Source organism: Quercus robur, chromosome 9 (genome assembly GCF_932294415.1).
Source record: "Quercus robur chromosome 9, dhQueRobu3.1, whole genome shotgun sequence".
Taxonomy (NCBI): Eukaryota; Viridiplantae; Streptophyta; class Magnoliopsida; order Fagales; family Fagaceae; genus Quercus; species Quercus robur.
Genome location: NC_065542.1, coordinates 35,173,540 through 35,243,033, shown reverse-complemented (window position 1 = coordinate 35,243,033; position 69,494 = coordinate 35,173,540). Strand labels below are relative to the sequence as shown.

The window sequence follows — 69,494 nt, the reverse complement described above, 5'->3', positions numbered from 1 at the left end:
TTTTAAGAACAATTTTCAAAATACTAAAAACAAAAATAATTGTTTGAGAGACTATTTCTATTTTTGAGATTTAAAAAAAATATATTTACAAAAAGTAACGTGTAGAATTTGTAGATTGCTTTTTTTTTTTTTTTGTGGATAATAATATGGGAATAGAGCTCATCATGTTTTTTTTTTTTTAAATGATAAGTTTCAAATTTGAAGTGTGAGAATTCTTTTTCTGATAAAGATAAACTTCTTAATTTAAGAGATAAAAGAGTTTGGACAAATATGTGGAATCCATTATTTTCAATTTATTTACAACTATGTCATTAAAAACATTTTCTGTATCCTGAAAACAGCAGTTTTCAAAATCCTGTTTTAAATCAGGAAAATAGGATACAATTTTTTGAAAACTGTATTTAGAAAATATTAGCCAAACAATAAATTCAGGTGTGGGACCCACCATTTTATAGTTTGCAAAACAAAAAACTATATTTAAATACTCTTACCAAACAACCCCTTACCATCTATGATTTTTTGTGAATATAACACTTCTCTTTTTTTATAGAACCTGGGGCAATTTTTTTTTTTTTTTTTTTTTTTTATAGGAACATGGGGTAGTTTTAGTTGTGTACATGGGTAATGAGAAGTTTATTTATTTATTTTTTGTATTTATCTACCATAGTTTTTACTCTATAAGTTTTTATGTTTTTAATTTTTGTCTATTTATGTTTTTAACTTCATTTTTTATGTTTTAGGAATAAGGATAAGTTAATAAATTAGGAGTATTTTTGAAAGTCAAAATGACAATAACTAACTTTCCAAATTCTCTTAATATATATGATGATGATGATGATGATGATTAATTATTGAGTACTCCCGGAGTACCATAAATGCGTACTCCCCCCTTTCACATAACTGTAAGTCCCACTAATTAAATTTATTGCGGGACCCACAATTCATGTGAGAGAGGAGAGTATGCATTTATAATACTCCTGAAGTATTCAATAATTTTGCAATATATATATAGATAGATAATAGATAATAATGGTGATGATAATTGATGAGACTTGGGATGTTCAACTCTAAGCCAATGTTGCATGCAATTAATCATTATAGAAAAATAATAAATAATTTCTTATTTAAATAAATCATTCAACTTCCTGAAAATATGCCAAGATGAGAGGGTACTAGATACCGGTAAGATATTCTGATAGTTATGTTAGATCTTACAAACTACTCCTATATTGAAAGGTGTCACATTTGTTAATAAAAAACTTTAAGAAAGTTTTAATACTAGCATCAATTAGCTTTTTCCTATATTGAATTGTTTTTATGGTAAATTACTTTACTTACCCTCCTTTTAGTTTCTCTCATTTGTGTTTAGTTGGGAGAGTAGAAAATTGGATAAATGGAAAACTTTTTTGTTTTGTTAAAAATAATGTTTGTATAAATTGACCATCATGTCTCTATTAAATAAAATAAAAGGTAACACATTATATATATATATATATATATATTTTTTTTTTTTTTTTAATTATGTATAGATAGACACTAATTAAAGTGTTAGGTTATTTTATGCTTGGGATTTTTCCGAACTAAGTGTGAGGTTATTTTGATCTTTTCTGCCAATCCTCATTTTGCAAACTCAATTGGTATCCTCCAAACCCAATTCCTCACTTGATTGGTCACCATTATTCCTTTCATTGTCCCCATTAATTGCATGTTGTTGTTCATTACCCTCCTTTATTCTTCATTAATGACATTTTAAAAAGATCTCCATCAACTTGCGGCCCTGTACGTCCACCTCAATTAAGCTAAGGAGTCTCAACAAGATGAATTACGTGAAGTGATTGATCCAACTGCTAACATAAATTTACTTCATCAAACAATAACTCATGTCTTCTCGATTAGTAGCGGTCAGGAGGTCTTCAAACTTGATGTGATCAGAGTCATACTCTCAATTCCAATACGAAACCAACCCATGATCAAACCTAATCCCAAATTTTAGATCGTTCACATTAATCTATGTATAATAGAAAAAAAAAATGTAAAATTTACACAGTTCTACCTAAAAATGACCCACATCTGTCTATGTATAATTATGTAAATTTACAAGTTTGCACTGATACTATTCATTTTGCATTTAGTTGTTTATTCTTTGTTTATGTATCTTGAGGATAAAGGAAGAGATTGAATGATGGTTGTTGTGTATGAAGAAAGAGAAACAATTAAAAAAATTGGTATTTTAATGAAATGTAGTGTAAAATAGATAATCTAATGTGAGGTGTTTTGAAAAGTGAGTATCTTAAAAAAATAAAAGAAAAAGGTTCTTATGCTAAAATACATAAGAATTTTTGCATGAGCTAATGTGAATGCACTAAGCAATCAATTAAACGAGCCATTAACAATAAATAAACACATTAAAAGAAGGGTCCGATTAATTTATGCCCTTAGGACATACATATAATCATCTATTTTAGAAACTTAAAAAATAAAAATAAAAATAAAAAACGATGAAAAAAGTTAGTCACATTTTTTTTTCTCATAAAAATTTTATAAAATAGTTTATTAATCTCCTCTAACCCTTAAAAGAAATGTATTTTTTTAATATATATATATATATATATATATATAAAGTACACGACATCCAGGGGCATAGCCAGGAATAATTACTTGGGGAGCCGGGTTGTAGTAAAGATATACTAAAATATAATTCTACCAATTTTCATGTGATTCAAACCACAAAAATTGAAAACTACAACGATAATTTTTTGGTCCTTTGTATGGATATTCTATGTTTCTAGGTTAATATGGACCTATTATGAGATAAACAAGTCGAATTTCATCTTACTTGTTGATACAGAATTCATATATTTATTTACGTGATCCTAGATCATGGTCTATCCCTTTAGATCGAATTCTTGAACATTTGGAGGGACGCTCATCAAACATTGAAGTATCAACATTTGTTTCTACAGATTACCTAAGTTTTGAATGACATACAACTTTTTCTTAAAAAACGCATTAATTGTTTGTCATTTGCTCATTATTTGGCATCTAATTTCAATAAAAAAAAAAATCAATTCAAAAAATGATAAACTAACTTGGAAGAGAGAAATAATAAATTATCATATAAAATTCATTCTTACATAGTCTCATGGCTCTCACCTCACCCGAACCCACTTAAGAGACAAACACCACAAAAGCCAAAAAGGCTAAGTCATAGAGTTAGTGGGTCAAGAATAAAGAATCCAATAACAATAAACACAAAAAGATAAAGTCAAATAAATATAAATTGCTTTACTAGCAAAAAATATCACATACACATACTTGATATTTCTATTATGCTATTTAGTATTTAGTTCAATTCTAGAAAAAGAGAGAGAGAACTGAGATGAGAATGATTGAATGAGATATCTTGAGGAATTGAGGTGAGGGCTTTAGGATTTGAGGTTGAGCGATGAAGGCTAGGTCAGGTCAGTGGCTAGTGGAGCTACAGCATCATGGCGAGCCGGAGAGGCTCGCATGACGTGAGGATTGGGATTTCAGGCAGCATGAATTGAGGCCATCAAGCAAAGCACAGAGGCATGACTGCGTGAAGGCTAGGAATTTAGGCAGAAGCGTGAGGTGATGACTGAAGAGTTTGTTTTGTTTGATTAGGATTAGGGATTTTAGATTTGGGGTTAGGTTGGGCTGGAAGTGCCTTTAGGTTAGAGGAGAAGAATTTTGTATGACTAAAATATCAATTATTGCAACAAATTTGTATAGCTTATTGCTTATTGCAACAAATTTTGTTGCAACAAAAAAAAGAAATTTAACATTGCAATAACTAAAATTTTGTATAGCTTATTGCAAAAAAATTAACATTGCAATAACTAAAATATCAATTATTTTACAATTTATTGTAATGACAAATATGAAGCTACAATGAATATATTATTACAATGAACTAATTCCAATTATTTTACAATCTATTGTAAGAAAAAATATGAAAATTTTAACTATTACAATAAATGTACCGTTGCAATAATTTGAACCCAAATTATTTTTGTCAATTCTTTACAATCTATTGTAATAAAATTTATGAAATAATAGCCTATTGCTACAAGATATTCAAAGTAATAAATTGTGTATTGCAATAGCAAATATATTATTACATCAAAATTTTCATTAAAATATTTAAGATTTATTGCAACAAAATTTTTTTGTAGCACAAATTTATTACCTCAAATTTTATTACAACCCATATAAACTATTGCAATGACTTTGATGTTATTGCAACGATTTTTTTTGTTGTAATAAACATTTTTTGTTGTAGTGTATTGCAATGACTTTGATGTTATTGCAACGAATTTTTTTGTTGTAATTAACATATTTTGTTGTAGTGGAATTTGAAAAAAGCTTCATTCATGGAATCATGATAACAGTACATGTCATAAAGGTGTATTAATCTGGTGGAAGGGACTCATGAATTTGGAACTCTGGTGAGCCACCCTTGACAGTTCTTCTTTTGGCACACTTACAAGCACATGAAGTCCCACAACTATGTCCAGAAGCATGGCATGGGCATCTAATTGTTTTGCAAGAAGAGTTTTTACTGCAAGAGCTACAATAGAGTTTTTCTTCTTCTTCTGACTCTGGCACCCAATCATCATCATTCGAATCATCCAAATATTCTAATTCAGATGTATCCATGTCTTTCGATCTAAAGAAGCTCCTGTAGCCCTAAAATCATGTATAGAATAATTCAGCCAGTAAAATACAAAAAATAAAAATAAGCGAACAGTTTTTGGCTGATGGTAAAAAAAAAAGGAAAAAAAAAAAAAAGAACACCAATAGAAACAATTAACCAATAATATGTGACTGGAAATCATGTATAGCATAATTCAACAAGTAAAATACAAAAAAAAAAAAAAAAAAAAAAAAAAAAAACAAACAAACAAACAAACAAACAAACTATTTTTGGCTAATTGTCAAAAAGAAGAGAAGGGTGCGCCTACCTGGTTGCACGAGTCATTCTTATGCCCTTCATTGTTTAGGTCCCCATCCATTGCCATTCTCATTTTCTTCGAGGCATTCTATTGCAAAGTAGAATAGAAAAAAAAAATGATAAGAATAATAACAGACAACCATGTCCAAGAAAGTCAAAAGGACAGTTTAACAACGTATGATGTCACTTAATAAGTTTAGCTATATAGATCCAAATCCAATAGATGTTATGTATATATGTAGATTGTATCACTATTTGTTTTTTCCCTCTCCAAAGATATATTACTCATGGCCAGATTAGAGGAACTGTAAAAGGCATGGATCACACTGAGCCATGCACTTACCAGTGAATGTATAAGTTCTGCTTTTTCCATCTCTAACTTCACAACCTTTTCCTTCAAATCTCTTATTTCTGAGTCCTTTTCTCTACAGTCTACTTTTTCCATCTCCAACTTCACAATAAATATACCGTTGCAATAATTTGAACCCAAATTATTTTTGTCAATTCTTTACAATCTATTCTAATAAAATTTATGAAATAATAGTCTATTGCTACAAAATATTCAAAGTAATAAATTGTTTATTGCAATAGCAAATATATTATTACATCAAAATTTTCATTAAAATATTTAAGATTTATTGCAACAAAATTTTTTTGTAGCACAAACTTATTACCTCAAATTTTATTGCAACACTTCACATAAACTATCACTACAACAAAAAATGTTTATTACAAAAAAAAAAAAAAAAAAAAATCATTGCAATAACATCGAAGTCATTGCAATCGTTGCAATAACACCCAAATTTGAATTGTTGCCATACTTCATTATTTTGAAATTTACATAATTTATAACGTTGAACTTCATGTTAACTTTTTGTACCGTTTTCCAATGGCTCACATGCAGCAAAAGAATTTTGCACACTTCATAGCCAGAGTAACTAATAAAGACATTGGTGATGACATCATATGTGCAAAACTACTTCTAGTGGATCTCGCTGGTTCTGAAGGTGCAAAACAAATGGGTGCAGATGCCATGCCTTTTAAAGGTAGAGAGTTGGTCTTGGGGTTTCAATCTGTTACAAAATGGTTAATAAGATAGTGGAAAGATTAACATCTATAGCTTTGTAGTTTTAAATTCTAAAATAGCCATTTGTTGTGAATGTGATATATGGAATGATAAGCATGTTTCATCTTTTAAATTGGAGTTTTTCCCATTTGTGTTTGTTTTAATAGTTTATTTGATGTAGGAACTCCTATCAATGAGGATTTATTGGCACTTGGCAAGGTGATAAGTGACTTGGGAGATAAAAAGAAGAGGAAAGAAATAGGTCACATTCCGTATCGTGACAGGAAGTTAACCCACTTGTTACAGGCAAGTGAATAAATATTTATTTTTCTTACTTAAATTGTAAGTATAATTTCTCAGAATTTGCTTGTACCAATGAAATTGGATCTGGTCATGTATTCGTACATTATATTTTACATAACACAAGAACACATAGTAAGAAGGTGTAATATGGAGACTGCCATAAGTACCAAAATAATAGAATAAGGGTTATTATTAACATTTTTTTGGTATTTAAAGTGAAAATTTGACTGATTGTAAAAAAATTTCTCATGATTGTTTATTGAAATTTGAATCTGTAGGATTCTCTTGGAGGAAACAGCAAAACAGTTATGATTGGTATGTGTCAATATACTTATTCAAGCATCTTAGATCTTTCTTTCTTGTAATTCCTCTTTTTTATTTTTAATGTTAACAATGTTTTGTATTGATTGAAGCTTGTGTAAGTCCTGTTGACACAAATCGTAAGGAAACCCTGAACACATTGAAGTATGCAAATCATGCTCGCAACATTTAGAACAAGGCAGTTGTAAGTATTCTCTCAACATACTTTATTGGTTCAATCTACTGTTGAACTGTGTTTGTGGGCCTCTTAGATCCCATCTTTCTTAGGGTCTGGTCATGGATCAGTAACATACAATGATGATAAAAACGAAAGCCAACTATACCCAAGCAACTTTGTTACACAAATATCTACTTTTTTATTATATTTAATATCTTCAATTTATATTGTTTTGATTTTTTAAGCAATCAACTAGAGAGAAATTACCTGGTTCCAGTATGCTGCACTCAATGATAATGTGGTTACCAAAACAGTTCTTGGACAGCAAATTAATAATGGAGAAAAATCTCTTTCTAGGAAAGAATATGTATGTATAGTTATCAATCTATGTATACATACATAGATTGATATATGTATGTATAGTGACACTCTACCATATCCATGACAAGACCCTAAGAAAGATGGGATCTAAGAGGCCCACGAACACAATTCAACAGTAGATTGAACCAATAAAGTATGTTGAGAGAATACTTACAACTCCCTTGTTCTGAATGTTGCGAGCATGATTTGCATACTTCAATGTGTTTAGGGTTTCCTTACGATTTGTGTCAGTAGGACTTACACAAGCTTCAATCAATACAAAACATTGTTAACATTAAAAATAAAAAGGACGAATTACAAGAAAGAATGATCTAAGATGCTTGAATAAGTATATTAACACGTACCAATCATAACCGTTTTGCTATTTCCTCCAAGAGAATCCTACAGATTCAAATTTCAATAAACAATCATGAGAGAATTTTTTACAATCAGTCAAATTTTCACTTTAAATACCAAAAAAATGTTGATAATAACCCTTATTCTATTATTTTGGTACTTATGGTAGTCTCCATATTACACCTTCTTACTATGTGTTCTTGTGTTATGTAAAATATAATGTACTAATCCATGACCAGATCCAATTTCATTGGTACAAGCAAATTCTAAGAAATTATACTTACAATTTAAGTAAGAAAAATAAATATTTATTCACTTGCCTGTAACAAGTGGGTTAACTTCCTATCACGATAAGGAATGTCATCTGGCCTAATACTAACTGCGACTCAGACACGTTGTGAACTCCTCACTTCCGAATTCTCCATCTCCAAAACTAGAGAGATTGCGAGAGATCGACGGGCTTTTGGTTTTGTTTGGTTTTTTTTTTTTTTTTTTCAAAACGAAACAGAGAGAGAGAAATACAATGATGTCAATGTTACTGTTGCTATTACTTTGAGAGGGTTCGAGAGTTTCAAAGTCTTGAGAGTTGATCTGAGGAGAGAGCGAGAAAAGGAGAGCAACGGGAAAGAGAAAAGAACTCGTGTTGCTAATGTTATTGGAGTAAATTTCAACATTGAACCTCATTGGTACAATGTATAAGGATTAGTGAAACTGTGGAGGGGTAAGTTTGCTGTTATCATTACACACAAACTTGGATGAAGATTAATATGGATTCTAACAATCACAACTAATACTAACAGGATTCAGCAAACTTGGATGAAAATTAACATGGATTCAACAAAACACGACCACTAATAAATGAAAACCTTACACCAATAGATTCTAACAATCACAACTAATACCAAACAATAAAATCCACCAACTATGAACACACACAGAGGCAGGCACACTTGTAAACTAAAATGCTATGCTCTGTAGAGTGTAAACTATAATACCCTATAATTCATTAAATACTAATAATTGAAAGAATAATTGATAATAGAAGTTACCAATGGAGTAGTGGACTGAACTGACTAAAAATTTGAAGGCAAAGAACAAGCATGGATACAGAGCCTCGGCCACTGACTACCGAAGTCCGAAGCAGAGGCACAGAGAAGGCGAGAAGCAGAGGCAGTGAGTGAGAGTGAGAGGCATCGAATGGTTTTGCAAAAAATAAGAAATAGATAATAAAAATAGCACAATGGTGTGTGTATTAAAGGAAAAAGAATTAAAAATATATATATAGGAGAAAGATTCTGGGAAGAACGGAATTAAAAAAAAAAAGAAGATCAAATAGCAAAAAAAGTGGAGAAGCTCATACCTGTCTCGGCTGGAGAGGAAATCAAGAAAGACTCCTTGGCTGGAGAAAAAAACAAACAGAAACTAATGAGTACATGGTAGATAAACGAATGAAAAAAAAAAAAATTAAATGTCATACAAAACCAAAAAATCAAGAAGAAACAATTAGGGCTGTAATTGGTTCGGTTCAGTCGGTTTTTTTTTTATCCGGCCAAACGAAACCGAAACCGAAATTTTCGGTTTTTAAAAGTCTCATTTGAAACCGACTGAAATAGTTGAAAATTTGTCGATTTCGGTTTATTTAAGTTTCGGTCAGTTTCGGTTCCTTATCATTTATTTTCTAAGAAAGCAAACAAAGAAAAAAAATAAACAAACCCAGAATATAAAAAAGAGAGAAGAAATTAATTAATTTAGAGCATGGATATAGCTAGCTCATACAACTACATATGCCACCAAGACAACAGGCCTCCGGAAATATTTTTAAAACAGACATACACATCTATGCACACTATTTTATCCTGGTACTCATTCACACTTATCAAGAGGCCAAAATGGTCAAATGACCATAAAATTCTAACTATATAATTAGTAGACCCAGTTTCTAAATTTTATCATTTACTAGCATCTCGAGTGTATGAGATGTGATTTTGGCCCATAAATCGAGTTTCAAAAACTCGATTTTCATGGCCTGAAGTGGCATTTGTTTCCTGCGTGGAAATCGAGTCTGTAAGACTCGATTTATAAACCAAAAAAATTTAAAAAAATTCTATGTCTCTCGTACAAGCCGAAATATCCAAAATCCAAAAAAAAAAAATTTAAGAAATCCGGAGAGACTTAGATCAGAGAAGCTGAAATACCCAATAAAAATTTAAGAAATCCAGATCAAAGGGAAAGACTCAGATCAGAGAAGCCGAAATACCCAAAAAAAATTTCAGAAATCCAGATCAGAGGGAGAGACTCAAATCATATCAGATCTCGGCTAGCACGCTGCCTGGGTCGCGCGCGGCAACGCGTGGCCCGCGACCCGGGCAGTGCACGATTTGGGCCGCGCAACCCAGGTCGCGCGCTGCCTGGGTCGCGAGTCATGCGTTGCCTTGCGCGACCCAGGCAGCGTGTGACTTGGGTGGCGCGGCCCAGATCGCACGCTGACTAGGTCGGTCGCCTTGCTCCGCGCTGCCTGGCCTGGGTCGCGCATCGCCGCGCTGCCTGGGTTATTCTCTCTTTCAGTTTTTTTTTTTTTTTTTTTTTTTTTTTTTTTCTAGGTTCTTCTCTGGGTATGTTCTAGTCTCTGAATGGTCTGGTCTTTATAAAGGTTGTAAATCGAGTATTAGAGACTTGATTTTCATGTGGTCGCCACGTGGAAAAATATGCCACATCGGACGTGATTAGACCATAAAAATCGAGTTTTTGAGAGTCAATTTATAGGCCAAAATCGAGTCTCATAGACTCAAGATGCTAGTAAATGATAAAGTTTGGAAACTGAGTCTACTAACTATATAGTTACAATTTTATGGCCATTTGGCCATTTTGGCCTTATCAAGAAGACAAACACCATAGTACAAGCAAATGTACATCAAATTATCAACCGGGAATTTGCACATGTTAGTTTTTGGTCAGACTAGATGCACAACCATTGGGATGGCTCAGGACTCAAACATGGTTAGATTATTATTCATTTTGGCTTAGATAAGCCCAGAGGAAAAATGATCAATTTGTTTATTAGAAACATAATCCCTTAAACTAGAAAAAGGGAGGGGGGGAAGGTGCATTAAAGGTGGGTAAGAAGTAGTGTCTATGTACAGATGCATCACTTGAAATTCACTAGAAATTTGTACATGTTTCATCTGTTACTCAATATGCCCGAGATTAAGGTTATAGCAAGAAAAATATTCAATGCTTTTACGTAGAAATTATAAATATGAGAAAGGTACACTCATCGGTAGATGCGTTGTTGTCCGAAGTAAAAATTATAAAATCTCCAAAAAACTAATATATGGAAGTAAAAAGATATGGTAATAAAAAAGTGGGAAGAGAAGTTAAAAAGCAGTGAAAATGGAAGAATAAAAGAGGGACAGGGTATTTCTGTAGTTATCTCATGCTTTAGGGTTTTAAAAAATTAAATAGCAAAAAAACTCAAGCCCCCCACGTGAAGGCTCAAACCTGGGATTACTAGCAAAACACAAAGTAGCGTACCACTAAGCCACTGATTAGTTATGTAATAGAGTTACGTAAATATATATATATATATATATATATATATATTCGGTCGGTTCAGTTCGGTTTCGGATAAAAAATCTAGCACCAAAACCAAAAATTTCGGCTTTTAAAAAATGAAACCAACACCGAACCGAAAATTTGGCAACAATTCGGTCGGTTTGTTCGATTCGTCGATTTTTTGCACACCCCTAGAAACAATGAATGAGGAGTATAATGAGGAGAAACAATAGATCACGTTGAAAAAAAAAAAAAAAAAAAAAAAAGAAGAGAACCTGGACCACAGTCTGATGTGAAGGTAAGATAGAGAAGAGGCAAAAAAGTGATAAGCATTTGTGAGCAAAAGACATCAGGTGGTGTATAGGTGAGAAAGTCATGAGTGTTTTACCAAAAACAAAAGAGAAAGTCATAAATGAGGTTAGTGGGAAGGGCAGTATGGTAAAAGACTTATAAGAGCACTTTTCTCTCGTAACTTTTCCTCATGAGATTTGCGGACCCGAGAGAGAAAATTTTCTCCCGGATGTTCATCCTCAATATTTTCCAAAATAATGGAAAATACTGTTTTTTACTCTATTTTTCTTTCCATCCTCCCTAACTTCCCTCAACCAAACACAGTGTTAGGGAGCAATTTTGTATTTTTGCCTGTATGTTACTAACCCAAAGTAAAATTACCAAACCACTCTTTTTATAAAAGAATATTTTTTTAAAGGTCTTGATATTATAGCGTTATTTATTTAATTGATATGTCAATTTTTTTTTTAATTATTTATACTAATATTAATTTTGTTACCTCAAACGTGAAGCAACTCTGATTCTTATCGAATTATCTTGAGTGGGAAAGGGAAAGGGAAAGGGGTTGGCAGTGGAAGTGGTGTCCGGTGGGGTGGTCTGCAGTGCAGAGAGAGAATCCCCATTTGTAGCCTCAAAGCTTCCCGCGAAATCGAAAATCAATTCCTAGCTCCTCCTACTTACTCAATCACAATCAGCCATGCCCTCCGCTCCTACAAAGCTCTACGCAGGTCTCTCTCTCTCTCTACTTTCTTCTTCTTCTTCTTCTTCTTCTTCTCATTGATGTTTTTGTTAAATTTGCAGATGACGTCAGCCTGCTAGTGGTTCTATTGGACACAAACCCTTTCTTCTGGAGCACTTCCTCTCTCCCTTTCTCCAAGTTCCTCTCTCACGTACTTTCTCTCTCTCTCTCTCTCTCTCTCTCTCTCTCTCTAAAATAATTTTGATTGGTCTTCTTCTGCAGGTGCTTTCGTTTTTGAACTCGATTCTGCTTCTCAACCAAATCAACCAAATCGTAGTGATCGCTACGGGATGCAATTCCTGCGACTACATCTACGATTCCTCTTTGTCGACCAACCCCGGCATCGAGAATGGAAAGCTCCCGGCTCTTTGCTCTGAGTTGTTGAAGAAATTGGAAGACTTTGTCACCAGGGATGAGCAATTGAATAAGCAACAGTCACAGTCTCTACCACCCACCACCACATCTTCGCTGCTATCAGGCTCCTTGTCCATGGCTCTTTGTTGTATCCTAATCCTTATAATGATGCAGCTTTTGTCAATTCTGTGTGTATAAATTAAAAAAATGTGTTGTATATACAAATACAAATACAAATACAATGGAGTGTTTTCGCTTCATTCATTCCATGAATAGATATACAGAGAGTTTTTCGTTCAGGACCACTCCATCCACATCCTCGAGTGAGTATTACTATTCATATTTTTAATTCTTACGGTTTTTGCTAAGTTGGGATGCTGATATTTATTTTGTTCATTTAACTGCCCATGTATCGTGGAGCTGTGGGATTTTGTTTTCCAATATGATATGCATGTGCTATAATAATCTTGTTATTTGACAATACAACTTTAGAAAATATGTGATATGTTAATAGCTACTACAGCCTTTTTCAGGTTTGTAAAAACTAAAAACTACAGTTATCCGTTAGTGATTCCTATAGTGTTTTTGTTATGTTTCCTTCTTTACTGCCTTTGCAAAAATTTATATAAAGATGATCCTGGTCATTGATGCACTAAAAAGTGTAATTATTGACAATGAATGCGAGCGCCATTAAAACCTTAAACAGAATTTTTTCTTTTTTGGTCCTACAAACTCTTGATTTATTACGAATGTTTACCTGTGGTGATGTTCTTGGTGATATGATACTTAAACAGCTTTTGTTATCATCCAAAGTTGACATATATTTTACCAAACTCATGTGAATTATCATCCAGATTGATTTATGTGGCTGGCCTGATCAGAGCAATTGGCAAGGCCAATTTATATATGCATGTGCATTGCTTCTGTTTCTTAGAGCCAACCTTTTTTTTTTTTTGTATTTGTATTTCTATTTTTATCTTTATTTGATGTTTCATCATTTTATCACATTCTTATAGGATTTTCATGAACTTAATGGTATATTTCTCTGGTAAAGTTACTAACATATGGGAGCAGATTTTATGTGTGCAGGGATCGTCAGATGGGCCAGAACAGTATGTTCTTTATAATCTTTGGAAGTATTTTATTATTATGTTATATTTTTTGTACTGCTTGGTTGAGCTTTTACTCTGAAAGTTTTTCTCCCCTTCTCCAGATATGTTGCAATCATGAATTCAATATTCTCAGCACAGCGTTCAATGGTATGCAGTTTAAGCTTTTAACATGTCTTATTAACAATCTCTTTACAACAATCTAATTTTTGGATTGCGAATGGCTGGATCAGTATTTGGAAATAGTCCGGTGTCTTTCATTCAATTTCCCTTCAATTCCAATGAAGGTTGAGAATGCTTCTAGGAATTCTAGTTTGATATCTTATGATGTTAACTTGTACCATAAATGGCTCTGGTTTTGGGTCCCCAAACATTTAGTATGAAAAATTGGCTATTATATGTGGAGCATATTCAGGAATAATCAAAATCAAAGTCCCTAAGTTGTTATTATTGTTTGGTTGTTAAGCATGAAAGCTATACTATGCATTTTGCTATAGATGGACAAGAATTAGGTGGCAAATGTAGTTCATTTTGCCATAGTTGTATAAAATAATTGTGATTTACCATCATATGTAAATCTTACTTTGGAATGAGAATTGTGGCTGATTACCATGCATTTGCATTTTTGCCATACTCATTAAAGAATATTTAGTTACCAAGTACCATAAATTGGCGTGTGTTCCGAGAATAATGATCGTCAATAAGAGTCGCATCCAGTTTACTATCTAACATAAGTTTGACAATCTTCTGTTTGTGCTTCAACCACCCAGGTCTTGATTGTTAAATTTCCTGTCCTTCTCCCTGCCAACATGGCATCCACTGTTTTAAACTGCTTTGTAATAAACTCCGACTCACATGAGTTCCTCAAAACACCTCGTTTTCACCAAGTTATCTAACCTCTCCTGTTAGCCTACTTTGTTTTATCCCCTTGTCAATTTTTTTGCCTTTATCCTCTTTGGATCACCTGCTTATTAATTCCCTTTCAAAAATTTCCAACTTGTGACCACCCTGTGTACTTTCTCCCTGTTTCTCTCAGGTTTTTGTTCATTTTCTTTGTAACCTGTTTGTACTTTCGACTTGGCTCTGTTGACAGTGCTGATGAATTGAACAAATTCAAGCGCTATTCAAAACCTTTAATTTTGAATGGAGCTAAGCAACCAAAATGCAAGGTTCACTACCAATGGTAGTTTATTACAAGATTTAGTTTTTTTTTTTTTTTTTTTCCTTTTCCGTAGTCATAATAGTAAGTGAAGTATCTGCAAATCTCATCTTAACGATGTGGTGAAGACTTGAATTTGATCATTATTTTGAAATGAAAAAAAATAAAATAAAAGGGCCATAAATTTGATTTAGGCATTTGAGACGGGATAATCTTGACACATAACAATGTTCTCTTGGGTCCATGTGAAATATTGGGTTTATCAAATAAGATTGTACCCCATGGTTGAGACATCCCCTATAAATATACACTTGTAATATGGCTGTGTGCACCAGGAGTCTAAAAGTCGAAAAGTGGGCCTATTGATTGTTAAACATTCAGCTTCTTTGTCTGACAATTTAGCCTTTAAAGGAAAATGTTGGTCATCATTCAGTTTTGTTAAACTGTTTTTGACATGTTCTAACACTCTGAGTGGGAAAAAACTACTATCAGCGAGTGCTGAAATGTGTCAACAACATTAGGGTATGTAATTTCATGTTTTCTCAATGCTGTGTGAGATATATGATGGCTTATTAAATTGTCTGTCTATCAAAGTAGCTCAAGCTTTGTTGAACAGGTTACTGCCATGCCAATTGGATGTCGAGTTTAGATATCTTTTTTAAACTGTATGCATACTAGTAGCATGTAGATTATGATCGCTTTAGGTACATTGGGAGAGTACAAAGGTCCTCTTATAAGATTTTTGATCCTTAACATCTTTTAATAGATTGAATTATCATTTTTGTTTTCAAGTTAAAGATGTCTCATGTGAAATCAATGTGCTCCTTTTGCAGGTTCCTATAGATTCTTGTTATATAGGTTCTAACAATTCTGCCTTCCTACAGCAGGTACTTTGTCTTTAGCACGCATTCTTAATGAATTTTTTGCCAGACATGAGTTATTATTAGCATCAGCCCTCTGTTTACTTCAGTGATTGCTTTTAATGTTTGTGAACAACAGGCTTCTTACATAACTGGTGGTGTGTATCAGAAACCCCAGCAACTGGATGGGCTCTTTCAATATCTCTCGGTAGGTTGTGTATAATTTTGGCAAAGTTCTTTCAATTTGTAGTCCTGTATCTTGTTCTCTGCTGATTGAGCTTGCTTGTCCTGTACGAACTTCATAATTTATTTTAAAATATTATGTGATATGCTTGGCAAATTTCAAGACTATTTGGACTATAACATGAAATATATAAAGGGGAAGCTCAAATTGCATTATCTTCAAGATAAACACTACAATTCTGTCTGTCCGTTGCTAAATTTTCCAATAATCTGATGAACATTTGAAAGAGCTTACTTTCCTGATTATGTATATTGCTGATTACAACTCAGAAAAGTCACTGCAAATGCAAATTAGACTCCATCAATTGGGAGGCACGACATATGACAAATATACAATGTTCTTTACAACTCTGTTACCTTGCTTATGTTGATTTTCCTGTCTATCAAAATGGGGATACACGATCTACACATCGTTAACTGGTCATAGGTTAAAATTGGCACTAGTTATAATGTTCTGTGATGCTTTGAAAAAAATTCCTTGCTTATGTTGATTTTCCTGTCTATCAAAAATCGGGGCTACATGATCTACACATGGTTAACTGGTCACAGGTTAACTTAAAATCAGCATTGGTTATAACGTTCTGTAATGCTTTGAAAAATTTTATATCTTGATGTGTATATTGTTGAGAGCATTTCAAAAGAACCATTGCATTTTCAAATAACTTGGTTCATGAAACCTGAAATAAAATCTAATACCGGTGCCGAATTAGTGAGTTTACTATCATATCACTTGGCCTGTGCATGTCTTAAGCTCAGGTTGGCCAAACTTGTGTAGCTCCAACGGGAAAGACTTGGACATGGTTTGTTCAGATTATGTTTCAAAACAGACATTGTTTCTTGTTCAATGTGGCCTGCTCTTATTTTGGTTCTTCATAGGTTGTTTGGATAACTGATATTTGAATTCTAGGTAATATCTCATATCTGGCTTAATAACAATGGGGTATGAAGCCCGCACAAGGGTGAGATCTTGAGATTTTTGTTGCTGTTGAAGGATAATGGTGTCATGACAATGAACACTCAAAAAGGGACTCGTGTTTGAGGAAACAAAAAGATAGGACCTAGGAATCACCGCCAAGTAATGAAAAAAGAAAATATAACCTACAAATCACCACCTATGGTTGATTGGAATCACTACCAAGCACTGGAAGAAAACTTCCAACCCAAGTTTTATAAATCAATTTATCAACTATTTACAATAGTGAGTCCAAGGGTTTTTTAATAAACTCTTATAGTTAGATTCAACATGGAAAGAAAATAAACTCAAAATACATAAGATATGAAAATAAAAATCAAATCCCGCTAATAGCATCAATCAGCATCAATCAACATCAATCACAATCAATCAGATCCAACAAAATCAGTTAGAATTAATATGTCCAATTCATTGTTTGCACCAACTCACCCTAGGTGGGAACCTCGTCAAGAGTAGCTCATGGTGGCACGATATGGATTGTGAACCTTGGACTGGCTGGGACTTTTTTCTTCTTCTCTCTTTTAATAGTAAAGGTGTTGGGTTGAAGAGCTTGTAGGGGTTCTTTAATGGGTTGGGTTGTAATCCTTAGAAAACCGAGTGGTGTTGTTTTAAACTTTAGAAAACCAGGTTGAAAGGCTTGGTGGTGGCAGCTGCAAGCTGGCCTCCACTGTAGGCTTTGTTGGCGCCAGCTTGTCTCAACAGCGCTTGGAGATGTTTGGGATGTGTGACGAAAAGACCCTTTGTGGTCAAAGTTGATGGCAGAGCGATGGGTTGATGACAAAGCTTCAAGCTGGTTTGGGATGTGTGACGAAAAGACCCTTTGTGGTCAAAGTTGAAGGCAGAGCGATGGGTTGATGACAGAGCTTCAAGCTGGTGGTTTGGTGAGCATGTTCATGGCTAGGGAGGTTTGGCAGCAACAGTGTGGACTGAATAAACATGGCAATCACAACTAAGGTGGCCTTGACTTGTTGTGACCAATGCCTAGGATTGGGGTTATGGCAGCAAGTTCATTCCCACTATTTGTGGCTGATTGATTGACAACATTTGGGACTATTTGGATTGCTGGTGGTGGTTGGGGTTCTGTTTGTGTTGTGATGCGGGGCGGTTGGCTGCGCTTTTCTATCAGTGCTGTGGATAGTTTGGGATTTTTATTTATTAATCTTTTCCGGATAAGTAAATAGTCCAGTGATTAAATGCAAAGGGGCACAACCCATGTACACAAGATGTATACAAAAGAGAATATTTACCCATGTGCTTAATGTACACCAACATTAAGCACACAAATTACAGCTATCAAGCATCTTGAACATATTGGCACGAGAACAGACCAAAAGCATTATTTAAGCCCTGTTAGCGTCTTATACCTCAATGATATTCTTGTACATATTAAATCAACCATGGCAACTTTTATTTTCTGCTGTTTCGGTATTTGGTTCAGAATTTATAGAACTCTTCAGATTAGAAGTGAATATTTATTGTTAGGTTCAACATAATTGATTTGGTTTGAATCAGAAAATCTAGCAAGAACTTGGTGGACCTTTAATAACTTTGAGATACTTTGCTTTTGAATACCAAACTTCATTCAGATTTTATATAAAAAGGTATTGATGAAGCTGGCTTTCTTTTGTCTTATTGAAGATCTGCCTTTACTATTAGTGATATATATTTTCTGACAATTTTGTTTGTTGCATTTGATCTCTTGGGCCTGTCATATATATATGATTATCCTTTTTCCTATTATGTCACTCTTTCTAACTTTTGTTTGTTGTTTCATGCAGACGGTTTTTGCAACTGATTTGCATTCTCGAACCTTCCTACAGCTTCCTAAGTCTGTTGGTGTTGACTTCCGTGCCTCGTAAGTCAAAACTCTTAGTCTTTCATCTGTGTCTCTTTATGTTGTTGTTTCATGACCTCTGTTCTTCAGGATTTTTACTTTTTGAAATACCAAAGTCACAGCTTTATGTTTTATTGCTGATCTACTCTATATACTGGTGAAGGGAGCTGCATCAATTACTGTTTTTTAGCAACTGTGATTATCCCTTGAATATACTGCCTGCGCTACAACTGACCTTAATTTGATAAATTATTGTGTGGGGGGGGGGGGGTGGGGGGGTGGGGGGGGTAGAAAATTCGAACCGATTAGAAATATATTGTTTTTATGTGCAATGAATTGATTATCTGTATTATTTTTTACATAAAGCTAAACATTAGAGGGTAGTTCTCAACTTTACTTTTGGATCTAGATTGATGATTTTGTTTGGGTGTCTAATAATAGTGGATACAGCTAACGTACTAGAATGTCACAATATGTAGTTTTGTCACAATATATCATCTTCCATAAGACCATAGGAAGTGATGAAACAACCCTTGGGTTACTAATATCAGTCATGATAGGCTGTTTTCTTAATCAAAGCAAAGCCTTCAATCTCATTTGCTATCACTTTGAAGCAGTAAAAATCTTAATTTGTTTCCCCATATGTAATATGTATTAGCAATAATTTAACATACATGCGCACTCACACACCCACCTTTCGAATTCCTTGCACCTTATTGAGATTATGAAACTTGCAGGTGCTTTTGCCATAAAAAGACAATAGACATGGGCTACATATGTTCTGTATGCTTGTCCATATTCTGTAAGCATCACAAGAAATGTTCAACCTGTGGGTGAGTAGATATACCATCTTTTAAGTTGTATTATGATGTTTATGACATGCTGCTTACAATAGTGTCACCGCTTATAATCAAACTAAACCTATTGGTAGTTGTTAGAATAATGGTTAAGTAATTAAAGTCACCATTTCCTAACAATCTAAACTTTTTGGACAATTGATAGTTTACCAGACTAAGTATAAAATCACAAAGAAACTAAAAGAATTTTTGCTATGAGGATATCCTTAATGCTATCGCAAAAGGCTATCTTTCTGATTAAGCCTGAGATATGGTCTTGAATCATCAGACTTGAGGGTTGAAGGGAGTGAGAAATCTTTTCTGCTCTCCAAATAGGATATGGGGGTTGCCAGTAGCTGGATGGTGAAGCCTATTACAGTTTGTGATGAATTTCTACGTTGAGCTTTTTTCAGGAGTTTGAGATGGGGACAGGAGAATTTGTTAGTATATTATTTAGTTAGGCCACTGTGGAACTGCATGATAAAGTAAGGTTGACAACAACATGAATGGAAAAAATACCATGACTTCATTGCAGGAAGAAATGCTTTACAACCTGAAGGTAAGTTAAAATGAATCAGTGGTTGGGTTTTTGGTGCAAACTTAGCCAAAAATAAAAGGAAAGAAAAGAGAAAACAGTCACTGTAGATTGCTACTCTTGATCTTTGGTGTCAAAAAAATAGTTCTCTAGATGAATCAAATTACTTCTGCCTTGGACATCATTAATTTGCCAAATAGTTATTCTGTAAAAAACAAACAATAATTGCTCTGCATTTCTGAGAGGTTAGTTCTATTATTGATTTGCCTCTCTTGATTATAGTTGTGGCTTTGGACATCATGCAGGTCAGTATTTGGTCAGGCCCAGACAGATGTTGCCTCTGCTTCCAATCTTAAGAGAAAGACTCCAGAATCATAATCTTACTCTTCTACAAGCAGATGTATTTTTAATTATTCATTTTTGGTGATTCATCAGAAGTAAAATGATCTGTTTTTGATGCTCTTCCATATATTACAGTTCAATTATTTGTGTTGTTGAACTGGTATGTCTGGTTCGAATTTCCTAGCAATTGGTTTTTTTCAATTGAGCTGTTTGGGAACCAGAAAATATTTGCTGAGACAATTTAGGTATACTGTATACATCACAATTTTGGCCCCTATAGCTAGTAGAGCATATCAGACTTTTGTTTTGAGATGTAGCAATGGTTAATTTTGCATTCAACAAATTGTGCTAAAAAGCTAGCGGTTGTACCAAAAGGTAACTGACAATGTTGCACCTTGTCTTTTATTTTAATCTTAGGTTTCTGACAATGTTGCACTTGTCTTTTATTTTAATCTTGGCAAGTATGTTGCCGCATATGAACATTTGTATGATTTCTACATCTTTTTTTCAATGGGTTTTTCTGAACCTTATCAATAACGCTATATTTATACTTAGTTAATGTCATTAGTGTGAGATGCAATTTATAGTTAAGGAAATGTTAGTATCAAGTTTGCAGGAGCGACTGACTTGTATTTTTTCTTTTTCTTTTTCTTTTCCTTGAGAATGACTTGTGCGTATTCATGTCAATCAAAAGGAAAAGCACAAAAATAATAAAGAGCATGAGAAATTGAGAGATGGTTGCATGGCTTTTATCTAGCCTTTACAATCATTTAGGAAAAACATCGGAAGTGGAGGAGTTGAGCAAACTTGGCTTCACAAATACAAGAAATCACATTAGAATAACTCTTGGCACGTTGCAATGTTGCTAGAAAGAAATAAATAACAGACATAATGAATTTTTATGGAAGTCAATACCTTGATGGCAATTTTTTTTTGGGGGAGGGGGGGGGGGGGGGGTGTGTGTTGCGCTAGAGATCAATTGAAACAGCAAGTCGTTGAAGGAGTACACCGGTTTCAAAGGCAAATGCTATTCACAATTATGTACAAACAAAATAACCACGGTTGACAGGAAGTGTTGAATCATAAAGTTGATTTTTCTGTACACGCGCAAGAGGCCAGCATTAATATGTCCAATTGCAATCATATAGTTCACAGCTATGGAATAGCCATATTTAGAGAGCCCTCATAACCAATTTGCTGGTTGTGTGAACGCCCAGTGCGGCAAGTTTGAACACAGCACGAGTCTTATATAACCTGCAACACAAATCCCTTGTCAATGAAGAGGTGTCACAAAGACAACACATACTCAAGTCCTTTTTGTTGAGTCAAAGGTTAAGAATTCTATTAGAACACAGCTGAAAGCTATTGTTATTAGGACACATACACAAAACCTTGCAACTTATCAAACACCGGGGCTATAAATACAGATATTTAACCTGTGGTACTAATAATAAACTTTGCCTCCTAACCACAACCTGGAATTCAGATCATGCAAGTTTCCAAGTTACACACGCACCCAGTATGGGAGGATGAAGTGCCAGTTGAACTATAGCTCATTGGTTTTAAAAGGGTCTATTCATTAAAATTTAAATGATTAAATGTAAAGATGCCATAAAAATCATATTCACTGTCTACACATTGTAATGCATTCAAACATGTAACAAAAGATGAAAGTGATCTCTTGCTCTTGGTTGATGGATTGTACAACTGTACGAAAAGGTCTTGCAAGTAACTGATTGCATACCTATAGGTACTTAGGAAGTTGGGTTGGTGTGGGTATTGGGGAAGAGGGAAGGACAGATTATTTCAGTACTTTTTTTTTTTTTTTGCTTGCCAATACTAGTCTTGTGTTTTGATCTTCCATGAAATGTGATGCATGAGATGCATCTATTGTAAAATATTTTAAATTATGTAACTACAGCTTATATGAAGTGTAATACTATAACTGCATGTTGGAATAGGATCAAAAATAACATTCACCAAAGCATCCTTACTGTATACTTAAAAAAAATATTAAACTCACCCTGCTAGAGCAAGTCCCCAGGTGGACAGGGTATAAAACAGAGTCCCAGCATGCCAAATGCCTAAAACCTTCTCCAGTTTGCTGACACCACCTACCGCCTTTGCAACAGCTGGAATTTCATAATATCACAAAGATAAGTAACACTGACAATCACTCCTGGCTCACAACACTACATGCCACGGGAGTAGCCAGAGCCAGGTCTGTCATTCACTATATCACCGAGAAAAATGCGAAATGTTCTAAGTTACCCCATCAAACTCAGAAAGTGAGTAACTTGTACACAAGGTATAAGGAACGTTTCTATGGATTTGACATTTAACTAATCCATTAATTTAATGTTGTACACAAACAAAGCACATACAAACATCTACCCAATTCATTTTCTTTTGTGGTTGTTAATAAATGCTAGAGATTCAGATAACAAAGTTGATTCCAATGAAAATCGGTTTCCTTATCCAGCAACAGAAGATGATTACAACATAAATCAGTTATTACCAAAAAAACCTTACTCACTCCCTATACTACAAAATAAAAAGGTTACAATGATAACAGATTATATGAACTTTATGAAGTTTTGGATTAAGAAATCATGATGGAAAAAGCATGCTCAAAAATTTTAGACTAAAAACTTACTTTTTTGCAACTCTTCTGGTGTCAAATTCTGTAAGCACAAGGAAGCAATTGGTTTTAGATACAATATATTAAATAGTTAAATAGCAATAGGCTTTGGTTGCCATTTACCTGAGCTTTTGGGTTTGACATAATGCACCTAGCCATAAAGTTGGCAACCCCATCCACCACGTGCTCCTCACTAACAACTACATATTTTTCATCATCAATTCCACTCCATTCCTCAACATTGCTTGGGACCATTTCATCTGTGACCCATACCCACCAACTGGGTTCTTCACCGTCAACTTTGATTAAAATTTCAGCTGAACGCATATCAGCATCTAATCAAAGAACAAACCCAAGAAACCAGTGAAAGATCAAAATTGTGTTACTTATGGTATAGATAGGATGTGGCATTGAAGTTTTCAAACCCATGAAATAAACTAAAAAACCTGTGGCCTCCTTGAAAGGAAACTCATAGCTAATTCCATTGACCGATGCTTGCTGAAGGGATTTGAGGCGAGCCAAGAAGTGTTCAGAATCCACAGTTGCTACAAGCCGAGCATACAACTGCAATTGGAAATTGAACACCGCACATCAATAAAAAATTGAATCTATCACGAGCGACCAATTTCATTACTTTTCAATATAAAGATATTTTAATTTTGAAATTTGAAATTATAACAACAACAACAACAACAACCAAGTCTTAGCTCTAGAATTGTGGTGTCGGCTAGATCCTCAATAGACTAATCAGGGTTAGCCACAAGAATTTTTTTTTTGTTATTCTATTCTATCCCAAGTTATACTCTTCATTACCACCTTAATGGACACGTCCTTTTTTACTACTTCTAATAATGTTATTTTATGTCTTCCTCTACCTTTTCAATCCCTCAACCTAAATCAAATTACTCTTCTTCATTGGTGCATTAATCGTCCTCCTCCTCTATGACCAAAACCATCATAAGTGACTCTTTCTCATCTATTCATCAATAGGGGCCACCCCTATATTTATGCAAATTTCCTCATTTCGAATCTTATTTTTCCTTGAATTTTGTACCTATCCATCTTAACAGTCTCAATTCAACGACACTCATTTTTATGGATATGTTGCTTCTTAGCAGCCAAAATAATATAGCATAACTAGTCTTATGGCAAACTTATTAAATTTTCCCTCTAACTTAGTAGGCTTGAAATGATAAAGCCCAAAAATAAAACAAGTAGGAAGCAAAATTTAACAATGAATTTGGTAAGTCTTTAATGAAAAAAGCCAAAGACAACTAATTACATTTGATAAAATATTGGACCTTGGAAAAAGACAAGTAAAGGTGAAGGAAGCTAATTTCGTAATCAAATTATCAACTTCCTCCAATTCCATAAAAACCCACACGAGGAATTCCACAAAATTCAACATCAAACGATGAAAACACACAAAATATACACACAACTAAAGAAATCAATCAAGCTTGAAAAGAACAAAGACGTACATCTGGAGGGCAATCATGTGATAAAGAAGGGGATTCAGAGAGGTTCTGAAGGAGCTTGAGATTCTGCTCCAGCAAGTTCTTGAGACGCCGATTCTCCGATCGCAGAGACTCCAATTCTTCGTCTGGAGTTGCGGTGTTCTGTTCCTGGTGTTCGTGTTCGTGTTGGTGGTGGTGGGTTTTTTCCAAGGCCATCCAGGCCACGTCGGCAACCTCTATGACCGTCTTCGCCACCTCCACTGCGCCGTGGGCTCTCATGGTTGTGAGCGAAACCTTGGAACCTTAATCTAATCTATCGTTGTTGGGAAGATTGGTGAGGTTGTCGTTTGCGTGTTGGTAATGGTAATGGGAATGGGAATGGGAATGGACCGTGGTTCTTAAAAACTTTTCTTTTTCACATAGAGGACAAAAAACGATGTGGGTATTTGTATTTTTTTTAATTAAAAAAAAAAAAAAAAAAAAAAAAAAAAAAAAAAAAACTAAACGCCCACGTTTTGTTGTTGTTGATGTTCAACCACCCCCAAAAAAAAAATTTCAACAACCAGTCCAATACAACTTCAAATAAAACAAAAATATTTGTCCACATTCAGCCAGCCCAAAATCCTTAATCATACAAAATTCTTCTCCTCTAACCTAAAGGCACTTCCAGCCCAGCCCAACCCCAAATCTGAAATATCTAATCCTAATCAAACAAAACAAACTCTTCAATCATCACCTCACGCTTCTGCCTAAATTCCTAGTCTTCACGCAGTCATGCCTCTGCGCTCTGCTTGACGGCCTCAATTCATGCTACCTGAATTCCCAGTCCTCACGTCATGTGGTCACACCTCTTTGGCTCGCCATGACGTTGTAGCTCCACTAGCCACTGACCTGACCTATCCTTCATCGCTCAACCTCAAATCCTAAAGCCCTCACCTCAATTCCTCAAGGTATCTCATTCAATCATTCTCATCTCAGTTCTCTCTCTCTTTTTCTAGAACTGAACTAAATACTAAATAGCATAATAGAAATATCAAGTATGTGTATATGATATTTTTTGCTAGTAAAGCAATTTATATTTATTTGACTTTATCTTTTTGTGTTTATTGTTATTGGATTCTTTATTCTTGACCCACTAACTCTTTGACTCAGCCTTTTCGGTTTTTGTGTTGTTTGTCTCTTGAGTGGGTCCAGGTGAGGTGAGGGCCATGAGACTGTGTAAGAATGAATTTTCTATGATAATTTATTATCTCTCTCTTCCATGTTAGTTTACCATTTTTTGAATTGATTTTTTTATTTATTTATTGAAATTAGATGCCAAATAATGAGCAAATGACAAACAATTAATGCATTTTTTAAGAAAATGTTGTATGTCATTCAAAACTTAGGTAATCTGTAGAAACAAATGTTGATACTTCAATGTCTGATAAGCGTCCCTCCAAATGTTCAAGAATTCGATCTAAAGGGATAGACCATGATCCAGGATCACGTAAATAAATATATGAATTCTCTATCAACAAACAAGATGAGATTCGACTTGCTTATCTCATAATAGGTCCATATTAACCTAGAAACATAGAATATCCACACGGCGGACCGAAAAATTATCATTGTAGTTTTCAATTTTTGTGGTTTGAATCACATGAAAATTGGTTGAATTATATTTTAATATATCTTTACTACAACTTGGCCCCCCCCAAGTTTATAATGACATAGTTGTAAATAAATTAAAAATAGTGGACCCCACATATTTGTCTAAACTCTTTTATCTCTTCTTCATTCTTTCATCCCATTTCTAACTAACTCTGTATTTTTCTGCACTCTCTATTTAATATTCAGAATTCTTTTCAGTGGTCAAACGTTTTCATGTTAAAATTGGTAAGCCTATGAACAAAATTTATATACTACTTTCTCAATTGAATTATATTGTGTATTGTATTTTATCAACTATATATATTGTAAATTGGTAACTCTGTGACGTTTTGTGATGCGCTAAATATATGAAAGATGTTACAAAAAATTTGGTTATAAATAAAAAATTATGCCACTAATCCAAAAAAAGAAGAAGAAGAGATAACCAGCCTCCTCACACTTCAGCAACTCTATGACGTTTTGGTTAGCTTTATTATTACAGCCTCCTCACACGGGATGGGCTCTTACTCTGCATAAATAGAAATTTTAATGCTATTGAAGTTGAGTTAGATGCTAAATCGATTATTGATGTTTTGTCTACTTCAAATTGCTCTAATAGTTTGGCTTCCCCTATGGTGGATGATTGTAGGCTACTAGCTACCCAAATTCACCAGATTCGGTTTAACACATTGCTTTCGAAAAGAAAACAGGACTGCTGACAAGCTGACCAGGATAGGAGTTGCCCAAGAAAATCAGTTTAATCTTTTTAGTTGTCCACCTGTGGATGTTGTTGATGTTTTCTTAGCTGAGTTTACTGGTTTGTATTTAAACGGGAAGTGTCCTAAGACTAAGTTTGTTCCTTAGTTTTCTTAATGGAACCCTCTTTTACCAAAAAAATGAAAAAGAAAAAAAAAAGAAAGCTGAATTTTTCATGTCAATATCTTGGGGTTCTTTTCGCTCTCTTGCCATGCACATAAGCTGAAATTATCATGTCATGTGAATTTATTGAGCTTTCTTGATGATTCATATAAAGTTCAGAGTCAAATCCACCACTTGCCCACATAAGTAATGAGAAAGGCTAGTGACACATCTTTCAATGCATATTGAAAAATCTTAAGAGTTTTCAAGCATGTTCTCATTGAAATCCTTAGGTAGTCTTCTCTTTGGCGTTAATATGAGTTAGAAACACCTATTGAGCCTAGGGGTGGCTAGAGTTTTCAACTTGAGAGAAAGAGAGAGAGAAATTTTTTCAATAACGCCCACTTGAAACTTTAAGACCCAAATGCGCTTTGAAACTTTAGGAACCAAATGGGTTTAAGACAAACTTTAGGAAGCAACAATGTATTTTTGCCTGTATATTAAAATTACCAAACCACTCTTTTATGAAGCTCAGACTCTCTCAACCTCTCGAACTCTCACAAACTCACTCTCAAACTAATAGCAACAGTAGCATTGACATCGTTGTATTTTTCTCTCTCTCTCTGTGTTTCATTTCAAAAAAAAAAAAAAAAAAAAAAAAACCAAACAAAACCAAAAGCCCATCGATCTCTCGCAATCTCTCTAGTTTTGGAGATGAAGAATTTGGAAGTGAGGAGTTCACAACGCGTCTGAGTCGCGGTTAGTATCAGGCCAGATGACAGTACAGATTGCATTTCAGTGGTTCATGGTGAACCTCTGCCTCAGGTACTTGATTTTTTAAAAATTAGTTTTAATCGAATTTGATGATATGTGTATGATTGAGCTCGAAATTTGGTGTTCAAAATTAGGTGCAAATTGGTTTGGAGTCCTTCACCTTCGATTATGTTTATGGTGGTAGTACTAGCTTGCCTGCTTCTACATTATACGATGATTGTGTTTCTCCTCTTGTGGATGCTCTATTCCGTGGTTATAATGCCACTGTTATTGCATATGGCCAGGTATAACTTTTTATTTTATCTTATAGAGTTAGAACACTCGAAAATATGTTTTGATACATTTGAAAATATGTTTTGATACATTGCTGAGTTTACTTTGTTTGCGTTTTTTAAGATGGGATCGGGGAAGACGTACACCATGGGGATTAACTGTTCAGGGGAGGGAAGTAATGTAGGAGTCATACCTAAAGTAATGGAAGACATATTCCAAAGAGTCAAAGTGAGGAAAGATTCAATAGAATTTGTGATTAGAGTCTCATTTATTGGGGTAAAAGAAATACTTCTAGTTAGCTTGTTTCGTTTTGTTTTCTTTCGCCTCACTACTTGAGTTTATTTGCTTGATGTAGTATGATGTGATGACAGGTACTCAAGGATGAAGTGTATGATTTACTAGTTCCAAATTTGCATCCAAGGGATCCCATACAAATTAGAGAAATCAATGGAGTAAGAACACTTGTTGGGTATTGCTTAAAAGCTTTCACAAATAAAATTATCTTTGCTTTTCTACATTCACTTCAAATTGTCATAATTCACAATCAAAACAAACACACACACACAGTCAATTTTACATATGCTATACATTTTAATGGTTGATCTTAATTACATGAAAGAATGAAACAGGTTGAAGTGGACCAATAAGTAGAAGTAGCTGAGAGTGAGAAATGTCAGGCCAAGAGAAGCATCTTGAGGACTGCTCAGTCTCCAAGTCAGTGTGTCTATATACATACATATATATATATATATATATATATTATATTCGTTTTTATCTTTCTTGCTATGTTATTGTGTTAAACCAAGAGTACAGTGAAATGGGTGTGTTTGTGTGATTAAAAGTTTGATATCTTGAACCTCCTTCATCCTCACCTCCTAGTCCTACCTTTCTAACTTTAAATGGCCAATTGGCATAATAATTTTCTGGAGTTAGCTTTGTGCTTCTCATTTCGATTGCTTTGCTAGTTTCATCCATCTATTACTTTAAGGGAAGAAAAACTAGAAATTCTATCAAAATGTTTTTTTCCCAACCCTTGCTATCCTTTATTTATGAAATGAAAAGCAAAAAACCATTATCTTGTTTTCATTTTATGGGGTCATATCTCAGGTGTTTGCTTGACATGGTAGATAAATGTCCTTTTCTATTTTTAATATATTGAGTGTTATAAATAAAAATGTGATGGTTGTTACTGACTGTCAAATGTTCGCAGCGCTCTGGGCACATGGGTATTTTCAGTAGCAGGGGCTTTGCTAGCAATTCCAGTGGGTATAAAACGGAAATCTCTAGCACCCCTTGTGTTCTTCGGCACAACTGGTACGATGCTTGATATTATCATGGGAATCACTGCCTGCGAAAGAGAACATGCAGAACGCCAGATGCAGCTGTTAGAAGCTCAAAATTCTGCAGCTGATGCTTCTCTTGCTGAGACTGGAGCAGAGTCTTGATGTCAAGCTTATAGTCAGATGCCTCATGTTTGGAAGCTTTCAGTTTGTTTCAACTTGCTTTGCTGTAAAAGATGAATATTTCTTTGATAAGTGAAAAAAATTTCTTTTCCTATGATTTCTATGTTCACTTGTTCATTGCATTAAAAATCACTCTAGAATTGTTGGCGGTAAACTCCAACTAATCAGCTGCAAAACTATTCAGCTAATAATACTTAAGTTTTTGTGTCACTTTATGTTGATTTATTTGGAGACGGGAGAAAGGGCCTGGTTTGTTTAGCTGAGAATATGCTTCTGCAGGTGATCTCTACACATTTAGTTCACCATGAAAAATCTCTAAATCACTTGAAAAATAAGTGGATTTGTTGGGTTAAAATAGATCACCAATAAATCAAAGAGGCACTAATAAATCACCAAATAACTAATATGCAGTAGAAAATAAATAACTCGGTGATTAGTTGATGAATCAGGAAAATCTCTTGTAAGACAAAAATCTCATCGGGTGAATTTAATGCTATTACTCTAAGAATCCATTAATTAATAATCAAGCGGTAATAAGTATGAGGAATTTTACCATTACCCTGGCCTATCCTAAAATACTGACTTACAGTTGAACTTTCGCTTCAATACCCAAATAAACTTGATCTTGTAACAGACTTCTTTGCTTTGCACAAATCTCCAATTTGTAACTATTCTATTGCACGGATCCTAGTACATGACTAATTTTAGCAACTTAATTGATTGTTGTTGGTTGTAATACCAATTAAACTTGATCTTGTAGCAGACTTCTTTGCTTTGCACAAATCTCCAATCTGTAACTATTCCTTTGCACAGATCCTAGTATGTGACTAAGTTTAGCAACTTAATTGATTGTTGTTGGTTGTAAAGTTCTTTACTTTATAAACGATGAAGATTAGGAAGTACTTGGTTACAAAACCCTAAGACCAACAAATGCAGTAGCTTCACATAGAGTATATGAGTTTTAGGTTTCTGTTTCCATACTTGATGACTTTTAAAATAAGCCTTATATATATGAATAGGGTTATAGAGAGAGAAACCATAATCATTTAAATCATCCTGGGCCGAAATTCAAATTTGAGAATTTTGAATTTGTAGTTCTCGACAAATTGAGCTTGTGTCAAGACTTAATGAAACGGCTTTTCTTCACTTATTTCTTGAATCAATCTTCATGTTTTTAATGATACCACTTGATGTCTCTAAGTAGCATACTTCTTGATATATTAAACTCAACTTAGATCTACCCAATTACAAGTAAAGTTTTCGTCAAAGAATAAGCTAATACATAAAAAAAATGACCCTACTAGGACTTGCAAGTTATTTAGTTACAAATAAACGTAAAGTTGACCATCTTACATTTCATGATAACTATAATTTGCTTTAAGTGAGCTGTATACATTGACTAAAGATCTCCGAGTACTGCCCTGTGATCATATTTTAATTTGGAAGAGGAGGTCATTGAAATGCTTAGTTGCCAAGTTGACCACTTATATTTACAATGATTTTTACTCGCTTAAAGAGAGCATTGGCTAAACATCTCCAAGTACTTCCCTGTGTTCATATTCTTAATCTGTCGAGGTAATTAAACTCATCTGTCGCATGACTCGCACGTGTATGTTATAATGGATTTTTTTGAACGGTTATCCATATAAGAAGATACTGTAACATAAATTCCACAGATTCCAGGAATGAAATGTACTTTGGATCATTTTGCTCTGAAGCATGGCATCGACATGGAAACCATTTGAAACCTCCCATTTTCCCTATCTAAGCTGGCATTTACAGTGACTTCAAACTTCAAAGGACTGTTCTTTCCTTGTTGTAGCAACAATTTTAGAAAAAATAACCAAATGAAATACAGGTTCATCTTTTTGTCACAACTTTGTTTTCCCTTCCCTTTGAGACTCATCTCTGGATCTGATGAAAAAGAACCTGGAAATCCAGCAGCAGCTTTGGGGTGATTTGAGACTCTAGTGCAAAAATGCCTGTCCTTGTGAACATCTTTTGGATCAGGCTGCCAATCGTGCTTTTCCTCTCTATAGCATAAGTAGACCCTTTCAGCCCTAATGTTTCCAAACAAGACTTCTGCAGCCTTGTTCCTGACAAGTAAGGGCAAGTATTCTGATTCATCCCATACATACAACTGCAGTTGAATGCAAAGATTAGCTTAACACGTTGAAAACATATAAGAACATGCAAAAACTAACAGAATCTAAAGTAGTTACCAATCGCAAGATGATTAATGTTGATAATGAATAAGAATCTAAAATAAAATTATTATAAGTTCATTTGGATGTTCGTTCAGTTTTTGTTAATGAGATATATATTTTATCCAGCCTCTGCAATGATTTCCTTTCTGAAACAGTGACAGGAGGACAATTTAATTTACAAATAAAAGGAATCCGCAACCACATAAAAGGTCCCCCTATCAAATCCTTTGGTGGATGATTGATTAGCCATTGTTGAGTTTTTCTAATAAGATATAAACCACCATTAAGGTCCATCTCCATGAAAGCTTTGGCTTTCTAAGTCACCAGATTGTTGAGATTTCATACACTGTATTCCATGGTTTTTTGGGGGGGTAATTTCACACCCACCTAGTGAAAATGCCATTTGAGTTTGAGTTTATTGGTTTCAAGTACTCTGAAAAGGACAAAATGTAATAACATTAGGATTGGGCATCAAACCAGAAATTCATTTCACACCCACCTAGTGAAAATGCCATTTGAGTTTGAGTTTATTGGTTTCAAGTACTCTGAAAAGGACAAAATGTAATAACATTAGGATTGGGCATCAAACCAGAAATTCTGCCTGCACACTAGTTTATCAGGCAATCTTCATCCTATCAGTAATAATAAATTAGTCTGTCCATTGTTTATATTCATAGAAATGGTGCAAGTCCATTTTTTTAAAACATATTTTAGAAGGTTTTAGGTTCAAAAATCATTCGTCTTCTATAACAAGTGATGGTTGATCCCATCCTTTTCTGCTTGGCATACACCTTATATTTCAAGAATTAGGTATCCATATGAGAAATACAAGCTCGTACTTTTGTTGGCTTTGTATTCTGCAGTTCTCCAATAGATAATATATTAATATCAATTAGTCCTTGTCTAGCTCTACTGAATGAATCCAGAATGATTAGTACTTCCCTTTTCATCATTTCAGTGTTTTTTTTTTTTGGGCTTTTTTCCGAGTTTTTCATCATTTTAATTAAAGCATGTGAATGACTGCTAAATGATGTTGGTCATGTGAAAATGACCATATACTCTGAAGAAACATTGGAGAATTGAAGTCAGAGCAAAGAATAATCGCGGGTAACCTCAGTGAACACATGGTTTTCCATCAAGGAAAAAAGGTGTGGAACTTTATTGTTTTAATGAGGAAAATAATATGTAAATCAAAATCATACAAGAACGAAAACCATACCATAAGGGGCCTATATATCAAGCTCACTGCATGAAGGCGGTTTGAACTTTCTGAGCAATATCGTGGAATGGAATTTTGTTCAAACATGGACTTGCTACAATGAAAGGCAAAAGATATTCAATGTTATAGATTGCCACTGCAACAAAGCATAAAATATAATGTTTTATACCTGTACTCCAAATCCAAAGGGGAACCACAAAGCTGGCAGCCTGTGCAAATGAGATCCTCTACTAAACTAGTGTCTCCTGTTTTATATAATCTCCTGCTGATAAACATCTTTTCCTTCTCGGAATCACCCAGAGGTTTCTGAGTAAATGGCAGAAAAATTTCACCAACCGATGCATGGAAAACTGCCTTGCAGGAGTTGGATAGATGAGTTACTTCGGAAAGGGAATAACAGTCCCTAGATTTCATCTCTTCCAGCACTTTCCAGTTTCTTAAAAAATGCCCCTTTTTCTGCAAAAGTTGTTATCAGTAATTTCCTCCAAAGAGTTAAATGATGCAGTCTAACATGAAGGCCAGACAAGAACTGAAGATGCAGATATGATTGAATATTGAAAAACCAACACAAACAAACAACCCATTTATCACCCAGGGTCACAAGCAATAGAAAAGCAATGAGAACACTTGGGGGCATCAAAGCTTTATAAGCATAAGCATATCATATATGGTAATATAATTCTCCAAATGAAAGTAGTATCTGTCAATTGCAGAAATGCTACTGATATCCCACACAGTTTTGAGCTTAACACAAACTGTGAGATATTTTATCAGGGTAAGAATGTATCTTCATGCAGGAATCTGTGGTTACCTAGAAAACCAAAATGGGTTCAAAATATGATATCATAAGATGCATAATATATACCACAGAGTAAACATGAAATCAAGAAGCCAAAGGCAGAACATGTGACTTTACTCACTGTTCATTTTATGTGAATTAGAGTGACCAGTGGGACTACAAAAAGAAGCCAAGTATAGACAACAGAACCACAAAGTGAAGAAGCATTTACCAAAAAACAAAGTAGCAACGATGGCCAAATTTATATGCATGCAATAAAATGACTTGGACACAACTCAACACAGATTCATAACCACCAAAAAAGAAGAAGATAACATTTTCCACAAATTGATTCATTTAAAAGAAAATTGCATCCATGCTCCATAAGCAACAGATTCCTATTATTAGCCACATTAATAGATTATATCGAATTTGAAAATAGAGGTAAACATAAAAGGGTAAATAGAATACTTGATCACTGTGCAAGTTAAGATTGCAAAGAGTGGATCCAGACCGCTGTAACCATTCTATTACTCTCGTAAGCTTTTCCTTTGTTGTTGTCCCAACTCGGCAATTTGCTATTAAATCATCAACGCCTACAAATATAAACATAATATTTTACATGTCTTTCTTTTAATCTCAATTAACTTAATACTAATTACATGCTGATTCCTAGCTGTAAAGATCTAAAATCAGTTGAAATTTAAGTAGAAGAATAACATATCGTAGTAGTAGTGCTATACCCTTTGACAAAAGTGATTCATGAGGGTGGATTAAACATTGCAACGATGAGCATTGGACAGTTCTGGCCTCAACAAAATCTCCAAATTTTGCAATCTTTACATCTGAGTTCAAAAAAAGATGTTAAAAAGGTAAACTTAATAATATTATTTAACAGAACTCTAACAGTAGATTATGTCAGAAATCAAACCAAATTTTAAAACCGAAATAACACGTTCAACAGAATGCATTCTGAAGTAGAAGAATCCAATGTGAGTAATTGTATCCTAGAGATAATGTAAAATAGAATTAGATATTTCAGTGCAGCGCAGCCCTTTGGAGAAAATGGAAATGTAGAATCTATTAAGCTTTTAAAAACATCAAGCTTTTTATGGTCTTTGATCCTGAAAAAGTTGTAAATAAAATAAAGCTGGAATTTCTACCCAACCAAAAAGAAAAGAAAAATGTGATATTGTGCATGATGAAGTGGTCTTACTTTTGGAGCTGAGTATTATGAATGAGTCACTTTAACAGTTAACACCAAAAATTGTAATAATTAAATTGGGGCACGTTAGAAACTAATTTGGATATAATTTATTTATTTATTTATAATGAGTAATGAAACAAATGTTGCAATCTTAAAAAGCAAATTAGAGTATAGAACTGACTTTGTAACAAAATGACATCACCAGGTGTAGATAATTGCATTTGCTTGTGCCATAGGGAGACAGGAAAAAATGGTCGTGTGTTGTCACCCACTTGAATTTCTGTCCTTATTACCTGATCTCCTCCTCCTCCTCCTCCGCCTTTTGATAACTTGTACTGCGTTAATTGCAATACCAAAATTCAATTAATAAACTATCAGACAAACAAAAAATGAATAACATCCAAATGAATAACATTCGACCTGAACAGTAGGAGTTGATCGGTGAACGAAAACGAGGAGCTGAACGAAATCGCCCACGTGGAGAGAGGCTTCGGTGAGATCGATGAGGGGTCCGTACCATCCTATTGCTGATGTCATCTCTCTCTTCCCACTTACTTTCTTACTTATTATTAGGTTTACTGTAGAGAGTAGAGTAGAGACTATCAGACTAGAGACAGTGAGAGACTTTCCACCCTTTTTGGCGCCTTTAATTTGAGGATTTTTTTTTTTTTAAACCGTTGTTTTTTATATTTTGAAAACAACCTATATAATTTTTTGTTTGATAGTATTGTAGATAATAAAAAGATAAAAATCTAAAAAAAATTAGTCGGAAACTTACAAGAGACCTGCAAATGGTAGGGAAAAAAAAGTATTGAACCTGATTTCATTGTGATAAATGGCTAGGATTTAAAGTGTTAGTAGAGAGAGAGAGGGGGTTTAATTACACAGTGCACTTGCATATTGTAATTACGTCGAATCTCAATAATAAATAAATAAATAAAAAAGCAATAAATTGACTTATAATTAAAATGCAAATAAACAGTAGCACACTCAATTTATGGATTAGCTCAATCCACCTTCCTCGAATCACCCTCTAGCTTATTGCTTCTCTCTTTCTCTCTCTCTCCTTAAAAATATAATTAAAAACAAAAAACAAAAACTTATCACTTAAATATTATTTTTTTTCTTTACAACCTATGAATAGTAAGGTTGTATATATGCAACCTTATTATTCATAGGTTGCAATTTTTTTAAAGTATAAAACCCGGATGGAGTGGGTTTTTACTATCTTGAGTTGTAAAATAGCAACTAAAGGATGTTTACACCCCCCAATGCCAGTACTTAGGTCCTTATGACTCTCCAAAGTAAGCAAAGCTTGGCAACGTCACCGTCACCATCACCAACGGCTCATTGTTGGGCTGGTTGTCCACACAATGAGTTTGAGCTTTGATTTTCTGGTCATGTGGGTTTTAATTTTTATTATATTATGTATTTTTGAGGGTATAATTGTGTATTTGTGTGCATCGTGCTCTATATTTTATATAGTAAAAATATGACATGTCACATTATTATTATTAGAGGGTGTAAACCAGTGTATTTACACGTTCTAATTTATTCTCATATTTATTACCACATTAATATACAAGCACGAAACCAAAAAACAAGATTATTCATACTTAACTAGTGCCCCCAACTTAGCAAAAACCTTTAGATATTTTGAAATAATATTCTCTCTTTTTTCCACCTCTTTTGGAGGCCGGGAGTTTTGGAGAGTAGGGGTGGGGGGTTCTCCACATATCCATTTGATATTGATTAATTTATGCCTTTTATAAATTTCATATTACACAACTTACGAATTTAAGGAGAGTAAAATATTTAAGTTTTCGTTCATCTATCTCTTTTGAGAAGGGGGGGGGGGCGTCCAAATAATACCCCAAGCTTTGTAGGACCTCATAAACAAGAAGCTTGAGGTGGAAACTACAACCTACAAGTATCTTCTTCAAAAACTTGGCATAAAAAACTAATTAGAATTGCTTTTTATCTTTGGTACAATGTCGTACAAGGTAATAGTGAATCACTATTCAGTAGAGGTGGCAATTTTTATCCATATCCATGAACCCACCCATCATTACTCACCTAATTTGGACAAGTCTTAACCCAATGCATTTGAATATTTGGGCTAAATTGGTACAGACCCATTAGGTTATTTAATTATATAGATCTTAATGGATAAGCCCACCAATACCCACTAAAAAACTCATCTAAAATTTAAAATAAACAACATAAAATCTAAATTTCTAGAAAATGATCAAAATACTCCTGAAACCTAGAAAATGACCAAAATACCCTCAAAACCTAAAAATTACCAAAATACCCTAAAAACCCAAAAAAAAATGACCAAAATACCCTGAAACCTAAAATTACCAAGATACCCCAAACCCCAAAAAATGACAAAAATACCCCTAAAACCAAAACCAAAAAAATTGACCAAAATACTCCTGAAACCCAAAAAATGACCAAAATCCCCCCCAAAACCTAGAAATTACCAAAATACCCCCAAAACTTGAAAATTATCAAAATACCCCCAAAATCCAAAATCCAAGAAAATGACCAAAATACCCTTGAACCCTAAAAAATTGCTGAAATACCCCAAAACCTAAAAATTACCAAAATACTTCTGAAACCTAGAAATTTACCGAAATAACCAAAAAAAAAATCTAAAGATTATTGAAATACCCTTAAAACCCTAAAAGATGACAAAAATACCCTCATAACCTAAAAAATTATTGAAATACCCTTAAAATCGAAAAAAAGATCAAAATAACCCCAAAACCGAAAAAATTATTGAAATTCCCTTGTAACCTAAAAAATTACCGAAATTCCCTCAAAACCTATAAAATGATTGAAATACTCTTAGAACCTTTAATTTGTCGAACATATTCTCAAAACATCCAAAATACCCCAAACCTCTATTTTGGTAGTTTTAGATGTTTCAGGTGTATTTCGGTCATCTTACATGTTTAGGGGTATTTTGGTCATAATTTAGGTTTCAGGGGTTTTTATCGATCGATTTTTTAGGTTTTAGGGTTATTTTGGTCATTTTTTAGGTTTTGGGATATTTCGATCATTTTTTAGGTTTCAAGGTATTTTGGTAATTTTTTAGGTTTTGGAAGTATTTCAGTCATTTTTTAGGTTTTGAAGGTATTTCAGTCATTTTTTAGGTTTAGGGGGGATTTTGGTATTTTTTTAGTTTTAGGGTGTATTTTGCTAATTTTTAAGTTTCAAGGATATTTCGATCATTTTTAGGGTATTTTGATCATTTTTAGGTTTTAGGGGAGTATTTTAGTCATTTTTTAGTTTTCAGGGTATTTTGGTCTTTTTTAAGTTTTTGGGGTATTTTGGTCATTTTATAGATTTCGGGAGTTTTTCAGTCATTTTTTAGGTTACAGGGTAATTTGGTAATTTTCTCAAGTTTCGGGGATATTTTAGTCATTTTCTAGGTATTGGAGATATTTTGGTCATCTTTTAGATTTTACCGGTATTTTTCGTAATTTTAAAGTTTTAGAGGTATTTTGGTCATTTTTTTAGGTTTAGGGGGCATTTTGCTCATTTTAAAGATTTTGGAGATATTTTGGTCATTTTAATAGTTTTTAACTATATTTGGTAATTTTAGAAATATCGGGAGCATTTTGATCATTTCAGAAGTTTCATGAGTATTTTGCTCATTTTAGAGATTTTGGGAATATTTTGGTCATTTTAGTAATTTTTGAGCATATTTGGTAATTTTAGAAATATCAGGGGTATTTTGATTATTTTAGATATTTCATAGGTATTTTGCTCATTTTAAAGATTTTGACAATATTTTGCTCATTTTAGAGACTTTGGATATAATTTTGGATGTCCAAGGGTATATTGGTAATTTTGGAAGTGTAGGGATATTTGTGCCATTTTGGGTATTTAAGAGGATTTTGGTAATTTTGGAGGTCAAGAGGGTATTCAAGTAGTTTAAGAGGTATTTGGGTCATATTGGATTAAATTGGTGGATTACTATTAATTAAATGAATTGGGTTGGTAATGGATAATTAATTTATATATAAACGAGTCATAGATGAATAAATGGGTAATTATACACTCAACCCATTTATGACCCAACCTGCCCATTTGTCACCCCTAATATTTCAAAGAAACTGTTAAATTAATACCCAACAAAAAATATCCATTAATAAGAGATCTATGTGCTGCTGCACGCTTGAGCTGAAATACAAGCCAAGCAGCACTTCAAAAGATGATTACAGTTCCAGTTCAAGTTTTCACCTAGGGAAAAAAGACAACACATTATTCTGACAGGGAGCTACTGCCAGTCACCCAGTTTTAACAGTTCAAAATACAATAAAGGCAATAACATACCAAATTGAAGTTACTAGATCCGACCACCCAAAATCAAAAAATATATTGGGCTGCAGTCAGAAGGAGAAAAATACAGCATGAATTTGGCTTCGAAGCTCAAATCCCAAGTTGAAGGTAGATTTTCAACAAGTAAAATATTGGATGGAACTGGCCTACAAAAACAAGGGCCTATTCCAGCAAGCTGCATCTGTTAAAAAAACAGAAAAACCACTTAAGTAAAAGCCACAACGAAAACCTCCACCATTATCTACAGCTACGCCACCATTTTAGCATCATAGATTCATAGAGCATCACCAGACTTAAACCACAAATTTTTCTCTCTTCTAAAACTCTTGTGAACTATACACTAATTCATATCTACAACAGAGCTTGCCCATTCCATACAAAGCTCTGTTATCTTCATCTCCACAGAGTCTCCTTCAGTTGCAGTAGTTTGACACTACCAAACACCCAAGTTACCTTAGATATGAGCTCAGGTAAAGCCTTGCCCCAATATGTAGGGGATCATCATCCCCACCTACTGCATGAAGTACTACAGGAATGGTTGAAAGGAGATGCACTGTGAGGGGGAAAACTCCAGGATCAACTTCAGTATTTGAAATGACAGATTTGCAAATGGGCTCTGAAGCCTGAGCAGCAACACCAGTATCACCTACCTGTTCACTAGAACTCCCTCCAAACACCCCCAGTTCAATTTTCACATCACATGGACTTACAACAAATGCAATGTCTTCAAGTGCCCTCCATTTACCAGGGCCACCTCTCCTAGAAGAGCGTTTGTTAGCTAAACTAAGCACCAATGTGGAAGTAGTCTCCAGCCATTCTACAGTCAAGCCTTCTACTTCATCATAATATATCCGGCGCTCAATCTGATAGAATGACAGGATAAAAATTAAGGGCAGCACAGAGAAAAACAAATGGGAAAAAAAAGGGGGAGAGTGACAGAGAGAGAGGGTTTTTAATTAAGGAAGATAGAAGTCAGAAACAACTTACAGCTAGCTTTTGAATATAAATGGACATGAATCTTGGCCCAAGACCCAATACTCTTGCTTCTGAAAATAAAATCTGCAGTAGGACAATAGATAGGCCAAACATGAAGCACAATCCAAACACTGAAACACTCAGGATGAACATAACAAAGAGAGCAATGCCTAAACAACCATAATACCAACTTGAATTCAAAGTATTTGGCTTAATCAGACTGATAAAATTTTACTGGTTATTTTATACTAGGACGCATGGATGCGACGAAAATGGTTGTGTGTGTGTGTGTCAGACATGGCTGCTTACATGCCCGCCTGTGGAGTGTCCGACCAAAAAAATTATTTTTTAATTGGGACACGGGCTCGACATGGTTGCAGCCCACTCTCAACACAGCTGACAATTAAAAAAATAAATAACTAAAAATCAATGATTTTCTTCCCTACCAGTCTACCATGATAACAATCATCAATCTGTAGAACAAAACTTTTCAAAACAAACTTCCCTCTCTTTCACACTCTCAAACAGCTCCCCAGTTCTCTCACACACTCTCTCTGTGTTGCGCTACCAGCCATCCTTGGCTTTCTCACTGCCAGATCATCCAAACAGCAGCATCGCACCTTGTTGGCCATCCTCAGTGTCAGATCAGTGACCCAAAAGGACCATTGCACCTCCATCAGATTTCTCAAAGTTGTTGCAGATCACTCCTCACCATCAACTTTACATCTCTCTTGCGGTCTCGCCCACCTGGCCTTGTTCTCTACTCTAATGTTTTTGACTTTTTTATTAAAAAAAAAAAAAAATTATTTTATTTTATTTTTGTTTTTGTTTCTAGAGATTTCTATTCTCTCGTATCTATCAAGACAAGGGGTTTTAAATTGTAATTTCATTTTTGGTTAAATCCTTAAGATTGTTAGTTACCAATAAATTATAGTCTGGTTAAGTTTTTGGATTTTATTCATTTTTTATTATTAATTGTTATAAAATATAAATCTTCTGTTAAAATTATTATTTATTAGTACATTATGGTCAATTTACTGTTAAAAATACAATATTTTATTGTCAAAAATTATTATTTAGTTGCATTTTTTATTTATGTTTGAAGTTGAATTATTTGTAGATAAAATTAATAAAAATGTGATTGCTACTAATAAATTACACCCTAAAATACCTAAAAATAATTAATTAGTTACCATGTCCCTACAATGTCATGTCCTAGTTTTTTAAGAATTGCAGTGTTGCCTTGTCTCATGTCATGTCAGTGTCTGTGCTTCTTAGATTTTACATTAAGCTTCTAATTAAGAATGCACACTTCAAGATTGGAACAGTAGTTACAGTACAATGCTTTGAATTATTAAACTATCAAGTCTGATAGAAAGCTACTCATGAAGAGAATGAGGGTGAACACATTTCACATAGTGAGGGTACTTGGTTGTAGCATTCCTGCCAAATACTAAGGATCTATATATATACACACACACATTGGAATTCAAGTTAAAGATAACAAAAATCATGATGCAAGTATAAGATATGAAATATGTAAATACAGAGTATGGTGGCAGGAGGTATGACAAAGGCAGACATAGATAACAAATCCCAAAGTGAATGCAGCATTTAATGTAGGACAAAGTAGCACCTTAGTGATGCACTAACATCTTTCCACAATCACAATCCACCAGTGGTAATAATTTGTTTTTAAAGGTTAACGAAAGAGGACTGCAAATTAAAATTGCGCTGAAGGAAGAATAAAAAATACCTTTTTTTTCTTTAGCAGGACCCACATGTAGAGCTTGTCACAGGCATCCTTCACATGCCCGCTAGCCTGCTTTCTTTCATTGCAATAAGCAGCAACATCTGCAAGTGATTCAGAGCAGGGAACTCCATGCTTTACTGCTGCAGCTGACAGTGCTTTCTTACCTTCCAGGGATTCCGCAGCATCTCTATCAAAATGAATACAAGTGAAACATCTTCTTGCTACTTTCTCTCCCCTGCTAACTTTTGGCAGAGATCCTCGATAATTCAAGTACAACTCCTCAGCCTCTATGGCTGCAGCCAGTGTCCAGTGCACTATAATATCAGGATACCGACGCAGAGGTGAAGTAAAATGAGTGTAGCGTTTTTCTTCATCCCATTCTTCAATTCGTGCAGCTACCAGCTCCATTTCAACTGCGGTTGGCACACTTACTAGGTAAACAAGCACACAAAGCCCCACAACTACATCCAGAAGCATGGCATGTGCATCTCATTGTTTTGCAAGAAGAGTTTTTACTGCAAGAGCTGCAATGGAGGAGCTGCTGTGGCCAATCATCATCATCCGAATCATCCAAATATTCTGATTCAGATGTATCCATGTCTTCTGATCTAGAGGAGCTCCTGTAGCCCTAAAATCATGTATAGAATAATTCAGCCAAAAAAAAAAAAAAAGAAGAAAAGAAGCAAACAGTTTTTGGCTAATGGTAAAAAAAAAAAAAAAAGGAACAGCAATAGAAACAATTAACCAATAATATGTGACTGGAAATCATGTATAGCATAATTCAGCAAGTAAAATACCAAAAAAAAAAAAAAAAAAAAAAGCAAACTATTTTTTGGCTGATTGTTAAAAAGAAGAGAAGGGTGCGCCTACCTGGTTGCGCAAGTCATTCTTATGCCCTTCATTGTTTAGGTCCCCATCCGTTGCCATTCTCCTTTTCTTCGAGACATTCTATTGCAAAGTAGAAATGAAAAAAAAATAATAATAATAATAATAATAATAAGAAAAATAACAGACAACCATGTCCAAGAAAGTCAAAAGGATAGTTTAACAACGTATGATGTCACTTAAGAAGTATAGCTATATAGATCCAAATCCAATTTAATGAAATAGATGGCCCACCCAAATCCAATAGATTATGTATATATGTAGATTGTATCACTATTTGTTTTTTCCCTCTCCCAAGATATATTACTCATGGTCAGATTAGAGGTACCGTAATGCACTTACCAGTGAATGTATAAGTTCTGCTTTGTCCATCTCCAACTTCAGAACCTTTTCCTTCAAATCTCTTATTTCTGAGTCCTTTTCTCTACAGTCAATGCAACGTTTTGTAGACATGGAAGCTTTTTTTGTTTTTTGTGGCAAAACCTGGCATGTAATTATAAAAAATAAAAATAAAAAAATAAAAAATAAAAAAAAGTATGAAATAACAGTGAAAGCCCTACACCTAAGCACATTAAAGGTAACATACAATGATGATAAGAACGACAGCCAACTATACACAGGCAACTTTGTTAGACAAATATCTGCTTTTTTATTATATTTAATATCTTCAATTTATATTGTTTTGATTTTTTAAGCAATCAACTAGAGAGAAATTACCCGGTTTCAGTATGCTGCACTCAATGATAATGTGGTTACCAAAACAGTTCTTGGACAGCAAATTAATAATGGAGAAAAATCTCTTTCTAGGAAAGAATATGTATGTTTTTTTTTTGATAAGTAATAATGAAGTATATTAAGAAAACTACCTCATGAAAGCAGAGGCAGAACAGACAATACAGAGAGAGAAACAAACAGAAAAAGAAAAGAGAACTAGAAAACAAGCAGAAAGCAACAAAGAACTAAATACAAAGGAGAGAACAAAGGAACAAAGGGAGGGAATCACTAGAGGTGAGTCCCCAAGCCCTAGACCAATCAAAAAGAGAACCACAAAAATAAGCGAGCAACTGGTCATCGGATTTGTCCCTGTCCTCAAAAGTTTGCCAATTCCGCTCCCTCCAAATACACCACATTAGGCACAACGGAGCTAAATTCCAAATGCTAGAAGAATGCTTTCCAAACCAGTTCCACCAACTGAAGAGCATTTCTGCAACCGATCTAGGCAAGACCCAAGAAATCCCAAAAGATCTGAAAATCAAGCTCCACAACTTATAAGCTTTTTCACAATGGAGAAGCAAATGATTCACCGTCTCCCCATTACAACGACACATAATACACCAATCAACCAGCTCAAAGCCTCTACACCACAAAGTGTCCCCTGTAAGAATCTTCTCCCAAGCAGCCGTCCAAACAAAGAAAGAGACGTGCGTAGGGGCCTTAACCTTCGAAATACCTTTCCAAGGAAAAGTAAAAGGAAAGGGGCTTCGAAGCTTGTCGTAAAAGGAGTGAATGTTGAAATCCCCCTTCTTCGACAATTTCCAAACCATGCGGTCTCCTTGCTCGGAGTGAGGTAAACAAGAATCCAAGGTATGGAGAAATTCATCCACCTCTCCCATCTCCCAATCATTAGGGTCCCTAAGAAAAGGAACCTTCCAACTTCTACGAGCCTCGGTCCCCAATCTTCGAGAGACAAGGCCACAGAAGCCTCTCTATTAGAAACAATCCCATACACAACCGGGAAGGAAAGATGAAGTGGAGAGTCCCCACACCACTGATCTGTCCAAAACTTCACTCTATCCCCCACCCCTATCTCAAACCGGATAAACTTGCTAAAAACCTCCCAACCTTTTCGGATACTTCTCCATAAACCACACCCATGAACACCCCTACCCAACTTGGAAGACCAACCCCCCCACTCTTCCCCAAACTTCAAAGCTACAACCCTCCTCCAAAGACGAGTCTCCTCAACCCCAAACCGCCATAACCACTTCCCAAGTAAAGCTTTATTAAAGGTAGTTAGTTTCCTGATACCCAAGCCACCATTAACCTTAGGAGCACACACCTTATCCCACCCCACCAAATGAACCTTCGACTCCCCCCACAGGAAGTCCCTCTGAATCTTCTCAATTTTATTAGCCACATGTGACGGTATGGTGAAGAGAGATAAATAGTAAGTAGGAAGGCTGGAAAGCGTACTCTTGAGCAGCGTCAATCTTCCACCTTTTGACAAATACAACTTCTTCCACCCGGCTAACCTCCGATTAATCTTTCTCCAAGATAGGATTCCAAATAGAGGGGGATTTATGAGAAGCCCCCAACGGCATACCAAGGTAGGTCATAGGCAAGGACCCAATCCGACAACCCAAAATCTCTGCCAAGTCATGAATATTATTAACCTCCCCTACTGGAACCATCTCACTCTTCAGGACATTAACCTTCAAACCAGTCACAACCTGAAAACAGAAGAGAAGCATCCGCACATGAAGGATCTGCTCCACTTCCGCATCACAAAACAAGATAGTATCATCCGCAAATAGAAGGTGCGAGACACATTCCCTTTCACCCCGTCTTCCAACAGCCTTGAAACCCCTAATCAGGCCAGCACCTTCAACTCTTTTCAACATCCTACTCAAGACCTCCATCATGACTAGAAATAACAAAGGAGATAGCGGATCCCCTTGCCTCAGACCCCTCGTGCTCCCAAAAAAGTCAGCAGGATCCCCATTAATCAAAATAGAAAACTGGACCGTCGAGATACAAATGCGGATCCATCTACACCACTTCTCCCCGAAGCCCATTCTCTTCAAAAGGTCCAAAAGAGCCTCCCAATTCACATGATCGTAAGCTTTCTCAATGTCTAGCTTACAAATAACCCCCGGGATCTTACTCTTCACTCGACTATCAACACACTCATTGGCAATAAGAACTGAGTCAAGAATCTGTCTTCCTCCCACAAAACTATTCTGATACTCAGAAATCAGATGATCTAAGACCGGTTTCAAACGATTCGCCAAAACCTTAGATAGGATCTTGTACATGCTCCCCACCAAGCTAATAGGCCTGAAATCTCGAATATTGGAAGCATCATTCTTCTTAGGAATGAGAACTAAGAGGTAGTATTCAAAGATTTCTCAAACTTACTATGTTGATAGAACTCCTCAAAAACTGCTAGGACATCCCTTTCCACCACTCTCCAACAATGGTGGAAAAAGGCCATAGAGAAGCCGTCTGGACCTGGAGCTTTATCTCCAGCTAGCTCGTTAACGGCTAAAAGAATTTCCTCCTTCTCAAACCTCCTTTCAAGCCAACCCCTCTCCGACCCATCTATCTGATCAAACTCCAAACCTTCCACAAAAGGCCTCCACTCCTCCGTCTCCTGATACAGATTTTTATAAAAGTTTACTACCTGGGCAGCCACCTCGGATTCCTCCTCATAGATCACCCCATCCACCTCCAGAATACTCAGATTATTATACCTTTTGCGGGAATTAGCCACCCTATGGAAAAATTTAGTATTATTATCTCCTTCCTTAATCCATAGCATCCTTGATTTCTGTCTCCAAGAGATTTCTTCCAAAGAGAGAAGATTCTTAACTTCAGATCTCATCACATCTCTCTCACAAGCCTCAGCATCAGAGAGGCCAAATTCCCCTTCCTTGACATCAAAGGATTTCAGAGCCTCTAATAAATGAGACTTTTTGCGCCCAACATGACCAAACTCCAACCGGTTCCACTGAATGATATCTCCTTTCAAAGCCTTCAGCTTTTTGGCAAACACAAAGCTAGGAGTACTAGAGGAGGAATGACGATTCCACCAAGAATGAACTCTATCTATAAACCCATCCGACTTTAGCCACATATTCTCAAACCTAAACGGACTTTTACCCCTCGCCATTCCCCCTACCTCCACAAGAATTGGGAAATGATCTGAAACAGGACGAGGTAAAATCCGTTGGGTCACATCCGAGAAGTGCTCCTCCCAATCATGAGACACCAAAACTCTGTCTATCCTAGACATCGAGGGCTGATCTGAACCACTAGACCTAGTATATCTCCCACCCTCCAGAGGCAAGTCAATCAAGTTAAGATCCCCAATGAACTCCGAAAAGAGTTCCATGGCCGTAGTAAGACGAGAATAACCCAACCGCTCGCTAGGGAAATGAACAATATTAAAATCCCCGATGCAACACCAAGGGACATTCCAATATTTCTAAACACCAACCAACTCGTCCCACATTAGACCCCTCTCATTGCTATCAACTGGGCCATAAACCCCCGAACACGCCCAAGTGAAACCGTCCCCCACCCCACGCCACCGAACAGACACAGAGAAAGAGCCCACCAAACACTCCGACCTCTCTAAAACCCTCCTATCCCACATCAGCAAAACCCCACCCGCCGTCTGGACAGCATCTAGCGCCACCCAATCCATAAAAAGACAACTCCATAAGCTACCAACCAACTGTCTGTCCAGGCCAGCAAGCTTAGTTTTTTGAAGGCAGATAACATCACACTTCCAATTACGCAATAAATTTTTCACTATCAAACGTTTCCGACCGTCATTCAGACCCCTAACATTCCAAGAAAGAATTTTCAAATTCATAAAGACAAAAACACCCCCACTGACCAAAAACTCAACAGCCAGCACGCTGCCTACCATCATAATTAACCGAGGATTGCAAATTCCTCAGTTCTCTCTTCCCTTTCTCCTTAAAAATGACAACTTTTCTAGAAGCAGTAGCTTTCCTGTTCAACTCTTTGGCAGCCTCCGTCTCCCTCTCAATCTTTTGTAGCAAGGCAATACATAAGTTCTCATGCCGGCACAAAGGCAGCCCCACCAGTTTACTAAACCCAAGAAGTCTGTTCTTCACCCATCTAGAGATATCCAATGTGTTCACATTCTCCACTGCCTCATTACTCCAATTAAACTCAGCTGCCAAAGGGAACCCAAAGGACGTGATAGATAACAGAGGAGTTGATAAACTATCCTCTCCCCCCAAACCCATATCTGAGTTGTTCAGTTCATCCTCCACCAAATCACTCACCCAAGCAACAGCACATAAAGCCTTCGAGAGAGTCACCGCTGAACTGGGTTGCACTATTTCAAGGGCAGCATTCGGCTTGGAGATGACACAACTGTCCCAGCCACCTTCAGCCCCAATGTTGTCCCTCAAGCCCACAAGCCCAGCCCTTGATAAACTCAGAAATAAATCAGATAAAAACCTCTCTGCCGATGACCACAACGGCTCCTTATCAGCCTTACCCGGTGACACCGAATGCACATCGGAATTAATTCCGTCGGAGGAAGGGCCGCTAGCCTTGATCGGAGGGATCGAAGACTCGCCGGAGCAAGAACCGGAACAAAAACCGGCGGTGCAGGGGTCGCCGGCCTTTCCCGGTGTCATTGGAAGCTCGTCGGAGCTGAAACCGGCAGAGGAGGGGCCGTCGACCTCCACTAGCTGCAACGGAGACCCAACTGACCCAGTCCCGACAGTGGGGAGATCGGCGTCCTTTCCCGGTGGCTCCAAGAGCTCATCGGAGCTGGAACCGACGACGAAGGGGCCGTCGGCCACCACTAGAGGCTTGGCGCTCCGGTCCGACGCTCCTTGCTGGTGACGAGCCTTGGGACAAGCCTCTATTGCCAAGACCTGGGCTGACTTACCTTCCCCATCCAGAGAACACTCACCCTTTTCAAACAAACTTGGGCCTGAGAAAGAAAAACCCATCACTGGGCTTGTTCCACGGCCCAAACCAGGCCTAAAAGCATCCTGTTTGGTTCCTTGAGGAGCCCAATTAAGGACCTTAGAAGCATCAGAGTTGCCTTCCCAATCCACTTCACGTGCCACCCCTCTGATCTTAGAAACTCCCCCTTTCTTTCTAACCCAAGAGACCCGTCTCCTCCCTATCACATCAACCTCTATGACAAGACCTCCCCCTGCCCTGCAAGATCTCCTAAAATCAGACTTCTTCCCCTTTACATCAGCTTTTGAATTCAAAAAGCTTGGGGAAAGTAAGCTAGTATCTGCCAACTTCTTCTGACCCACCTCAGCCACCTCACTCAACCGTTACTCCCTCCAAATCCTTCCCACCACCTCCATCCTTCCAGACTTGCTCACTGGAATTTCTCCCACTTTTGCACCTAAGAGTTTCAGATTCTCCCCTTTTTTCTTCTTTCCTAGCTGTGTAAACTTCTCTTTGGCTGTGAGTCCAAGATGTGACAGCTGCTTTCTATCCTCAGTTCTTCCATGAAAACCTTGCACAACTTCAGCAAAAGTTCTAGAGTTTTGATCCTCCAGCTTATGCTTCCGTGCCTAAGGAATGAATTTAGGGGGACCATTTCCACCCACTGCATATTGAGAAGGAAACAACAATTTCCTTAGTTCTAGACCAAAAACCCTCCAACCAAATCTCTCATTGCCTTCTAGTACAATAATCGATCTCCTAGTCCCACCAGCTTTGAGTTCAGATAGCAGCAAGAACTGGCCTAAGGAATTGGAACACCATTGGAGAAAGAAAGCAGTGTCAGCCTCTCTAAGAGTGAAAAACTGCTTGAATCTCTTCCCAACAACAAAGTGTTCAATGCAAAACATCAGCCAATGGGCTGCGTTCTTGCTCATGAAAACTGATCTCATGGCAAACTTGCCCTTCTCAAAAATCCTTAATAAGAAAAAATGACCCCCTTCCTCTACAACTAATTGAAAAGATTTAGACTCAATGAGAAAGCTACGAACCCCCCCCCCCCCAATGACTCCTTTAAGACTCTTTCATTAGCTTCCTGTTACCATAACCCTTTGGGTTTGTTGGAGGAAAAGATATAGAAAGCAGCAGCAACAATGGCTACAAGAGCCACTGCTGCACCCACAAGAATCTGAGTATCTACTGTCTGTAAGAAATCCATGATATGAATATGATGATCCTCGAGAGAAAGAGCAAAGAGACATATGTCACAGACACTGTGTTTGTTTTCTTTTATCAAGAACAGACTTATTTGGTGGTGAAAACGACACGACAGTGAAGAAAACAACAGAGAAATTTGGTAGCGGTAGCGGTAGGTCAGAAAATGTGTTTGGATTGTAGAAAAGGGGATCTGCTTCTTTTATGCTTCTGGTGCACCTACCCCTACCACTCCCACTACCCACACCACCCTCTCTCTAATCTCTATTGGTTTTTTTTATGTTTTTTTTTCCATGAAAGAATATGTATGTATAGTTATCAATCTATGTATACATACATAGATTGATATATGTATGTATAGTTACACTCTACCATTTCCATGACCAGACCCTAAGAAAGATGGGATCTAAGAGGCCCACAAACACAGTTCAACAGTAGATTGAACCAATAAAGTATGTTGAGAGAATACTTACAGCTGCCTTGTTCTGAATGTTGCGAGCATGATTTGCATACTTCAATGTGCTCAGGGTTTCCTTACGATTTGCGTTGGCAGGACGTACACAAGCTTCAATCAATACAAAACATTGTTAACATTAAAAATAAAAAGGAGGAATTACAAGAAAGAAAGATCTAAGATGCTTGAATAAGTATATTGACACATACCAATCATAACCGTTTTGCTGTTTCCTCCAAGAGAATCCTACATATTCAAATTTCAATAAACAATCATGAGAGAAATTTTTACAATCAGTCAAATTTTCACTTTAAATACCAAAAAATGTTAATAATAACCCTTATTCCATTATTTTGGTACTTATGGCAGTCTCCATATTACACCTTCTTACTATGTGTTCTTGTGTTATGTAAAATATAATGTACTAATCCATGACCAGATCCAATTTCATTGGTACAAGCAAATTCTAAGAAATTATACTTACAATTTAAGTAAGAAAAATAAATATTTATTCACTTGCCTGTAACAAGTGGGTTAACTTCCTATCACGATACGGAATGTGACATATTTCTTTCCTCTTCCTTTTACCTCCCAAGTCACTTATCACCTTGCCAAGTGCCAATAAATCCTCATTGATAGAAGTTCCTACATCAAATAAACTATTAAAACAAACACAAATGGGAAAAACTCCAATTTAAATGATGAAACATACTTATCATTCCATATATCACATTCACAATGGATGGCTATTTTAGAATTTAAAACTACAAAGCTATAGATGTTCATCTTGCCACTATCTTATAAACCATTTTGTAACAGATTGAAACCCCAAGACCAAGTCTCTACCTTTACCAGCGAGATCCACTAGAAGCAGTTTTGCACATATGATGTCATCACCAATGTCTTCATTGTGTGCAAAATTCTTTTGCTCCATAGTAATTGTAAAGATAGCATGTGAGCCACTGAAAACGGTAAAAGTTAACATGAAGTTCAACATTATAAATTATATAACTTTCAACATAATGAAGTATGGCAACAGTTCAAATTATGAAATGTTCATTCAAAACTACAAAGCTAGAGATTTTCATTGGCAACACTTTTCAAAAATATATATCACTATGAAATTTTCACCTTGATTGGTCATTCATATCAGTACTCCCAGTGGCACGAGAGTGGGAACCGTTAGATAGATTTGTTGCCATCTCTTCTTCTGTCCTAACTTCTGCCTCGATGACTCCAGCAACTGTTGTTCCTCCATCAATTTCTCTAATTTGTAAGGAAACCCTTGCATGCAAATTTGGATCTAGCAAATCATACACTTTATTCGTGAGTACCTGTCATCACATCATACCACATCAAGTAGTGAGGCAAAGGAAACAAAACGAAACAAGCTAAGTAGAAGTATTTCTTTTACCTCAATAAATGAGACTCTAATAACAAATTCTCTTGAATCTTTCATCACTTCGACTCTCTGGAATATGTCTTCCATTACTTTAGGTATGACTCCTACATTACTTCCCTTCCCTGAATAGTTAGTCCCCATGGTGTACGTCTTCCCCGACCCCGTCTTAAAAAACATAAACAGAGTAAACTCAGCAATGTATCAAAACATATTTTCGAGTGTTCTAACTCTATAAGATAAAATAAAAAGTTATACCTGGCCATATGCAATAACAGTGGCATTACGACCATCGAATAGTGCATCCACAAGAGGAGAAACACAATCCTTGTATAATGCAGAAGCAGGCGAGCCAGTACTACCACCATAAACATAATCGAAGGTGAAGGACTTCGAACCAATTTGCACCTAATTTTGAACACCAAATTTCAAGCTCAATCATACACATATCATCAAATTAGATTAAAACTAATTTTTAAAAAATCAAGTACCTGAGGCAGAGGTTCACCATGAAACACTGAAATGCAATCCGTACCGTCATCTGGCCTGATACTAACCGCGACTCGGACGCGTTGGGAACTCCTCGCTTCCGAATTCTCCATCTCCAAAACCAGAGAGATTGCGAGAGATCGACGGGCTTTTGGTTTTGTTTGGGTTTTTTTTTTTTCGAAACCAAACAGAGAGAGAGAAATACAATGTTACTGTTGCTATTACTTTGAGAATGAGTTTGAGAGGGTTCGAGAGGGTTCGAGAGGGGCTCGAGAGTTTCAGAGTCTTGAGAGCTGATCTGAGGAGAGAGAGAGAGAGAAGGAGAGCAACGGGAGAGAGAAAAGAATAAGACTAAAAAAAAGAGAAAGAAATGTTCTTTTAATTAATACGGGTAGGTATTAAAAAATTATTTTAAACTTTTACCGCTGAAGCTAAAAGTAGCTTCGTACAATTTTGGCTTTACATACATTAATATAGAGTATGTATTTATTTATTTATTTACTTTTTTTTTTTTTTTTCTTGATAACTATTTTAGTTTCTTTGATATTAAACACATCATATACATTTAAATACCGTTTATTTTATTGAAAATTAAAAATTATTATTGAAAATACTGTAAAAATATTTTTTATTACTACAAATTAGTGGTCATCCGTTTTTAGCACTTGAATAATTTTTTTTGAAAAATAAAAACAAATAAATTATAATAAGCATTACATTATGTCATTTTTTATCCTTTATAATACTTATTCTCATTCTTATATAATTACCATTGCAATCTACCAAACGTTCTATTACCTTGGTAAAATGAAAAAAAAAAAAAAAAAAAAAAAAAAAAAAAAGAAAAGAAAAGAAAAGAAGGGGGAGGTACCAAACACCTCTCTTATAAATTTTCCTTTTTTCTTTTACCTTAATATAAATTAAGAAAAGTGTTATGTCTACAACACTTTTCAATACTTGCACAACAAATTATAGGTGGTAAGTTATTATTAGTTCTAATTTGAATTCACAACTTAAAATATTTTTTTTTACTCACTTGTAACGACATACAATAATTTTTCATTTAAAATTTATTGTAAAAATATTGTAAAATATACATTTCTCATAAATTTCAATCACCTAAGGTTATGCCGAAATTAAATGGGCAACAAAAGTTAATATAATGATGATTATCACCGTTTCAGTCAATATAAATTCTCCTTAATGAGTCTTTCCTTAAGATTAATAAACCTCCACTATGCATAAATAAACCATAATCGCAGAAATACATCCAATCAGAATCAACAAAGAGAAACACTGTAGTGTCCCCCACACGATGATGGATGAATTACAAAATTTTAAAAAATATATATATATTGAGGAATTTTCCCATATTCTCTGGAGCGGAGCCATCAAAAACGTTGAAAATTAAAGTCAAATCTCAACCTTCCTCAAACTTCCACTACCAACCCCTTTCCCACTCGGGATGTTTTCAACAACTTAAGAGGTGTTTGGTAAGATATTTTAAACAACGGTTTTCAGTGTTTAAACAACATTACACGTATTTCTACTGACTTTTTCACCCACACATATTTTTAAAAAATACAAACAATGTTACTAGAACAATATTACTAAACGCTCCCTTATTTTCACTTATTAGGGCTTTATTGAAAGATGATGGAGAGTTTCGATAAGAATCACAGTTGCCTTATGTTTGAGGTAACAAAATTAATATTAGTATAAATAATTAAAAAATTGACATATCAATTAAATAACGGTATAATATCTAGACCTTTAAAAAAAATATATTGTATAAAAGAGTGGTTTGGTAATTTTAATATACAGGCAAAAATACATTGTTGCTCCCTAAAGTTTACCTTAAACCCATTTGGTTCCTAAAGTTTCAAAGCGCATTTGGTTCTTAAAGTTTCAAGTGGGCATTATTGGAAAAAAATTATCTCTCTCTCTCTCTCTCTCTCTTAAGTTGAAAACTCTTGCCACCCCTAGGTTCAATAGGTGTTTCTAACTCATATTAACGCCAAAGAGAAGACTACCTAAGGATTTCAATGAGAACATGCTTATAAATTCTTAAGATTTTTTCAATATCCTTTGAAGGATGCGTCACTAGCCTTTCTCATTACTTATGTGGGCAAGTAGCGGATATGACTCCTAAACTTTATATGAATCATCAACAAAACTCAATAAATTCATATGACATGATAATTTCAGCTTATGTGCATGGCAAGAGAGCAAAAAGAAACCTAACACATTGACATGAAAAATTCAGTTTTGTTTTTTTTCTTTTTCATTTTTTGGTAAAAGAGGGTTGCATTAAGAAAACTAAGGAACAAACATAGTCTTAGGACACTTCCCGTTTAAATACAGACCATTAAACTCAGTTAAGAAAACATCAACAACATCCACAAGCGAACAACTAAAAAGATTAAACTGATTTTCTTGGGCAACTCCTATCCTAGCCAGCTTGTCAGCAGTCCTGTTAGCTTCTCAAAAGCGATGTGTTAAACTGAATCTGATGAATTTGGGTAGCTAGTAGCCTGCAGTCATCCACCATAGGGGAAGCCAAACTGTTAGAGCAATTTGAAGTAGACAAAACATCAATAATCAATTTAGCATCTAACTTAACTTCAATAGTATTAAAATTTCTATTTATGCAGAGTAAAAGCCATCCCGTAAAGCCCATAATTCGGCTATATACCTAGAAGTGATGCCTATATTCCTCACAAACCCCATGATCCAAGCACCTTCGATATCACGAATAACTCCTCCTCCTCCCGCTAGCCCCGGGTTACCAAGTGATGATCCGTCTGTATTCAACTTAACCCATACACGGGCCAGTTTTTCCCATCGAATCTACTTCACAACTAGGTGGGTAGGGGTTTTTGGGGAGTAAGCATAGAAGAAAAATTTCATTGCTCTCTACATTGCCTCTTTAGCTAGCATGGAGTTGGTTCTTTTACACTTGAATACCATATAAGAGTTTTGATGAGTGAATAAAATGCATTAATTTCATTGTACAAAATTGATCCATATATATACAAGGAAAAGAGCTACTAACTGAGCCTAACTAACTTCCCAATCTATCCAAATCTTCCCTCCAAAATTAGTTATGCAAATACACCAATCACCAAACAACGCGTGTCTATAATTAATAAAAACTAAGTACACCACATCCTAAACTACAAGTAGCATAACAAACAGAAAGACTAAACTACAATCGTTTATGCAGAAGCTAACAAGAGCTTGTCCTTCCAATACTTTGCTTCCATCAACCTGAACCTACTGATATACCACCTGATTCCTATTGTTCCAGATGGTCCAAAGTCCAAACAGTAAACGAAAACATTATATTCCATGGAATAGTGCACCAAGACCTTGCCTTAATAGTAGCACAATTGGTTGACAACCATTCGTTGAAGTCTTGAGTGACGAAGGAACAACTAGTTGTGGAGATTCCCAGCTGGATCCGTATGGGTTTTTGATTAGGCAATCTCGAAGGGCATGAAAAATTGATTAAACATTAGCTTGGCAAAGAGGACAAGTAACATCAATATTCATGCCTCTTGATGCTAGACATTCTATAACCCCAATGCTGTTATGACAACACTTCCAAAGGAAAGTTTGAACTCTTGGAAGGATTTTTAGGTCCCAACCCCATTTTCCATGGAAAAGATCAAGAGAACCCAGCCCTGTTGCAATCATATTTGCACTTGTTAGATCAAAGTCCCCATGTTTTGCCCCCATCCAAGTCAACCTGTCTTGGTTCCTTGAAGCTATAGCAAACAGGGTTGCTATAGTTAATTGCTATAGAAATTGATTGAAAAATTTAGCTTTCACAAAACCAAATTTGTTACCAAAGTTAATTTCAACTCTTTGTCCTAAATTTTTAATGGAACATATCCAAATTTACATCAATTGCATTTAGTATCTTAAAATAAACAAACAAATAAATAAGTAATAAAAAATTGAAAGATGTTATATCCAAAATCTGTGATAATAATGAAAAAGGGTAATTAAATAAGTTGATGAAAGTGACGAGTCAAATTAAGTGTTCAACCAATTCATTGCAATGCTTACTTGGTAGCATGATGTCAGATTTCCAATATATAAGTTTGATAATTTTAATTTTTGATTAAATGTTGAATTCACGATATAGAGTATAGAGTAATATTGAATGTGGCCCTCCAATTCTTTAATGATGATAAAAGACAACGTGTAAGGACAAATTACAATACAATATTGCCAAGAGTCTTGTAACTCAACTGGAATCTCTTGCCATTTCTAACAAAAACATTTAGAGTTCAAATCCCCTTTCCTCCATTGTGCATTAAATTATCCACAAAAAAAGAAAAAAGAAAAAAAAACAATGCAATATCAAAAAACAAAGTGATTTTCCTATAAAAAAATTAAAAAATAAAAATAAAAAACGAAGTGATCTTATCTAAGGTGTCTCTAGCATGTCACACAAGAAGACAATATGATCTTATCTAATGTGATCTTTTAGGATAGATAATATGACCATCTTCGACAACAATGTTTCAAATTTTTTTAAGGAATCAAAACATCCAATGTTTCAAAAAAAAAAAATCTTTGTAATCATTTTTGCATAATATTTTCTAATAGAATTTTATAAATCATGTGATGAAACTAAAGTTTTCTCTTCCACCCATTGTTCACACTGGTTGATCCGGTTCTCCAACACATCTACAAAAGGATTGAGCAACTACTCATAATAATAACCATTACATTCAGTTCCAGATTATGATAACGGCAATTCCCTTCTTCCTCTTCCTCTAATAAGGCCACTAAACTATATATTTCATTTCAAAAACTTACCATTCACTCCCTAAAACACGCACACTATGGCACATTATGCAACTTCTCTCCAACCCTTACTACTACTACCACTTCTAATACTAATTCTCCCATTGCTAACTTTCTCATCAAGGCTAGCTTTTGATGATAACCCATTAAAAACCGGCTTCCGGGTTAGCCTAACACACATTGATGCTGGCCTAAAAAACCTCACAAAACTGCAACTCATCCAACGAGCCATAATCAACCGGGTGAAACCTCGACTTGAGAAGCTTAGTGCAATCACAAAAAATGGTCGAATTGATAATATTAGAGCCCCAGTTTATGCTGGGGACGAAGAGTTCCTCATGAACTTATCAATTGGGACCCCCGTGGTACCTTTGGTTGCGATCATGGACACAGGTAGTGACTTAATATGGACATAATGCAAGCCATGCACATACTGTTTCGAACGAGCAACCCCAGTTTTCAACCCAAAACTATCTTCTTCTTTTTCAAGTGTTACATGCTCTAGTAAGTTGTGTAAGGCTTTGAGAAATTCAAGGTGTGGTAATGGGTGTTGCGAATATTTGAATGTTTATGGGGATGGGTTGTCATCACAAGGGTTTTTTTATCAAGGGAAACTCTCACTTTTGAAGAACAGGTTTCTGTGCCAAGGATAGGTTTTGGGTGTGGGGTGAACAACCAAGTGATAGGAATGAACAATGTTGTGGGGATAGTGGGACTTGGGCGTGGAACTTTGTCCTTTGTTTCACAACTTGGTTCAAGGAAATTCTCGTACTGTTTCACTTCAATTGGTGACAACAAAAGTAGTAGCCTTTTGTTTGGTTCTCTAGCAGATTTGAATGTCTCAAATGGGGCAATCAAAAGCACCCCATTGATAAGAAATCCAATTCTACCATCTTTTTATTACTTATCTCTTGAAGGTATCACAGTTGGGCAAACTCTCTTGCCTATACCAAAATCATTGTTCCAAATAGGCAGCAATGGAGGTGGGGGCCTGATGATAGATTCCGAAACCACAGTCACTAGTTTACAAGAGGATGCTTTCGACATGCTAAAGCAGACGTTCGTGGCACAAACAAAGCTTCAGGTGTCATATTCATACACAACAGAGTTTGATCTTTGCTTTGACTTACCCTCAAAAAATGTTAAGGAAATTAAGTTCCCCAGATTGGTTTTTCATTTCAAGGGATTAGATTTGGAGTTGCCAGCAGAGAACTAAATGATACTAGATACCAAGTTAGGACTGGTGTGCTTGGCAATGAGGCCTACGGGTAGGTTGTCAGTTTTCGGGAACTTTCAGGAGCGAAACATGTTGGTTCTTCATGATCTTAAAAAGGAGATTCTTTCTTTCATTCCCACTAAATGTGATCAGCTGTAGGTTCTTTGGTTAACCTGCTTCTGCTTAAGTCTCAATATCTTTTGTGTGCATTAGAAATTTTCTTAGTTTAGAATCATATAACTTTATATGCTCATGAAAAGTTCACAACAATTTTATCATTTGATTATATTTCCCTAATCCCCCATTTGTATGCCTGGTTCTAATGGTTCCCACGTCAACCATGAGAAGGCAACATGGCCTGTATTCATTAGATGAACATAAGTTCTAATTTCCGGATTTGGATCCCATGCAAATAAGGGGTGTAATAGCATAAAATGGTCTGCAAAAATTTGAAAAAATCTTTGCCATTGGATCATATTTTTCAAATAACTTTTTACTGTATACTTTGTTTTTAAACTTTTCTAATCTGATCCAATGGCAAAGATTTTTTCAGCTTGTTTTGAACTTTTTGGATGCTATTGCACCCTCCCATTTCCAGTCCCACGCCAACAAATTCCTAATTTCAGAAAGTAGAGTAGTTTGGTTCTAAGTGTAAGCTCAAAGTCCATTACTGCACAAAATTTTAGATGGAGTCAAATGAAAGAAAGAATTGATCCCAACTCCTACTAAGCAAGTCTTCCCAATACAATTTCGTGAACATATGCATGTCACTGTCACTCTTCCCTCAGCAATGCTGTTTTCTCAAGTACATGCTTTACTTCCTCACGCCAAAAACTAAACTATTATTAAGATGCAAATAAAAGACAAGCTAGCTCTACTGCTCTAGAATGAAATTCTAGATGAAAAAATCCATCCAGCTCTTTGTACACACTTCGGACCCTAACCAACTAAAGTAGTCATAAAATAAACAAAAAACCTCCTCATTTATCTGTTACTCAACTTCGAATCAAGAGTAATAATATGCAAATGAAGAAAAGATTAACAAAGCCAAGATTGTTGGGAACTTGAGAAAGTAGGGAAGAGTCACCTACGGACTCTGGTACATGAAGCCTACCTTATAGGTCAAGAGTAGCTTTAGCCAACAAGGCACAGTACTAATTACTAATTAGTAAAGGTAATAACCAGAGCACTAATAGTCAAGGGAAGCCCAATCTTGTTATGAAATTCTAATTATTAGTAAATTCAAACACCAAAAAAGAAATCCAGCAACTATGCACATATGGGGCATGGGGTGGGGGCAATTTTATAAAATTTTACAGAGAATTCCTTGAAGTCACACCTCAAAGAGCAGACCATGCTGCAGATATTTGAAGTTATTGAGATTCCAATAAATTAAAAACCATTAAGTTCTCATCAGCATATTCAAAATTGTCAAAAGGAAAACAAAAATTCAACATACATAGTCAGACAAGCAGTACACCCACACAATTTATGAGCATTCTGCTAATGAATACCAAAGAATAGATTACAGAAATGCAACTGGTCATACCTCAGAATGCATAGTAAGGCAGTTAAGTAAAACAATATAACAGGCACCAATAGGAAACTAAGGACTCTCCACATCAATAAATGAGTTTGACAGTAGAAACAAAGAAATAAGAGTTAAATACAAGAAGTTGAACCAGTCAAAAAAATGCATCAACCATGCGGAACAAAACCCCACCATCAAGGCATACAATAATCAGCAGTATTACAATGACATGGACATCATGAGCTTGACAAAAAAAAATAAAACAAATGCAGATGGAAACGTGGCTAATGAATTCACCAAGGAGGACGCATCAGAAGAAGCACTTGCAATAGGGCTGTTTGCAGGGGGAAGTCCAAGTCCTGGAAGTGACCCAGTTGTTGTTGTTGGCACCCCCGAAGACTTGGGTGTTGGGGTTCCAGCGCCATTGGACTGAGGTGAAGGTGATGGCGCAAACATTGAATCCCTGGTTACTGAGTTAGGTGGTGCTATAAGTGGAGGAAATTGCTGTGCTCCTGCATCATTTTTTAAAAACCAATCCAAAAACAACTTAAGAGCTACAGTGATAAAATCACAAAAATAGAAGTGTCAAGTGAAGCTTTATGTGATTACTTCAACAGATTTCAACATTGAAGTGAACGAGACATATCAACTTTACATCTGCATTCATACTCAAGTGTTCAGTATAAAGTGAGTTGTTGAATATTAATTGGCTCCCTAATTCGACCTTATTTGAATTTAATATTTCAGCATATTCTGCACAAAGGCTTTGAAATCCAAGTGGTTTGGTTGTCAGAAAAAAATTCCATTAGAGAAAAAACAATCCACTGTGTTAAATAGTTTTTCACCATATCATCATCACCAACAAAGATATCAAGAAGAACATTACCAAAATCTTTGATTTTTTTTTTTTTTTTTTGGTGGGTGGGGGGGTTGCAGTCATTGCAATTTTTAACAGCAAGAAGCGAATAATATCCTCTCTAATGTGCATTCCAAGTACCCTGTAGGAATATAGGATGCAAAATCTTTTACCTGGGCATCGGGGTTGAAGAGATGTGGACAAACTGCAGAATAATTAGGAATGAATTAGCTTAACCTTCAAATGTAACTCCATTTCAGAAACTGAATCTCACGATTAACATAAGAAGATTAAAAAATAAATCACCAGATTATAATGGATAACAATACCTAGTGACTATGGTGCCATTGACGTAACCACCATAATGACAAGCAGTCACATTGCAACCAGCACTACTCTGCTGGAATGTAACATTCCCCAGCATGAGATTACTGTTTCGACATTGCATGCTCGAACAAGAAACAGCTAACGAAGCAGGCATGCAGTACAAACTGCATAAATACACAATAAAGCGGATTAATACTAGACCTAAAGAAGAAAATTTTATCTTCTTTAAGATTGAAATTAACAACAAAAGAATCAAAATGTAAGCAAAGTTGCTGAATCACTTGAGGTTCCCTGGCCCACAACTGCACTGCACACAGTGACTTGCTGTAATGGCATAGCTCCCATTCGGCACTATCAAGCCAAAATCCGAGGCATATCTTGGAAAATTAGATGCACATGCTGTAATTCAAAAAAGAAAGTAACTAAGAACCCTACCACCTCAATCATTTACAAACAAATAATCATAAATTGTACAAAACAAAAGCACCAGCAAATTTCAAAACAAATTCAGAACAACTAAAAATATCACTCATTCTTTACTGCCAAAACATGCAAATTCATCATACACATATCATTCTGAACGGAAGGTATAACATTAACAATACCGAGTGCTTAACACAAATTCCATCATAAATACATTTTTTAAATAAAATTCCATGATAAATACGTAGTACATAGCTTGTCAGGAGCCTCATAGCTAACTATTAAATTATCAAAAAGTAAAGATAAAAATCACAAATCTCAATAACAAATATTAACAATATTGTGTGTTTAACAATACATATTACAAAGAACGTATACCCTCACTTATAAAAGCTTAAGATCACAAAACTCAACAACAAATACTAACTTGTAATGTAACACTACAATATTACATGAAATTCAACCAAAACATACATAGAAAGACATAACCATACATAGAACAAACATCAAACGCTTTGTTTAACCAAAGAAACTGATAAACATACCTGGTAATGGAACAGCAAGTATATCTCCATCCTTAATAGCCGTGCTCCCCATAGCATTCACATCCATTAAATCAGTAATAGTAGTCAAATACCTTGCAGCAATCCCAGCCAACGTGTCCACAGGCTTCACCACATAGGACAAATATGTAGCTGGCAACGAATTATCAGTCCCATTGAAGCAAGTACAAGGCAAAGGCACCACAAGGCTCTGCCCCACGTCGAGAACCGAAGGGTCAGATATCGAATTAGCCTCTCTAATCTGATCAGCCGAGACCAAACCCGAGTATATGGAGTCGGCAATCGTGGAAAGAGTGTCTGAAGGCCGAGTCTTGTACTTGGTCGAGACCGATTTTCGAATACCATCGACACAGGAACAGGTTATGGGGATTTTGAGGAAGAGTTGTGAAGGAAGGATGTGGTTCTCGACATCAGGGTAAGAGATGTCGATGGCATTTGATGTGAGGATCGCTATGGGGTCTACTTGGAAGAGTGAGGCTACTTCGGAGACTTTGAGGTCAGTGTAGAGTGTGTAGCCCAAGACAGCGTTGCAAGAGTCAGAGTTTGAGCAGGGCTCAATGGTGGACTTTGAGCTCACATGAGCTACATTGGTGAAGATTGACAAGGAAAGGAGTAAAAAGAAGAGGTTTTGGAAGATGGGTTTTTGATTTGGCATCGTTTAGAGTTTTAGAGAGTCGAGAGTTGAGAGCTGACAAAAATATATGCTTCTTTTGGGCAATAAATGAGGCTGAAATGCGTTTTTTGCTTTGGTATTCAAAGAAATTGAAGTGGGTTTTGGACCTTTGGTACTGTTTTTTGGTTTGCTCTTCTTCTTCTATGCTTTGTTTACCAAAAAGAAGAAGAAATGGAGAGGAAGGTCTAAGATTGGTGAGACCTGCTTAGACACTTAAAAAAAAAAATGTGGGTTTTTTTTGGGTTTAGTAGACAGAGAAGTGAGTTTCAGGGTTTAGGGTTTGTGTTTTGTTTTGCTGCTGCTGCTGCTTCTTCTTCTTGCTCTACTTTCTCCACCCACAGAGAGAGAGAGAGAGAGAGAGAGAGAGATGGGTAAAGGGAAAGTTTTGAAAAGGATGGAGCGTCTGGGAATGGACAAATGTGTTGTATAGAGTGAACAGACATTAGTCAGATTCTCGAGCTTGGAGTCTCAAACGCTTTCTTTTTCTTGGTCTAATTTGTCCTCGTCAACATCTTTTATTCTCGGTTGTGGACATTGATGCTTCCTAGTCGGTCACTAGTGGTCCCCTTCATAGGCTTTTACTATCATTTTTTTTATTTATAAAATAGGCTTTTACTATCCTTCTTTTACCTGCAAAAATATTTATGACCCGTCTTGCATACCATTTCAAGCAACTTTTAAAGCATTTTAAACACTTTAATACATATTTTTACATATTTTTTTATCCATAGTTATATCAAAAATACTCGAATAACATTACTCAAACTTTTTTACCAAATACCCCTAAATGTTTATAATGTTTTCTACATTCTAATTTTTATTTTTACATACAACTTATTAAAACTAGCCTCTGCACATACTCAGAGGCTCTTCTATTTTTTTTTTTTTATATAAGTTAATAATTTGTCTCTATTATAATTTATAATTTTTTTTAATTTTTCAAACAAATAAAAATAATTATTATAGAAAAAAGACTTGGCTGTAAGAAATTGTTATTAACAAAAGAGATGGGTTTATTTGACCATCGAAGAAGCCCATTGTGAATTCCAATTGGGAAGAAAAAAAAATCAAACCTACAAAAGTTACATGAGAATTAATTGGATTTTATAGATCTAATGGAGATGTTGTTTAGTGTTTGTCCCCGAAAAGCAAGTAAGAGGCGAAATTTAGGTGAATACTAAACTTCACTCATGAAAAAAAGGACTTCTAACTGAGGAAGAATCTCATTAGATGAAGAGAATAAATATTGCATATCTTCTTTTAGAGAATAAAGCCAGTTGTATGAACAGTTTTTTTGAACATGCTCCAAAACCAATTTTTTTTAAGATGCTAGAAGAAAGTTAAGTGAGGGTAGAAGCAGTTTTCCTCAATCTAATAGGTTGGAAATAACTGTATTTGGGAAGGAGAGGGGGTGGTGGTTTTATTTGTGTTAGTCGGATGAAAAGATTTTTTGTTTTTTAGAAATAGGAGAGAAGTTTGAATCTATTTAGGACTCTAGTGGGAAGTTATACCGAGAATTATCTGGAAGTTTTTTTAGTTTTTTAATTTGAATTTATCTATTGTTAATGAGTTTATACAGGAAGGAATTTTTAAGAAACTACACTAAAATCTAGGATTTGAAATGGAGTAAACTTCTAGTTTAATGTTTGCCACTTTTTAGGGAAAAAAAATGAATCAAACATGCGGGAAATATATTAAATAAAGATTGTGCTAATTTTTAGGAAAAAAGTTTATCTTATATTTTTTTTTTTTTGAATTTTGTTGAATTACAATTTTAACCGCATTTTTTATTTTTTAAGAATAAAGGTTATCTAATTAGATTAGGGGTATTTTTTACAATAAAAAAAAGCAATAACTACCTTTTTGAATCCTCTTAATATATATCTAAAAATCTAACTCAATAATAATAATAGGGGAGAGAATATTATTATATTAAAAAATTCTTTACAAGTGGTTCTTATAAATAAGAACCCACTGTAGCAAGGTTATAAAAAAATTTGAATATACCCACTAGATGTAGTGGTTTTTTTTTTTTTTTTTTTTTGGGTTGTAAAATAGCAATCGGGGGTTTTTGCAACCCCAATGATGCTAGCTATACCATTTTGCAACCCCATCTACTTGAATTGAGCTTTATCTAGGTGTGAGTTGCTAACAAAATTTAACAACTATGTACAGTAAGTTTGTATTTACACAACTTTCTATTCATAAGGTTGTAAATAAATAAATAAATATATATATATATATATTATAATCTCTCACACTCTCTCTCTCTCTTTTGATAATTAGTTTTTTATATTATTTGATGATGTAGTCTATATTATTTGATGATGTAGTCTATATTATTTGAATAAGTTGTAAGTAAAAATAAAAACTAGGATGCTAAGTGAGTTATAAATTGGGTTAATAAAATAGATAAAGTAGGTTTGAAAAATGTAAAATATATTTTTTTTTACATCTTCCGATACTAGCTAAAGCCCTGTTTAGTATTAAAAATAAATAAAAAGCCAAACTCACCCAAAACTTCCACACGTTAACCTTCAATATTTTGTCCTAAAAACTTAACAATGAATAATGTCCTCGGTATATCTATTGAGCATTGTTCAATCAATACCCCAAATAAAAATCTTATTTTATTCACACCTTAGGAAAGATGGGTTAAAAAAACATATTTGAGGAAAAAGAAAATAATATATAAAGTAAAATAGTGATAGAATATTGAAGCTGATATAATTGTCTATAAATAATAGATCACCTAAACTGACAAAGTAAGTATGTTATAATAAATTTGGCTAAAAACTCACGGATGCAAATGCTCTTAATATAAGGAAAAAAAAATTCCTATTTTACCTAATCAATTTATAAATAGCACATATCAAATTATTTATTCTTTTTTTTAGAGGAATTAGTTAGTTAAGTTAGCATTGGAGAGGAACAAATTATTTAGTCTAATCTATATTTCATTACGATAATTGCAGCTCAAGTGATCATGAGTCCGTGACAACATTAATTTGGTAATTTTCCGTCTCCTTTACTGTGGACTATTGTTTTTAAGTTGTTTATTTTGGACTGTTACTTATGTAGGGATGTTTTGGTAATTTAGGTTTTTGCCTTTAAGATTTATGGGTATCCAAGCGAACCCCACGTTCGACTATTTTGGGTTCTATTGTCTGCTTTTCAGGCATGCGGAAACGAATTTCTGGTTTCTTGCTCGTTAGAGCATTGTGTGAAATCCCACCCACATTAAGGAGCGTGTCATACACCTCAAAATAATAGTATATTTTTAATATTATTTATCCAAATTAGTTCCATCTTTTTTTTTAAGTTACTCGAGAATTTAGGATATGTTTGGTAGAGAGTTTGAGTAATATTGTTTGTATTTTTTTGAAATATGTGTGGATAAAAGAGTGTGTAAAAATACTTGTAATATTATTTAAAAATTAAAAACATGTGTTTAAAATGCTTTACCAAATGGGTCTTTAATCTTTTTCTTTATTGTTTAAAAATTTGTGTTTTGAAGGCATGATGTTAATGCTTAAATTGATTTTAAACTTCTCTAAAAAAAAATTGATTTTAAACTAATTTCAATGCAATTTAGGTGTCAAAATTATGCTTTCAAAACATAATTTCACTAACCCAGGGGTTAGCCAGGTTAGTTGGACTCTTGATCTCAAAGTGCTTGTATTGGGCTTGACTAAGTGTGCTCCTTAATTCAAGTCTTGTTACTTGCACTTTGAAAATAATTTCCTGAACCAGTGCTTTACCCCTTCGTGGGTCCACCCAGTACAAATAGTGATTAGTCTCTGATTGAAAGCCTTGAGAAAACACGGTGGGAAACCAAAAAAAAAAAAAACATAATTTCACTTAAAATCATATTAACACAATTTAGAAAAATGTTAAATTTCTAAATATATTTTAAATATTGTTAATTAAATAATCATTTTACTAATCTTGTCTTGGAAAATGGCTACTTTCATCTTCTCTTCATTTATCTCTTTTTCTTTCTTTTTTGACATGACAAATTGACAATGTATAATTCAACAAACAAAGAGAAAAAACAACAACAACAATCAAGTGAAGATCATGACAATATGACTATTTTATATAATATGTGTGGTATAATTAAAGTAAGATCTCATCAAATGATTAAGTTCACTTATTCAAACACTGTGATAAGGGTGACAATATTTAATATGAATATAAATAGAAAACGTTTTTTTTTTTGTAAATTAGCATTTGGATTGTGTTTGGCATTGATTTAAAATTTTAGTTTTTTTACTATTCATGAATCTCATTATACTTTTTGGTATTATTTATGAGTCATTGTACTATTTCAACTACTTTTTAACTTTATCTACAATACATTCGGCAAAAAAATTGTAATTTCAACTAAATAAGTTGTTTACAAAGACTTTTAGTGTAGATTGGCCCCTATGTGCTATAACATGATTAATAAATGTTTTAATTTTGTATTAACTAGCTTAACTTGAAATTGCTCGCCATCTTGAAACAAGCTTATTTAATGCATAATAAATATTCTTTTTGTCCAACATTAAATTTAATTTTAAATGAAATTTACTAAAAAATGTTAATGATTATATTGATAAATTTGTTATTGGAAGCGTAATTTACATAACTCTTTTACCTAAAACAAAGAAGAAGAAAAAAAATCTCATTTCATTTTATTTTCCTAAAATCTAAATCATTTATTCCTAAAATTAGATGGAACTTTTTTTTTTTGAGAAAAAAAATAAAATAAACGAAACTTTGATGAGTTGAAATGAAAACTGCAAGGACAGTATTTGGATTAGACCAAGTATGAGATTGGGTTTAAGCTCCAACAATGAATTTATAGAGCGTGGGTGAAATAACTAGTTCTACTCTAAAAGATGGATCATAAAAGTTGCTAAATTAAGATTGTTAAGCACAAGTAAAGTAAAAAATTCTGTCTTCGGCACAACCTAAGAAACTTATCTTATAATATCTTGATGATGAACACAGTTATAAGAACCCACGATGTTATTGCCTAGATTTTATGATTTTTTCTCGATCCCCCTTTCAGGTCACATTTCCGTGCTATATATTACAATCTTTGTGTTATCCCTACCATACACGTGTAGGTTGGATTCTAAGAGCTCCTTCTTGTCCCATCCAACACCTCCCAGAACCATCAAATAGTAGCTGTAAGGTTGCTTGGTCACTATTCAGGTATCACATTTACATTAATGTGGCTAGAGAGTTAGTTGAAAGGCATTTAATGTAGAGGTAGCAGTTTTTGAAGATATTTGTTGCCTCCCTCTACTTACCCCTTGTCCAACATCCAACTCCTAGTTGTGATGTAACTTTGAAGAAGGTCTAGGGTGATATGACACTCTTACTGACCTCGAATCCTTGTTCCTGAGATGGTTTTTCTCCTCGGACGTGTGTTGGACTTATCTCGTATTATTTTTATTTCTCTCTTTATACCATTCCCATTATAACCTCATTTGGCCATTCTCGGATTAGTTAATGTCCTTGGATTGAGTTGTAGGCCCAATCCGTACCGCCTTAATAATACCTCCTGACTAACTGCCCCCCACAAAAACTTTTCTATTGTATGTTGTTACTTGTTAGAACTTTAATTAATGTTATTATAAAATATAATTTGTATTGAATTTTATTGTTTGTAACTATTGTCATTCATTTTTTTATAACGTATTTGGTATTTCTAATAATAAAAATGTATTTTTTAATAAGTCTTTTTGTTAGAGATTTTGTTTTATAAGGTAAACGATTTTTTTTTTAATAGACACATAAGAATGCCCCATTGTAATGTGCTTAAATTATGTTTTACCTGTAGTATTTTCAACAATTAAAAGTCCATCGCTATTTATTTGAAGATGATTCTAAAATAATAATAATAATAATAATAACTAGTCGCTAACCTGTGCAATGCACGAGAAAACTACCAATTTTTTCCAAATGATGTGACATTAGCTATTGGAATTCAGCATCAATTCTCTAGTAGCACGTTCTTATTTTTCAATTTCATTTATTTCATGTCTTCCACTAAATATTCAATGCATTCATTATATTTAAAAAATGTTGAAGTTTAGATATTTTTTTTCAGTTCCTCTTGATTTTAAAGACACGACTATTGAGTCTCAACAACATACCAATGCAAATATTAATTACTTAAAATTCAAAAGAAATTATTTAAACATGATAAGTTACAATTCAAATTGAGTCTCATGAGTTTTTAAAATGTAAAGAGAACACTACAATATTTAGAAATTAGATGTATATAGACAAACGGTTAACGCTATACTAAAAAAAATCCTCAAATAACTAAATATAAGAGTTTAATTCCTCTATGTTTCAATTTAAAACCAAATTGTGCATAGAAAATCTTAGAGATTGAAAGACAACCTTAAAGTGTTTTTTGTATATTCTTCCTTTATTGCTTTGTAGTAGTCCTTGAATATGCCCTTTTGTTTTCCTTAAGTACAGTCTGTACAGATGTTGGTGTAAGTTGCACATTGGTTTGAACATCAAGTTTTTGAAATTTTGTACAATCACCATCTTCTTCAATTGATAAGTTGTTGCTACATTCATTAAATCCCAGGATTACAAAAAATCAAGATATATATTTTCAACCCATAAACAGGACAAAACCCAAGTGGGGGATTTCCATTGAATTTGGTTCAATTTGCAATGAGAGGAATAAGATGATGACATTAGAATTTAAAAGGCTGTTTTATATACAAAATCAACTGTACAAAATCAACTGCCTGATGTCAACTGTACCCAAAATCAACCTCAATTCAAGACTTCAATATACAAATTTTACATATAAACCACACATAATCAGAGCCATACTTCTAACAACAAAATATACCAAAGAAGAAAATGTTACAAAAAATTAATTTATATCTATGAAAAGAAACATATATATCCAAGCATAAAAGTAGATTTAAAACAACAACCAAATATTTGCTGTAACTATTAAAAACCTGCTTCATATCTGTAAAGAA

At 34.9% G+C, this 69,494-nt stretch overlaps 8 protein-coding genes across 16 annotated transcripts; 3 read left to right on the top strand and 5 right to left on the bottom strand.

Moving 5' to 3' along the window:
* Positions 1-11,893: 11,893 nt before the first annotated feature.
* Positions 11,894-20,794, top strand: LOC126698235 (general transcription and DNA repair factor IIH subunit TFB4-like). Of its 2 annotated transcripts, none has more exons than XM_050395332.1 (11): positions 11,894-12,110; positions 12,184-12,272; positions 12,344-12,623; positions 12,752-12,798; positions 13,550-13,587; positions 13,689-13,734; positions 15,577-15,630; positions 15,743-15,811; positions 18,598-18,674; positions 19,391-19,486; positions 20,307-20,794. In XM_050395332.1, the coding sequence occupies exons 1-11, from the start codon at positions 12,080-12,082 to the stop codon at positions 20,449-20,451; spliced, it is 972 nt and encodes a 323-aa protein (XP_050251289.1). In that variant the 5' UTR covers positions 11,894-12,079; the 3' UTR covers positions 20,452-20,794. The 2 variants fall into 2 exon arrangements, with proteins under 2 accessions (XP_050251289.1, XP_050251290.1); XM_050395333.1 differs by having other exon boundaries at positions 11,897-12,110; positions 20,330-20,794.
* A 384-nt stretch (positions 20,795-21,178) lies between these two features.
* Positions 21,179-24,887, bottom strand: LOC126698236 (uncharacterized). The gene is made up of 6 exons (XM_050395334.1): positions 24,489-24,887; positions 23,454-23,571; positions 23,131-23,342; positions 23,023-23,050; positions 22,390-22,498; positions 21,179-21,620 (listed from the first exon to the last, which is right to left on the bottom strand). Exons 1-6 carry the CDS (start codon positions 24,741-24,743, stop codon positions 21,539-21,541), a joined length of 804 nt encoding a protein of 267 aa, XP_050251291.1. The 5' UTR covers positions 24,744-24,887; the 3' UTR covers positions 21,179-21,538.
* A 282-nt stretch (positions 24,888-25,169) lies between these two features.
* LOC126698237 (uncharacterized) lies at positions 25,170-29,558 on the top strand. Of its 5 annotated transcripts, XM_050395335.1 has the most exons (7): positions 25,170-25,414; positions 26,746-27,779; positions 27,863-28,012; positions 28,125-28,277; positions 28,373-28,453; positions 28,621-28,715; positions 29,212-29,558. In XM_050395335.1, the coding sequence occupies exons 6-7, from the start codon at positions 28,672-28,674 to the stop codon at positions 29,444-29,446; spliced, it is 279 nt and encodes a 92-aa protein (XP_050251292.1). In that variant the 5' UTR covers positions 25,170-25,414; positions 26,746-27,779; positions 27,863-28,012; positions 28,125-28,277; positions 28,373-28,453; positions 28,621-28,671; the 3' UTR covers positions 29,447-29,558. The 5 variants fall into 5 exon arrangements, with proteins under 5 accessions (XP_050251292.1, XP_050251294.1, XP_050251296.1 ...); XM_050395337.1 differs by lacking the exon at positions 25,170-25,414 and having other exon boundaries at positions 26,433-27,779; positions 28,631-28,715; XM_050395339.1 differs by lacking the exons at positions 25,170-25,414; positions 28,125-28,277 and having other exon boundaries at positions 26,433-27,779; positions 28,631-28,715.
* Positions 29,559-31,074: 1,516 nt separating this feature from the next.
* LOC126698234 (uncharacterized) lies at positions 31,075-35,504 on the bottom strand. 4 transcript variants are annotated; one of them, XM_050395331.1, is made up of 8 exons: positions 35,296-35,501; positions 35,057-35,210; positions 34,412-34,513; positions 34,140-34,264; positions 33,060-33,346; positions 32,891-32,984; positions 32,171-32,216; positions 31,464-31,604 (listed from the first exon to the last, which is right to left on the bottom strand). In XM_050395331.1, exons 1-7 carry the CDS (start codon positions 35,410-35,412, stop codon positions 32,208-32,210), a joined length of 888 nt encoding a protein of 295 aa, XP_050251288.1. In that variant the 5' UTR covers positions 35,413-35,501; the 3' UTR covers positions 31,464-31,604; positions 32,171-32,207. The 4 variants fall into 4 exon arrangements, with proteins under 4 accessions (XP_050251285.1, XP_050251286.1, XP_050251288.1 ...); XM_050395330.1 differs by lacking the exon at positions 32,171-32,216 and adding an exon at positions 32,059-32,104; XM_050395328.1 differs by lacking the exon at positions 32,171-32,216 and having other exon boundaries at positions 31,075-31,604; positions 35,296-35,502.
* Positions 35,505-39,010: 3,506 nt separating this feature from the next.
* LOC126701011 (inactive exonuclease DIS3L2-like) lies at positions 39,011-42,364 on the bottom strand. The gene is made up of 3 exons (XM_050399159.1): positions 41,960-42,364; positions 40,216-40,287; positions 39,011-40,091 (listed from the first exon to the last, which is right to left on the bottom strand). The coding sequence occupies exons 1-3, from the start codon at positions 42,362-42,364 to the stop codon at positions 39,678-39,680; spliced, it is 891 nt and encodes a 296-aa protein (XP_050255116.1). The 3' UTR covers positions 39,011-39,677.
* LOC126698233 (kinesin-like protein KIN-4C) lies at positions 42,089-52,421 on the bottom strand. Its single transcript, XM_050395326.1, has 11 exons — positions 52,077-52,421; positions 51,844-51,993; positions 51,601-51,753; positions 51,318-51,520; positions 51,033-51,148; positions 50,707-50,831; positions 50,396-50,432; positions 50,206-50,297; positions 43,184-43,324; positions 42,827-42,904; positions 42,089-42,584 (listed from the first exon to the last, which is right to left on the bottom strand). The coding sequence occupies exons 1-11, from the start codon at positions 52,185-52,187 to the stop codon at positions 42,366-42,368; spliced, it is 1,425 nt and encodes a 474-aa protein (XP_050251283.1). The 5' UTR covers positions 52,188-52,421; the 3' UTR covers positions 42,089-42,365.
* A 4,512-nt stretch (positions 52,422-56,933) lies between these two features.
* Positions 56,934-58,111, top strand: LOC126701010 (aspartic proteinase nepenthesin-1-like). Its single transcript, XM_050399158.1, has 2 exons — positions 56,934-57,288; positions 57,549-58,111. Exons 1-2 carry the CDS (start codon positions 56,934-56,936, stop codon positions 58,109-58,111), a joined length of 918 nt encoding a protein of 305 aa, XP_050255115.1.
* Positions 58,112-59,710: 1,599 nt separating this feature from the next.
* LOC126698231 (lysM domain-containing GPI-anchored protein 1-like) lies at positions 59,711-62,921 on the bottom strand. Its single transcript, XM_050395324.1, has 5 exons — positions 61,794-62,921; positions 61,107-61,224; positions 60,828-60,989; positions 60,672-60,703; positions 59,711-60,154 (listed from the first exon to the last, which is right to left on the bottom strand). The coding sequence occupies exons 1-5, from the start codon at positions 62,464-62,466 to the stop codon at positions 59,862-59,864; spliced, it is 1,278 nt and encodes a 425-aa protein (XP_050251281.1). The 5' UTR covers positions 62,467-62,921; the 3' UTR covers positions 59,711-59,861.
* Between the last annotated feature and the right edge of the window lie 6,573 nt (positions 62,922-69,494).

Excerpts from the sequence above, each read along its gene's own strand:
- LOC126698235 (XM_050395332.1), top strand. The coding sequence starts at position 12,080 with ATGCCCTCCGCTCCTACAAAGCTCTACGCAG. Across the intron at positions 15,812-18,597 it reads GGCTCTTTCAATATCTCTCG|ACGGTTTTTGCAACTGATTT; the intron begins GTAGGTTGTGTA and ends TGTTTCATGCAG. Across the intron at positions 18,675-19,390 it reads GGTGTTGACTTCCGTGCCTC|GTGCTTTTGCCATAAAAAGA; the intron begins GTAAGTCAAAAC and ends TGAAACTTGCAG.
- LOC126698236 (XM_050395334.1), bottom strand. The coding sequence starts at position 24,743 with ATGAGAGCCCACGGCGCAGTGGAGGTGGCGAAGACGGTCATAGAGGTT. Across the intron at positions 23,572-24,488 it reads CACATGATTGCCCTCCAGAT|TTGTATGCTCGGCTTGTAGC; the intron begins GTACGTCTTTGT and ends TTCCAATTGCAG. Across the intron at positions 23,051-23,130 it reads TGTCAAACCCAAAAGCTCAG|AATTTGACACCAGAAGAGTT; the intron begins GTAAATGGCAAC and ends TTGTGCTTACAG.
- LOC126698237 (XM_050395335.1), top strand. The coding sequence starts at position 28,672 with ATGTCAGGCCAAGAGAAGCATCTTGAGGACTGCTCAGTCTCCAA. Across the intron at positions 28,716-29,211 it reads GAGGACTGCTCAGTCTCCAA|CGCTCTGGGCACATGGGTAT; the intron begins GTCAGTGTGTCT and ends AAATGTTCGCAG.
- LOC126698234 (XM_050395328.1), bottom strand. The coding sequence starts at position 35,412 with ATGACATCAGCAATAGGATGGTACGGACCCCTCATCGATCTCACCGAA. Across the intron at positions 35,211-35,295 it reads GATCAACTCCTACTGTTCAG|TACAAGTTATCAAAAGGCGG; the intron begins GTCGAATGTTAT and ends CAATTAACGCAG. Across the intron at positions 31,605-32,890 it reads TGATATATAGGCCCCTTATG|TTGTATGTATGGGATGAATC; the intron begins GTATGGTTTTCG and ends ATTCAACTGCAG.
- LOC126701011 (XM_050399159.1), bottom strand. The coding sequence starts at position 42,364 with ATGGAGCTGGTAGCTGCACGAATTGAAGAATGGGATGAAGAAAAACGC. Across the intron at positions 40,288-41,959 it reads TCCTGCTAAAGAAAAAAAAG|ATTTTATTTTCAGAAGCAAG; the intron begins GTATTTTTTATT and ends GTCCTACTGCAG. Across the intron at positions 40,092-40,215 it reads TTTATATTCAAAAGCTAGCT|ATTGAGCGCCGGATATATTA; the intron begins GTAAGTTGTTTC and ends TCATTCTATCAG.
- LOC126698233 (XM_050395326.1), bottom strand. The coding sequence starts at position 52,187 with ATGGAGAATTCGGAAGCGAGGAGTTCCCAACGCGTCCGAGTCGCGGTT. Across the intron at positions 42,905-43,183 it reads CAGAACTTATACATTCACTG|AATGTCTCGAAGAAAAGGAG; the intron begins GTAAGTGCATTA and ends ACTTTGCAATAG. Across the intron at positions 42,585-42,826 it reads AGAATGACTTGCGCAACCAG|GGCTACAGGAGCTCCTCTAG; the intron begins GTAGGCGCACCC and ends ACATGATTTTAG.
- LOC126701010 (XM_050399158.1), top strand. The coding sequence starts at position 56,934 with ATGGCACATTATGCAACTTCTCTCCAACCCTTACTACTACTACCACTT. Across the intron at positions 57,289-57,548 it reads GGTTGCGATCATGGACACAG|GTTTTGGGTGTGGGGTGAAC; the intron begins GTAGTGACTTAA and ends TGCCAAGGATAG.
- LOC126698231 (XM_050395324.1), bottom strand. The coding sequence starts at position 62,466 with ATGCCAAATCAAAAACCCATCTTCCAAAACCTCTTCTTTTTACTCCTT. Across the intron at positions 60,990-61,106 it reads TGTGGGCCAGGGAACCTCAA|TTTGTACTGCATGCCTGCTT; the intron begins GTGATTCAGCAA and ends GTATTTATGCAG. Across the intron at positions 60,704-60,827 it reads AATGGCACCATAGTCACTAG|TTTGTCCACATCTCTTCAAC; the intron begins GTATTGTTATCC and ends ATTATTCTGCAG.